Source organism: Eptesicus fuscus, chromosome 6, assembly GCF_027574615.1.
Source record: "Eptesicus fuscus isolate TK198812 chromosome 6, DD_ASM_mEF_20220401, whole genome shotgun sequence".
Taxonomy (NCBI): Eukaryota; Metazoa; Chordata; class Mammalia; order Chiroptera; family Vespertilionidae; genus Eptesicus; species Eptesicus fuscus.
The window spans coordinates 49,337,017-49,403,501 of NC_072478.1; the positions used below are offsets into that span (position 1 = coordinate 49,337,017).

The 66,485-nt window shown below is 38.9% G+C and overlaps 3 protein-coding genes and 2 non-coding genes across 7 annotated transcripts; 4 read left to right on the forward strand and 1 right to left on the reverse strand.

Moving 5' to 3' along the window:
- Positions 1 to 4,306: 4,306 nt before the first annotated feature.
- Positions 4,307 to 12,083, forward strand: FGA (fibrinogen alpha chain). Its single transcript, XM_054716967.1, has 6 exons — positions 4,307 to 4,360; positions 6,303 to 6,428; positions 6,905 to 7,088; positions 8,854 to 8,999; positions 9,588 to 10,563; positions 11,374 to 12,083. Exons 1-6 carry the CDS (start codon positions 4,307 to 4,309, stop codon positions 12,081 to 12,083), a joined length of 2,196 nt encoding a protein of 731 aa, XP_054572942.1.
- A 9,140-nt stretch (positions 12,084 to 21,223) lies between these two features.
- FGB (fibrinogen beta chain) lies at positions 21,224 to 28,989 on the reverse strand. The gene is made up of 9 exons (XM_028152011.2): positions 28,882 to 28,989; positions 28,632 to 28,652; positions 26,034 to 26,225; positions 25,368 to 25,551; positions 24,479 to 24,706; positions 23,837 to 23,950; positions 23,351 to 23,476; positions 22,860 to 23,145; positions 21,224 to 21,706 (listed from the first exon to the last, which is right to left on the reverse strand). The coding sequence occupies exons 1-9, from the start codon at positions 28,954 to 28,956 to the stop codon at positions 21,475 to 21,477; spliced, it is 1,458 nt and encodes a 485-aa protein (XP_028007812.2). The 5' UTR covers positions 28,957 to 28,989; the 3' UTR covers positions 21,224 to 21,474.
- A 9,324-nt stretch (positions 28,990 to 38,313) lies between these two features.
- Positions 38,314 to 54,481, forward strand: PLRG1 (pleiotropic regulator 1). 3 transcript variants are annotated; one of them, XM_008144185.3, is made up of 15 exons: positions 38,314 to 38,418; positions 40,192 to 40,298; positions 41,727 to 41,869; positions 42,557 to 42,610; positions 43,540 to 43,633; positions 43,843 to 43,909; positions 44,982 to 45,083; positions 46,756 to 46,848; positions 49,635 to 49,784; positions 50,257 to 50,358; positions 50,888 to 50,990; positions 51,845 to 51,953; positions 52,886 to 53,025; positions 53,518 to 53,711; positions 54,270 to 54,481. In XM_008144185.3, the coding sequence occupies exons 1-15, from the start codon at positions 38,410 to 38,412 to the stop codon at positions 54,327 to 54,329; spliced, it is 1,527 nt and encodes a 508-aa protein (XP_008142407.1). In that variant the 5' UTR covers positions 38,314 to 38,409; the 3' UTR covers positions 54,330 to 54,481. The 3 variants fall into 3 exon arrangements, with proteins under 3 accessions (XP_008142407.1, XP_054573651.1, XP_054573650.1); XM_054717675.1 differs by lacking the exon at positions 38,314 to 38,418 and adding an exon at positions 39,052 to 39,075; XM_054717676.1 differs by lacking the exons at positions 51,845 to 51,953; positions 52,886 to 53,025.
- LOC114233450 (small nucleolar RNA U2-19) lies at positions 49,845 to 49,924 on the forward strand. The gene has a single exon (XR_003619591.2). It is a non-coding gene; the product is annotated as a small nucleolar RNA U2-19 (small nucleolar RNA).
- On the forward strand, positions 50,093 to 50,162 carry LOC114233449 (small nucleolar RNA U2-30). Its single transcript, XR_003619590.1, has one exon. It is a non-coding gene; the product is annotated as a small nucleolar RNA U2-30 (small nucleolar RNA).
- Positions 54,482 to 66,485: the final 12,004 nt, after the last annotated feature.

Consider the following 66,485-nt stretch of genomic DNA (forward strand, 5'->3'; position numbering starts at 1 on the left):
GCTGGGCGCACCTCTGCAAAAAAGTCACTCTCACTTTCCGACCCGATGGCCGAGAGTCCAGCTTCTCCCCGTAGGTGTCTGGGTCCCCCGAGTGTCCCCAGAAACTGGATTTCAGAGTGATCGGGAGCTTGTCTCCCTGCGGGTTGAAGAAAAGCCGCGCACCCAACCGCCCGCCGCCGCCCGTCGCGTGCCTCCGTACCTCAGCTTTTCAGCGTTTGTGCTCCTTTCTCTTCTTAGCTGTATATCTTCCACTCAGCCAGCTTTCCCGTGGTTCTGGGTGGTAGATGTTTTGTCTTTTAGTTGTATTTTTGAAATTGTTGTGTGAGGCAGCAGATTAGTTGTTTAACTATGCCGCCATCTTGGTTCCTCCCCCAATTCGAGTCATAATGATTTTACTTTTCATAAATAGCATTTATATTTTAATAAATGTTCAATGCAAAAAAATGATAAATCTAGTTAAATTTAGTAAAGCACAGTATAAGTAAAATTAATTTAGCTTGAAAACTGAATTATTTAATTGATAATACAATTAAAATTAAAATAAATAAAGGAGTGGGTGGGACCTAACTGTCACCCATCTCTGTCTCTCTCTCTCTCTGTCTCTCTCTTTCTCTCTTCTTTCTCTCTCTCTCTATCTCTCTCTCTGTCTCTCTCATACACTCATGATTACTGAGTGGAAGCTTGATTAAACATGAAAATTATTCACAGACAGCAAAAGAGAATGATTATTATATTATTGGAAAATCTAGAACTTAATTTCAAAAATACTAAAAACTTATTAAATTAAATGACCATTAGTCTGGGCACAGCTCAATTATAAGAAATAAAATAAATTTATTTCCTAAATAAAGACTTAAAGAGAAATGCAGTGTCAAACAAGATCAAGAAAAATTCATGCATCAGTACAGTTCACAATCATTTCTGTGTATTTTAGGAAACTCTCAACTTCTCTCTATACTATAACTTCCAGGACAACCATCTGGAATCTGGGTAGTGATGAGGTCTGAGAATAAAGGTTGCTCTTGCATAGATCACCATATGAGCTCATTCATCTTTCACAGGAAGCAGTTTGGTTAATAACAAACTTTTATAACACCCTTGAAATGCAGGACACCAGTAGAGAAAATAAGACAAAACTCAGTAGCCTTGCCAATGTGTTCCAGTTAGTCCTTCAGAGGCCAGTGACTGCTGTACAAACCTGAGGCAAAGGCCCTGAAATAGTATATTGTGTGTGCCAGAATCGCCTAAATTTTTATAATTCATGCATTTCCAACTTTAATTAATTTTAGTATTTTCCAATTGTGCATTCAATACACTATACCAAAATATTTCCTGTCAAAGTACCATTATCTTCTTGTTATTAGGGCAATAAGAAATGAACATACTCAGATCAATTTTTATGCTAGAAGACACAATAAATACTTTTCAGGAGACTTGCATTTTGGGGGGCCAGAATTAAATCTGATATTTAAGAAATATTTTACACAAAATGTAACAGAAAACAACGTAGAACTGATATGTCATGCCCTGCTCTGTGTTCTAACAGTACTTTGAATATACCTCACAGAAGTTTTCTCCTTGTTTTGGATTAGTTTAAAACTTACAAAATTGTAGCTATTCATCATTTTGATCTACAAAAATCGTAAATTTCCTATGGTTTAACTTCTTAGTTGTATATGCACTTGATTTGTTCACCAATTGTAAGCAACTTGAAGGTACAAGATTGTACATTATTTCTTTCAATCTCAAGAACACAGCATGCAAGACTGACAATTAGTGAACACAATAAATAGTTGTTACATTTAAATTAAAGGATGAGGAATTAAACTCTCAGAATTTAATACGTGTAAAATCAATCGGTAAAGAAAAGGATGTTCCTTTACTGCCCTGGGATGTATGTCCCAGGAAAGGACAAATACCCCATTCAAAAAAAAAAAGCTGAGGGGTTTTGTTTATTTTTTATTTGTCTGTATTTTTAAGTTATGTTTACACAATGGGAGATATTTAGATGGCTGTCACGTATTTTACTCATCATGTGTAAGTTTTCATGGGTAGATACAGGTTAAAACTAAAACATATTGACAGCTACAGAATTTCTAGTCTTTTTGCACACATTATACACCATACAAATGAAAACGATTCCAGTTCTGCCAGCTGTGATGGGCTAATAAATGCAGGAATCCCTGCATCTAAAAATTTACAATGTGTGAAACGTCATATCAATTTCAAAAGGACAAATTGAAATCAAACATCCTTTTCATTAGGACAAAGGAAATAAGATATAGGCCCCTCAGAAAAATGCAGAGATTGTGATTTAAGAAACTGGAAATTGCTCAAATTATTTTTCCATTTGTAAAAAATATCCTAATTGTCACAGGCTTTTAAAAATGATACTCCTGGTATTATTTGTTGCCTGTTCATCTGCATGGCTTTCTGTCTAAATAAACCTGCCTTCCCATAGCTGGTAACATAGCTTGTTCAAGGGGTGGAGAGACCAATCTAGGGCTCAGGGCAGTGCCAGCCAAGAGAATGCCCAACCCAAGTGCCTGGTAAGGGAATTCCGGCCCTGGAGCGCTAACATGGGAACTTTCTATTTTGGGGCATTGGGACACATTCCAGGACCAATGAAAGCTACCATTCTTGGGGCTCGTAATGTGTATATCCCACATGTAATGCCTATCAACAACCCTGCAAAATAAATATTGTCATATTTATTAGTACATGCTTGCCCGGCATTGGACTAGAGAGTATGCTGTGGTTTCATTAAGCTTAGTGGCGGGAGACATGAGATAAACAAGTAACTTCCCAAATAGCTATTGTCCAGCAGTGACAAAGTACCAGGCTAATGGAATAGCACCTGAGGGTGGCTGCTCTTAGGATAGAGTGGTCAAGGATGGCCTATCTGAGGAGGTGCCATCTGAACAGAGCCCTGGAGGAAGTGAGATATGCTGATACTTGAGAGAACGATGGAACAGCAAGGATGATGCCCTCAGGTGGTACCTTGGAAATGCCCTGACATGGCACCAGAGTGGTGGGATTTAATCAGAATGTTTTCCTGTTAATTTACTTGCAATCAGATTATGTCCAACAAAATCACCTGAAGTCTCCCAGGTTACACTCTGGGGACTTCTTCCATATACACGTTCACCTCCCAAGAAGGGCACTTCCTGCGGGCAGAGGAAAACACGAGGAAGTGAAGCTTGAAATTCCTACCCATGCCTGACAGGTTGCCGGTTCAGCCACTGTAGACAAGTGTGACTCAGCTTCCCATGGCGTCATTGCCCTGCTGAACCTGCATGGGGCTCTCGGTCTCCCACTGAGCTCTGCAGCGGCCTCTGGAAATCCAACAAAACCACAGAAGGGCTGACCTTGATCAGACCAAGAGCCTTCCATATATCAAGCAGTGAAGGAGAGCTCTGCCTTGAACCCGGGTTCTCATCCATTTGTAGCAAGATTCACATGCCTGTGGAGGCTGAGGCAGTGGGTCAGCTTCACAACTGTGGAACCCACCTACGCTTTTTTTGCTCAAATGAGGACCCACACCTTTTGGGGGTGGGGATATAAAGACCAATAAAATATGTCAATTTCTTAGTCGGGTCAATTCTCAGTCGGGTCATTTCTCAGACCGGTTTCAGTCTGGTCCCCACAGGCCAGGCCGAGGGTCCCCACTGGTGCACGAATCCGTGCACCGGGCCTCTAGTAAAGAAATAAAGTAATGTGTCCAGAAGCTCAGAACTGGGAAATGCTGTAGCTGGGATAATGAACCTAGAATGACTGGAGTCAGAGGCTGCTGTTGTAACCATTTTGGATAGAGAAAAATTATCTGTTCGAGGTAAGTTTTTAGGAGGCCTTTAGTCATTTTTTAAAAGTCAGATCATCCAACCAGAATTTCTACATAAACTGAAATATCGTGTGTCAAATCTCTGTCTCACAGTGGGCTACAACTAGCATGCCTCCATATTCCTTCAAGTACTCAAGTTCAGTATGTTCTCCCATGTTCCCCTCTGGATTTCCAAAGCCACCTTGTTCCTGGAATGTGGGATCTGCCCCTCTCTGTGGCTGCCTTTGCAACAGCTTATGGGAAGCAAACAAGCGTGGGGGAATTGAGCAAGAACTTCTGGGACACCAACCTTGGAGAAGAAGCAAGGAATGTAGAATGCATGTTGACCGTCCAAACAGGACAGAGATAATGATTAATCGAATCTCCTGCAGGTTTAAATGAGATGGGAACTGGGAGTGAAGGCAATCTTCTTTTCTTGCAGCTGGAGTGCTGCTCCTCAGGAGCCAACTCCCCCCCTCGGAAATGATGTGTTCCATGTGGATTTTCTGCCTGGTCCTGAGCGCGGCGGGCACAGTTTGGGTATGGTGCCTTTGTTTTCTCTTCTTGCCTTCTCTCTGGTGGTTATTTCACAGAGCTCGCAGGCCTGAGTCAGTGTTATGCATGTCCTCACACACTGTTGGCTCTCCCAGCTCTAGGCCTTGAAGGCAAGTTCCCAGATGGGCCAAACATCTCAAGAGGACAGGGTAATACGACCCGAAGAGGGAGTCTTAGGGGGAATAAAGTGTCTAAGTTCACAGGGGAAGCTTTAACATTTGTAACTCAGGCTTACAACATATTTTTTAAAGGGAAGATATCTTTGCCAGCTTAGTTGCTCCAAAGCCTTGAGATAGTTAATGCTAGTTAACATAACAAAACATTCACGTAAGTTTTTAAAACCTAACTATTATTATTATTATTATTATTATTATTATTATTATTATTTTGCTATTTGTCCAGAATAAGCAGAACAGTGGTTTAATATAGTTTTCCTGAAAGGTAGTTTTTGTGTTTCTTTTAAGACAAATATAAAACAAATTAGTTATTTTTGCAAATATATTACAAAGCAAAGCCAGGAGAGATTAATTAATAAGGCAATTTGGTTTTGGGAAGCAATTATATTCTTTTAAGGTAATTATTAAATACTGTAATAACTTCTAAAAAGTTTGACTCCAGAAACCTATAGAAAAGAAGAGAAACTTTATTCAACAAGGCTTTTGAAACACTATAATCTTATAAAAACATGATAAATATAGGCTGTGAATTATTCCCATTTATTTCTTTTTCTTCATCACTCATAAATCTGAATACCAGAGCAGAAAAAAACTAAAGAGGGTTTCTAACTTAATTTTCTCCCTTAAGTAAAATAATAAGTAAACATTTTTATGGGAAATAAAACTAACATCATTTGCTGTGATGATGTTTTGGATAATGTATAACTTTCAGTTATTTCTCCCTGTTATTGGCATACATATTTAACTTTTGCCTACTTGCATTGTTGTGCCATTTTATTCTGAAGTATATTTGAATTTATAATTTTATTTCTTAGGCAAAAAGATTGTACTTGTTACTTTAAATAAATTGTTCTTGGTTGTATGAATTAGTACTACTATTATTGGGATATTTTTTAATGAGATGATAAATGTTAACTAATTATAAAAATAAACTGAGGTTAAAATAGCAAAGTCCTTATAAGTTGGTGGTACATATTAAAAATAGCTAAAATCTAAAACCTTCATTGATTTGTTGGGATATAAAGTCTTATTGAAAGAACACTTTTATATCTTATTTCATCTCATAGGTCACAATAGAAAAATTTTTAAATCTGTGTCTCTATTATAAGGTGTTCAAAAAAGTTGTCAGTCATGGACCATTATTTTTACTTTCACTCTACTTTTCCTCATTTAAAACACAAAGAAACTATTACATGAGTGAGCAACCTAAAAAGCATGTCTGAGTTTAGTTGAACTGGTTATATATGTGTAATTGGAATATATTTGCTCAAATAATGGACCCATAAGGTCATAGTAGAAACTTAAAGGTGAGACAGACATTAAGCCAAGATAGTGTAGGCTTTTTCCTACTGGAGCAGGAATTATAGGAGGAAGAACCCTTTGAATTTTCCAATTATCTATCTCCAGACATTAATGAAAATGAAAAGGTAAATTTTAACCAATTTTCTTGCTTCAAATAATTTCCCTTTTATAATAGAGCTTTGAAAAGGACTACCATTTAATAAATGCTTTAGTATCAAACACAGTTAAGAAATTTGTACGACTTATCTCCTTTAATTCTTACAACTTCATGAAACGAGTTTGTTAACGAGATTCTCATTAGAAAGATCAGAAATCTGAAGCTTGTAGAGGCCCTGACGCTGGCGCTCCTAACCTCTGGGAATGCCCCTCCTCTTCTTGGGGTTGACAGTGTCTTTTCCTTATCTTCTCGCTGTTCCTTTCTTTTGTGTCTGTAAAATGAATCCTTAAAGACTGCAGAGACCGATGAAGGTGATTTTTTAGCTGCTGGAGGAGGTGCACGTGGCCCCAGACTTACGGAAAAACAGCAATCTGCCTGCAAAGAGGCAGACTGGCCCTTCTGCGCTGATGAAGACTGGGTGAGCAGTGGGCATGGGGAAAGGGAGACTCCTTCCTTGGGTTAGAGACATACACAGGCTGACCCATCAGGTGGCAGAAAACTTTTCCAATGGAAGTAATCCAGTAGTTTATTACATGTCAAATGAAAAAAGACAAATGAAAAGGAACCTAGTTCTGAGAGCACAATTTAAATTACCTCCCGTGCTCTGGTCATTAGTGGGTTAAGACATTGGATTTTAGTTGTCTATTCAGATAGATACTAGAAATTTTGAATATTATGGCCTCGGGATTTCATGGGGCCTAACTTTTGATTGAGGGGCCCCTCATTTCAGAATTTCTCTATGATCTCTGCCTAGTTCTCCTAAATTACTTTTAAATTAAAGGATGATCTGAAGAGATTGAGGAGGTGAGCGATAGGAGCTGCATGGGAACCTTCAAAATTATACTGAATCCAAGAGATAGGCCCTTAATGTAATGTTTTCCTCTTCACTTTCAGAACCAAAAATGCCCTTCCGGCTGCAGGATGAAAGGGTTGATTGATGAAGTCAATCAAGATTTTACAAACAGAATAAATAAGCTCAAAAATGGATTCTTTGATTATCAGAAGAACAATAAGGACTCTAGTTTACTCACCAGGAATATAATGGAACTTGTGAGAGGGGATTTTGCCAGCTCTAACCGTAAGTATTACATATTTAGTGCTTTGATTTTATAACACACAGCAAAACAACAACATCAAACATTCGAAATATGGTGTCTCCTTATAGCAACTGAGATTTCATTCCAAAATATTTCATGTAGAAACACATACCCTTTAGATATAGCTGAATTTTTAAGGAGAAGCTTGCAATTTTGTTATTGTTATAATGTCAAAAAGAGTTGTTTAATGCAAGTCAGAATTTGGGATTGGAGACTAGAATTTAAGTGCTTTCTTTTCAAAGGTACATACTGAAAATAAGTTGGGCCCAACCTGCTGAGTAGACATATTTGTTTCTCTCTTACAGAGGAGGAAGCAGAGAGGTCAAGGAACTTGCTTAAATACCCAAAGCTGTCATGTGATGGAGTGGGAGTTCCATCCATAGACTCCACTAAGCAGATTATGTAGTGGTGTTGTTTATTTTTAATTAAAATTATATAGCCATGTTCTAGCTTTCTTATAGAACAAGGGCTAGGCCACACTAGGACCAGGAAGCGTTGGGTTTGCTCTGGGCCTGGGCAGCAAGTTTAGTGAAACCCCAGGTCCTAAAGCCTTGCTTGACTCTTTATAGCTTCAGGAGACACTGGACTAATTTAAAGTCAATGGTGCAGCATAATTGGCAAGAGAGTGATCCTATTGAACTAAAACAACACAAAAACAAAAAGTTTAGGAAAAATTTCAAGTCCATAGATAGGAAGAAAACTCTAGTAATAAAATCCAGAAACACAGTTCCCAGTATACCATGTCCAACTTTCAAGAAAAAAAATTACAAGGCAAAAAGCACATTAAAGAGGCAGGGCAAGCATCAAAACCAGACATGACTGGGGTGTTGGAATTATTAGACTGGCAATTTAAATCAAATATGATGAATATGCTAAGGATTCTAATGAATAAAGTAGACAGCATGCCCATGCAAGAACATGGGCAATGTAAGCAGAGAAATGGAAATCCTAAGAAAGAACTAAAAAGCAGTGCTAGAGATAAAAAAAACAACAGAGTGAAGAATGCCTATGATAGGCTCATTAGGGGAGACTGGGCATGGCTAAGAGGATATATCAATAGAATCCTCAAAAACCTATACATTTATTTTATACATTAGTCCAAAACTACAGAATGCACTACACCAAGAGTGAACCCTAAGATAAACTACGGCCTTTGGGTGATTATGATGTATCAATGTAGGTTCATACTTGGTTAAAAAAAAAGACCATTACGATGAGTGATGTTGATAATGAGAGGCACTATGCACGTATGGGGGCAGTGGGTATAAGGGAAATCTCTATACATTCTCCTAAAACTGCTCTAAACCTAAAACTGCTCTAAAAATGAACAATTCATAACTATACTTACAAAAAGAAATAAAAATAGAAAGTTGTGTGGGGGAAAAAAAGAAAATCCAGGAACATGTTCAAGTCCTATGAGTAAGGATATGATAAAATAATTGGAATGTGATTAAACCAGTTATCTCCTAATTATCTTTAAAATTCCAAAGAGATTTTCTTCTGCAGTTATTTGGAATTCTAATTGCTGGTAGGGTACCTTAACTGACATACATAAATGACTACAGGACATAAGATTGCCCAAAAATCAAATGCCTAATAGATTTGCAACTCACAAATTAAGTACTCAGAGAAAGAACTATTATCAAAGTAACATGGGAAATATTTCTAAGTAAATGTCCTTCTTTTACTGGATATTTCAAGCAAATCACTCAGTAGCTGCTTCAATATCCATATTTTCTATTTCAGACAATGATAACACATACAACCAAGTGTCAGAAGATCTGAGAAGCAGACTTGAGACCCTGAATCGCAAAGTCATAGAACATGTACAGCTTATCCAACTTCTGCAGAAAAATGTCAAGGCTCAGCTGGTAGATATGAAGCGACTGGAGGTAAGAAAGTGCGTGGCTCTGTCACCAGATTTCCTTATTTTGAATAGTAGGAAAATGGGAGGCGATAGTCATTCACTGAATGCCTATTTATACATAGAGCAATGTGTTCTATATCCCTTATCTATCTATGAAGCAGTATTCCCCCTCTCTACAGGTGGAAAAAAATAAAGCTCAGTGATATTAAGTAAAATTTCCCAGGGCACACAGATAGTAAATTTCAAAATCAAATATTCAGTCCCTGCTGATCTTATTCAAATTCCTGATACTGCCAAGCTTCCAAGTCCTCAGCTTCCCTGAAGATCACTTCTTCATTGTTTCCTTTCATAGGAAATAGCAACTTGCTCTTGACCTGTTCTAAGATAAATCCAAATAGTTCCTATTGCTTCTCTTGGCTAGCCTAACAACACCCAGCATCCCTTCCACTGAGGATGCTACATAAATGGAGAATAAAGTATGGGTTGGTAGGTCTCCAATTCAAAGAAATGAAAACCATTTCCAAGAAATTAACTAACTACTAAGAACTCAATAGACATCTTTTATTTTTTTAGATCTACCTTTCTTTCCTTATCTTTCTCCTCCTTTCTCTAGGTGGACATTGATATTAAGATCCGATCTTGCCAAGGGTCATGCAGCAGGGCTGTAGCACGTGCGATAGATCTACAGGACTATGAGGATCAGCAGAAGCAAGTTGAACATCTCATTGCCAGAGACATACTTCCGCCTAAATATAGACAACACTTACCACTGTTAAAGATGAGCCCATCTTTAGATTTGGTTCCCAGAGAGTCCAAGAGCCAGCTTGAGGCAGCCCCTCCAGAGTTTAGGGCACTCATGGAAATGCGGCAGATGAAAATGGCGTTAGAGAGGTCTGGGACAGATAAGAATCTCCGAGGAGACTCTGCCTCTCGTGGAGCAGGATCAGCACCTGAAAACCCCAGGAAACCTGTACCTGGTAGTAGTGGGAATCCGAAACCTGGGAGCTCTGGATCTGGTGGTGCTGGTACTTGGAACCATGGAAGTTTTGGGCCTGAAAGGCCAGATAGCACAGGGCATGGGAACATCAGTCCTGCCAACCCAGACTGGGGCGTATTTTCAGAATCTTCAGAACGTGTAAGTTCAGGGACAAAGAAAGAGTACCACCACACAGGTGAACTGGTCACTTCTGAAGGAGGTAAAGAGCTTCTGATTGGTAAAGAGAGGGCTACCTCTGGTGGCCTAATCTCCAGGCGCAGTTCATGCTCTAAAACCATTACTAAGATTACTACAGGTGCTGATGGGCGCAAAGAAATGACCAAAGAAGTGGTCACCTCTGAGGATGGTTCTGACTGTGGGGACGCAACTGGTTTAGAGTCGTTCCATACTTCGACTAGGGGTAGCCTAGACGAATTCCGTCGTAGGTTCCCTGAGGATGCTGTTTTCTTTGACATTGACTCAACTGGGAAAACAATCCCAAGTTTGGGCTCAGCATCTGACATTTTCAGAGACTTAGAGGAAACCAGCTCTCACCACGTCAGCGGAACTCATACCACCAAGAAAGGCCGAGCTAGAGCTCGCACTGCCAGAGGTATCCGCACTTCTCTAGACTAAATTATTCTTGCAATGTGCTCCCATAGCACCTTGCACTTCTTTCCTAGCCCTCTTTCATGCTTTATTAAAATTACCCCTTTTTTTGTCTGTTTTTCATGCTGAACTGTAAATTCCACGGGGGCAGGGACTTTGTCTGTCATGCTCATCTCTGTATCCCAAATGCCTAACAGTGCAGAAGGTCACCGTTCAATAAATACATGTTAAATGAATCCCTCTGAAACTCGATTTCGAGTTTGTTTAAGCAAATTATTTTACCATTCAATATATGCGTTGCTGGAATTGTTACCCAATTTATTGACCATATTGTTTGGAGTGGCTCACAGGTGAAATGGAGATTAGGTTAAAAACAAGTTATATTAGTGCTAAATGTTGTTTAGATATCTTTGCTGGTTACTTGCTATTAATCAGTACATGCAAGTAAAAGTTCAAATCTATTGAGGAAATCCCCTTTGAAATTTGTAGGTATAAGTGCCTCTCATTTGCTTATGATTCATTCCAGTGTAAAAGCATGCTTTCTCCATGGGGGAAGGAAGGAAAGAAAGAAAAAAGGAAGGAAGGAAAAAAGGCAGGAGGAAGGAAGGGAGGGAAGGAGGGAGGGAGGGAGGGAGGGAGAGAGGAAAGGAAGGAAGGAAGGAAGGAAGGAAGGAAGGAAGGAAGGAAGGAAGGAAGGAAGGAAGGAAGGAAGGGAAATGAAGCCAGTATCTACCTTCATTTAATCTGGGCCATTCCTATCTTTGTAAAGTTAAATGAGAGTAACTTCTTCCAACCAGCTTAATTTTTCTTTTAGACTGTGATGATGTCCTTCAAACACATCCTTCAGGTGCCCAAAGTGGCCTTTTCAATATCAAGCTACCGGGATCCAGTAAGATTTTTTCAGTTTATTGCGATCAAGAGACCAGTTTGGGAGGATGGCTTTTGATCCAGCAAAGAATGGATGGATCACTGAATTTTAACCGGACGTGGCAAGACTACAAGAGAGGTTTTGGCAGCGTGAATGACAAGGGGGAAGGAGAATTCTGGCTAGGCAATGAATACCTCCACTTGCTAACCCTGAGGGGCTCTGTGCTTCGGGTTGAATTAGAGGACTGGGCCGGGAACCTGGCTTATGCAGAATATCACTTGAGGGTAGGCTCCGAGGCAGAAGGCTATGCCCTGCAGGTCTCCTCCTACAAGGGCACGGCGGGCGATGCTCTGATTGAGGGTTCCGTGGAGGAAGGCACAGAGTACACTTCTCACAATGGCATGCAGTTCAGCACCTTTGACAGGGATGCAGACCAGTGGGAAGAGAACTGTGCAGAAGTCTATGGAGGAGGCTGGTGGTACAACAACTGCCAGGCAGCCAATCTCAATGGCATCTATTACCCTGGGGGCTTCTATGACCCCCGGAACAACAGTCCTTATGAGATTGAGAATGGAGTGGTCTGGGTCCCCTTCAAGGGAGCAGATTATTCCCTCCGGGCTGTCCGCATGAAAATCAGGCCCCTGGTGACCCAATAAGCAGAAAGAGTGGAAGTGAGAGCACTCCGTTTTGTTTAGCGAAGTGGAGGAAAAATAAGGAAGATGAAGGAGTCAAGATTCCTTACAACCTAAAAAATTCCCCGGTGCTATTTTATTATTCTTTGTACTGTAGCTAAATGTAACTGAGTCATATTAGTGCTTCAAAAAATAAAGTTATGTGATTTTTGTAAATCTTTCAACTAGCTCTGTGAGTTTTAAAATTTCTGTAAGGGTACACACCAAGGGACATTCAGTACATCAGAAAGAGGGACTCAAATAAAACTCCTATCCGCAACCGTGTTGTTTGGAGAGCTTCTCTTCCCACACCAAAGTCATAGGGCTATTGCAAAATAAAGAAGTTATTTCATCCAGGACATTTGAATGACTTTAAACTAATATTTTTAATTTTCAAAGCACTCAATTTAACAATGGTGGCTTTTGTATAGGAATTGACTAAGTTCTTTTATCTTTTCTGTGAGTAAGCAAATCCAGGCAGGCAGGAGAGCCATTCTTCCCTAATAGAAATAGAAATCTCTTCATTAAGGTTTCAATGAAGACCACAATACACACTTATTTCCCCCCCCCCCAATAGTCTAATCAATTTCTTTCCAAAAATACCTGGAAAACACATTTAAATTTTTAAAAAATATTTATAAGTCTTCCCAAAAGAGATGGCATTTACAATTGACAATTTCCACCGCATTCATCTCACTTTATTTTCTAACAATTATAGAGTATAGTCTGTGATACATTAGTTGTTATTAAAGTAAAACAATTTGTTTGAAAGCATCTCACTAAATATGATTTATACTCTTCATAAATTCAACATATTTACATTGATCAATATTTTATTTTGATCTAATATTTTTCTTTGATCTTGGTGGCCTCAGCTCCTGCTCCAAATTTTTAATTCATATTTTCTTTTAGTGAGAACTACTTGCCATTTATTCTTGAAAATATATTAAAATATCCCAAACGCATTGGGATCCCAGTACATTGCCCTCAATTGCATAGTTTCTATCACAGTGTAACTGATTCCTTTCTCCTTGTGAGGAAAGGAGGGAGGAAAGAAGAGAGAGAGGGAGGGAGAGAGGGAGAAAGGAAGGGAGAGAAGGAGAGAGGGAGGGAGGAAGGGAGGGAGGGAAAAAGGGAGGGAGGGAGGGAGGAAGGGAGGGAGGGTGGAAAACTAAGAAGGAAGGAAGGTGGCTAGGGCTAGGGACCAGAGCATGGGGAGCAGAGGCAATGTGAGCATAAGAACTTGCAAGTGAGTTACATATGAAGCCCCAGTATTCTTGCATTTCCTTATGTGAAATTAAAAATCCTTGCTACAAATAAGTGATATGCCTCCAAATCTTTGGATATTTGGATAAGAACTTCTTCAGAATTAAAAGAAGCTTCATTTACTTCAGACAATGAAGTTGCCTGTTATCCCTATGCCCACATGTTGACACTCACACATATGGAGCAGGAAGAATTTTATTTTCCAGAATATCACACTATTAGGGACAGAATCATGTCCTAAAATGAAAGTGACTCTGAATGTGAAGGACTATGCATTTCTCATTTATTTTGAAGGCTTTGTGTTTATTAGCAAAGAATAGGTAATGTCTTTTAATTTAATAAATAATCCTATCTAATAAAAGAGTAATATGCAAATTGACCATCACTTCAACACACAAGATGGCTACCCCCATGTGGTCAAAGATGGCTGCCCCCATGTGGACACAAGATGGTTGCCACAAGATGGCTAGCAGGGGAGGGCAGTTAGGGGTGACAAGGCTGGCAGAGGAGGGAAGTTGGGGGCGACTGGGCCTGCAGGGAAGGGCAGTTGGGGGGGACCCAGGTCTGCAGGGAAGGGCAGTTGGGGGGGACCAGGCCTGCAGGGGAGGGCAGTTAGGGTCAAAGAGGCTGGCAGGGAAGCAGTTAGGCATCAATCAGCCTGGCAGGGGAGTGGTTAGGAGGTGATCAGGCTGGCAGGCAGAAGTGGTTAGGGGCAATCAGGAAGGCAGGCAAGCAAGCAGTTGGGAGCCAGCAGTCCTGGATTGTGAGAGGGATCCCAGATTGGAGAGGGTGCAGGCTGGGCTAAGGGACACACCCTCCCCCCATGCACAAATTTTGTGTACCAGGCCTCTAGTAGCCAATATTAGCACAATCATAAAATTAGAGATACAATTTGGTTGTGAGAAGACACCAAATATCTCTTTTCCATTTTACCTTATCTTTAACCTATTGCCCTGTTTCCTTTGTTCCTGAAGCTAAATATCAATTCAACTTCTCTGATTTACATTCATACAGAAGCCCACTCTAACTTGATTTTCACTTGGTTACCATTCTCTTGAAATTCTTCTCCTTAAAGTCAACAATAATGTTGTAGTACTAAATTTAAAATCCTACATTCAAGCTTCTTCCTGCCCGACCTCCTTGAAACATTGGCTACGATGGTCCCCATCCTTCTCTTCAACCTGTAATTTCTCTTGTTCATGGTATACCACTCCCACCGGTGTCCTTCCTCAGTCTTTTTAATTGACCAATTCTTTCTCAGATGACTCCTTAGGCCCTCATAGTTCTTGTTCATATCTCAAAAATAACAGTCAATCCCAAACTCTATCATGTTTGTTATTATGGCACTAGATTGTGAATTCATTTTAAATATATTTTTTATTTTACATTTAAGGATTAACCTAGAATTTATTTTCATATGTCAGGAAAATCTACTTTTGTGTTGTTGGGGATGGATAGCCAGTGATGCCAGGGTCATTTACTAAAGGGTTCTTTGCCAGTGTAATTGAAATTCAATTTTGTTGAATAAAACTTTCCTTGGATCCATCTGTAGACTCTCTCATGTGCTTATATCACCTTGCTCATCTTTAAAGTATAGCTTTTGGATGAAATGCTCTCCCTCTTACTCTCCACTTTTTCTCTCTCTCTCTTTTCAGTCTTAGAACAGTTTGACTTTCATTTTCTACTTTTTTTGTTTGTTCTATGGGCTACTTAGAGCAGCCTTTAATTTCCAATTTATTATGTTTTTAGGGGGTTAGGGTGAGTTATCTTTTTTTCTTTTTTCTTTTTAGTAACCCTGACCTCATTTGAAATTGGTGAGTCATCTTTTAATTATTAATTTTCAAGTATTTCATAAACTATTTAGTTTAACTGATTATTTAATTCTAATTGTTTTAGAATTTTAAGGTAGTCTATGTGACACAAACATGATTAATTTTTGTAAATGTTCCATAGGCAAAAAAGAATGCATATTTTTTACATTTATAGGTTACAAGGTGTTATATTTCCAAGCTTATTGATGGTATTATTTAAATATCCTCTCTATTTATTTATTTTATGTAATAGATCTATCATATTTTGAAATATGTGCATGTATCAATGAGAGAGAATCATTGATTGGCTTTCTCCTGCACACCCCCTACTGGGGATTGAGCCAATAACCCAGGAATATGCCCTGACTGGAAATAGAACAGTGACCTTCTGGTTCATAGTTTCACACTCAACCATTGAGCCACACCAGCCAGGCAATATTAGATTAATTTTTAAACACAGTTTTATTTTAAATTTATTCTTACTTTTATTTTTATTTTTCCTTTCCTTAACTCTTACATATTGTTTCTTCATTTCCAAACTTTTTTTCTCACTTACTTCATATTTCTTATAAATGATTGATAAAAATTTTAAAACTCACTTATATTTTACATTTACTCAAACATGAAAATATTCTATGTGGCATTTAATGATAATTATTTTCCCCAGTGGTATTTCTGATAGAATTATACTCTGTATGGGTTCCTTTTATAATCAACAACATACATTTCAATTTAGTAAGCCAACACTAGGGGTGCAATTAGTGAATCAGAACAAGACCCAGCCAGCCAAGGTCACTAATCTCCAGTCATGTCTAGAAAAGCATGAAGGAAAATGGTGCCATACTAAAGTAAGCACATGCAGGTTACAAAATCATAAAATAAATGTTAGTTATATTTGAATGAAGTAACACAACATTTACAATTTGCTGAAACAACTTGAGAAGAAGCAACATTTAGATTTTGGTAGCCATGAATATTATGCAAGCTGCTTGGAGGTAATGAATTTACACAGAAACAATTTTGGCAAATCATATTTTATTTATTTATGCATTTCAACCTACATCCTATTTTTAATTGAATCCCAAGTACTTTATGAAGCTCCTTTATGGATAAAAATCTTTAATTATAGGGGGAGGGTATCCAAGGGCCTTAAACCTGGGAGTAGTATGATAAGGGATTTGCATCTAGGGAAGAGATTCAAATTAATTCTTATACAAGAGCTAGACATTATGCTTCCATTTCCAGTTTTAAAAGCAATACTTCGAAACCACAGAGGCAAGAAAATGTAAAGTCTGAGTTGATTAAACAGTAGTCAGCTATTCAATAGTGCTCTTCCATCAGCTCATGGGGGAAGGTGGCTACCTGTTGATTGCAACAGAGCACTCTACAAAATATTTGCTAGAAAATATTTGCTTTGACTCTATCTACAATAGGTCAGGGACCTCAAGGTTGCACGCCCACATAAACTGTTGCAAAACTGCATTGCAAGTCTATCCTTTTGAGAGATAAAGCAAATGTAGCAAACAATAGGTAAAGCTAGGTGAAGGACATCAAGGTATTCATTAAACCCTTCCTGTTATTTCTCTGTAAGACTGCAACTTCTTAAAATAAAAAGTTATTGGAGAACTATAATTCAGTCAGTATACAAAATGAAAAATATATTGCTTACTGATCACATGTTGGTTGGCAAAAGAAGAGAAAGGGCATAGTGGTTAATATTGGTGCCAGTTAACATTGTTGCATAAGCATATGACTGTCCCAGTTTAATCACTTAGGAAATAAAATACTTAATAAACAGAGGGTAATATCATGTTACTGATTGCTATCTTACATACTAAAAGAATGGTTAAGAATTCATATAAAAGATGATTATGCCAATATAAAATTGAGGCAAGGATGTAAAAGATAATTCTCAAAAGAAGATAGACAAATGATCATTAAATATATTGAAATCTCTTACTTGCACTAGTAATTAAAATATGAAAATTAAAGCAATTGTCAATATTTTAATCATAACATTTAGCATTAGTGAGGAAGAAAAAAATAAAAAACAAATTCTGAGTGCCAAAGATAAATTTATACTATTTTTCTGGAGAGTTATTTGAATGCTAAAACCCATTATTTTCTTCAGGAATTCTGCTTCCAGAAGGAAATAGATAATAATATTTATTATATATTATACGTGTATGTGTGTGTATGTTTGTGTATAAAGGTCAAAGTAGAAAGATGCTAACTTCAGTATTATCTTTATTAGAAAAAGTTCAAAAAATCTAAATGTCAAATGATAAAATTAAAAAAAATTATAGTGCATTCACATGATGGAATATTATATGGTCATTAAAAGCATATTATAGAAAATAATATTATAGGAAATATAAAATAACATGGAAAGTTTTCCATGACACAATGTGATAAATTCAGGCACTAAAATACTAGTTTGTACAGGAAAACAAGAAAAACATAAACCAAAATATTAGCTGCTTCTCTATTAGTATTGAAATTGTAAGCATATGTCTCGCCCAGTCTAATCACTTAGGAAATGAAATACTTGAATAAACAAAGGGTTACTGATAGTTCTATTTTTCTATATTTCCCAAATTTTTGCAAATAATATGTACTGCTTTCATTATCTAAAACCATATTTATGTTGTTAAAATAAACATAAATAATTAATTTGATAGGGTTAACCATAATTATGCACCAACACACTGCAACTTGATGTGGAGTTGAGCTCCAGGAATCTCCAGAGGGATCATCAAATCACTTGCCTCAGTGGGCAGAGGGATGGAATTCAGACATTAATTTCAGCTCTATGTAAAAATGGTAGGTAGCATCTATACCAGCAGTTCTCAACCTGTGGGTTGCGACCCCTTTGGGGGTCAAACGACCCTTTCACAGGGGTCGCCTAAGACATCCTGCATATCAGATATTTACATTACGATTCATAACAGTAGCAAAATTACAGTTATGAAGTAGCAACGAAAATAATTTTATGGTTGGGGGTCACCACAACATGAGGAACTGTATTAAAGGGTCGCGGCATTAGGAAGGTTGAGAACCACTGATCTATACTTTAAAAAAAATCTAATAGTCCAACCTAGAGAATCATCTGAGGCTGAGAGGCACCAGAGTAGAAATAGTGGTTCCAGCATTTGGAGACCGTGTGGTTCAATGCCAGTCAAATCTTCAACATAGGCAGTGGTCACCAGTGAAGTCACAGTAATTTCAAAGATGGTCGCTTGCTCTAAATACTGCCTCGTGGCCACCATTTGAGTGAAGAAAGAAAAAAAAGTGCTAGATAAGAAAAACGGGAGTCTCAGGTATTAGTAAATGCAAATGTAGCCTGGATCAGTTGTTCCAAAATTCAGCCAGTGATCAGAATCTCTTGGGGACATGAATTAAAAAATACCGGCTCTTAGGTTCTTCCCATGTAAAGACTGATGTAATAAACCTGGTCGACACAAGGAAAGTTGTACTTTAAATTAGCTCTGCAGGTTTTGACCATCAGCGTGCATAATATTTGGTGTTAATGCTTAAATGGAAATGCCAGTTGACTGGGGTCACATCGCGTCATCCACACTTCTGCCCCATGTGGGGCAATTCCTTTGTTACATCGGTGTTCCTTGATTCCTGAATGCAGAGGAACTGGAAGTCTATATCCCAAGCACAGATATCCTTTATAGTTTGTGACATACTTTCAGTCTTAATGATGTAATAAAATATATTATACTTCTCATACCATGGTGTGGGATTAGTCATTTTCAATTCATCTTTTTTCATTATCTTAAAAAAAGTCACCTTTTTAGATACTAAGTAGGGGACACTCCCTTTCTATTATATTCAAAATTGTGATGCTTGAACGGGCAATTATCACATATGTGGCATTTCTTAGCAAATGATATCTTAAGAAGGCTTACTTCTTTCTAAAGATCTAGATAGTACATATGACCCAAAAGTGGTCTCTGTGCTCCTGCAACTTGTATGTTAACTGAGAATTGACCATCAGATTACCTACTATAAAATTTGTGGCTTTGCCCTAGCTGGTTTGGTTCAGTGGATAAAACATTGGCCTGTGGACTAAAGGGTCCCAGTTCAATTCCAGTCAAGGGCAGATGCCTGGATTGTGGGCTCGAGCCCCAGTAGGGGGCGTGCAGGAGGCAGCAGATCAATGATTCTCATCATTGATGTTTCTAACTCTCTCTCCCCATCCCTTCCTCTCTGAAATCAATAAAAATATATTTTTTAAAATTTTGTGGCTTTACTTTAAGTTATAGGAATTTTTTAGATCCTCTGTGAGTGTGTATGGGGGCTGAACAAAGGTCTGAGGGACACTGCCCTTTTTAAAAAATATATATTTTATTGATATTTTACAGAGAAGAAGGGAGAGGTACAGAGAGCTAGAAACATCGATGAGAGAGACACCGATTCAGCTGCCTCCTGCACATCTCCCACTAGGGATGTGCCCACAACCAAGGTACATGCCCTTGACTGGAATCGAACCTGGGACCTTTCAGTCCACAGGCCGACGCTCTATCCACTGAGCCAAACCGGTTAGGGTGGACACTGCCCTTTCATTGGGCTCCTGCCATCTGCCATCCAGGATTCAGTAGGCTTTTGCTACAGTCAGCCCTCATACAACAGGTCTACTTTCAAGTATTTTGCATATTGAATTTCTGTCTGCACCTTTATTGGAAAATGGGTTCTGTATATTTTAAAAAGAGTTACCCAAGATCTTTATCAAATCCAAATTTATGAAAATCAGCCTTTCTCAGAGGCTGATGATTCTGGAATCACAGATGAGCAAGAGCTCATTACCAGTAAAGGAGGAAGGTATGTGCCACAGATAAATTGAAGTTTAAGTGAGGCTTGAAAACAACGAAGAACCATTTGCCAGAGGATTTGGGGGAAAGACACTGTTATCAACAAGGGCATCGCATAAAAGAACCTGACCTTCCCTGGAATGGTGAAAAATTCACTAGGACAAGAATGTAGATGTGCAGGGAAGAGGGTGGGGTGGGGGCGGAGGGCAGTGCTGGGACTATTTTCACTCCCAGCTGTGGAATTTGGACTTAAAATTTAGATAACAAGGAAATAACATTAAGCAGGAAAGTAATTTGGTCAGAATTTTTTTATTATTAAGACAATAGATGTGGTAGCAGAGTAATAAACAATTATAGCTAGGGGTAGAACAGAACTATGGCAGGGAAGCCAGGTAAAAGTTGAAGTTGGATTTGGTGAGGAATTAAGAGAGTGACAGCATTTCCATGATTTAACAACCTTTGCTGAGGTGTAGAGGTCAAGAGGATGAACTTCAGGACCATACGTTTTCATGAAAATCAATGGCAGTTATGCTAAGCTAAGGAAAGGAGGGCCCAAGGTCATAGGGTTGCCAAGGACAGTTGGAGTGAAGTGATGGGAGAATTCAAGAAAAAAAAAAAAGTTGAGTTGATACATTCATTTCTTGGGGAGACATAGAAAAACCAAAAATCCATTTCTACCTTAGTTCTGGTGTAGCTATGTAAAAACCAAAAACCAAATTGAGGCCAGTAAGCCCAATTTCCCCTAATTAGGGACAATAATCAATTACTGCTTCCTACCTTGCTAATTCCCCGCCCCCCCCACCCCCCCCCCCCAAAAAAAAAAGCCAAATGGTGAAGGCTTGATCCTAATTGTCCTCTTGGGAACTCTGATCCCAAAGTCCAGTTAGCTGACAGAGTAGTGGTTTTCCATGGGGCAGAGTGAGATTTTGAATCTTCAAATGTTCAGTGCTAGTTTATGAGCTATCTGAGGTTGTGAATGCTTCTCTTCTAAAAGTTCAAAGCCTAAATCATTGGCCATGTAGGTTACAAAATAAGAAAACAGTACTTTATTGCAACAGGGACTAGTTTAATTGATATATTTTTTAAAGTTTTCTGTGGCAGACCTTACATAAATAGAGCTTACCAAATGGACTTTTAAACATAAGCTTTTAGGTTGCCTCATAGTTTTGCTACAACAAGGATAGAAAATCCCTCTTCCTACCTTGAAACTTTTCACGATCAACTGGAATTGAAATTCTGAACATCCACTATCCACAATTGTCCTTTTGGTTGCCTCTTGGTGAGCAATATAAATGAAGCGTACAAAAGAAAATGGTGTCCTAATTTTAATTTCACTTATCCCAAATACTTTTTTCCAAAAAGTCACACTCACAGCCTTTTGACAGTTTTAAAGGGATATAATGTATGAAATAACATTCCAATGACATAATATACAAAAATGTTGTTACACACGGAAGAATAAAAATTTATGTTTGGGGGCTATTGCTGTGGGAAAAATGGCCTGATCTTCATAGACATCTTCTTCATTGAATACCAGGATCCCTTCCAGTTCATCCAGACTACTCCATCGTCTGTGCCATGTTTTGCCATGTCCCAGCTGTAATGTCCACCCCAGTAGTATCTGCCATTTGGATTGGCTGCATGACATCTATTATACCACCATCCACCACCATCCTCTTTAGAGCACTGTTTTGTGGGATCTGCATTTACCCTGGAAAGAAATGTGTTTGGGGTTATTACAACTACGGAATCATCCAGTTAATTTCATCCAAAGCACCCACAAAGAATGCTGTGTGCTGTGCCCCTTTCCTTTAGTTCTATAAATAAATTCACACTAATACACCAAAGACCTTCTCTGCCCTGTAGAAAAAAAAGAAAAAAAAAAAAAGAGAACTGGGCCTCTGTGATAAATTCATCTGTATTTGTTACTTTATACTGAAATGAGAGATTTCAGATCTCTTAATATTAGAGAACTCTGAAGAACAAAATGAGTGTTTCAATATACATATTCAAATATAGAGATACTAGAGGCCTGATGCACAAAGACTGGTGCAAGAATGGGCCTTCCTTCCGCTGGCTGCTGGCACCACCTTCACCGTGGCCTGGAGCCACCTTTCCACCTTCCCTTGCTGCCCAGAGGCCTGGACTGGCTGGGGCATTGTGGAATGCCTGTGTCGTAGCCATGGCAACCACGTAAGCATCCCGCCCCCCACCGCTTGGCGCCGGTGTATGCAAATTAACCTGCCATCTTTGTTGGGTTAATTTGCATACTCACTACTGATTGGCTGGTGGGTGTTGTGAAGTTACAGTCAATTTGCCTCTTTCTCTTTTATTAATGTAGATATAAATGTATTTAAACACTCACTACTCAGAAGGCACGGGTGTTCTAATTCCAGTTCTATCTTTCCTAGTTGTGTGACTTAGGATAAATTACTTAATCTCTCTAAACTTCATTTGTCAAATGAGAATCATACTGGTAGCTGTATCAGGATGATACATAAAGAGCTTACTTCAGCCCTAACCAGTTTGGCTCAGTGGATAGAGTGTCCACCTGTGGACTGAAGGGTCCCAGATGTGATTCCGGTCAAGGGCATGTACCTTGATTGTGGGCACATCCCCAGTAGGGGGTGTACAGGAGGAAGCTGATCAAAGTTTCTCTCTCATTGATGTTTCTAACTCTCTGTCCCTCCCCCTTCTCTGTAAAAAATCAATAAAATATATATATTTTTAAAAAGAGCTTATTTCAGTGGCTGATACATGTGGTAACCACCCAAACAATGAGAGTTATTAACATTAACTATCATTAATGATCCCAAATAAAAATATCAGTGGTGGCTTTTACAGCAGGAGGGAAGAACACATACCAGCCATCATTGTCTCTGTCGTATGTGCTGAAGAACATGCTGTTGTGAATGGTCATGGTTTTGTTTTCTCCCACCAGTTGAGAAGCTCCTTCCATGAGGGCATTGCCAGCTGTTCCCTTATATTTGTCCACTGAGATTTGGTACTTCCCGGCTTCGCTCTGTATAGTGAATCCTCCATAGCGTGCCTTTACCTTATCTCCTTTCCAGTCCTCCATTTCAATCAGGAGTTCTGTGGGTCCCATGTTGGTAAGCTGGCTAATTTTATCATTGCCAAGCCAATACTCACCTAAAGGAAAAATAAAATAAAATCTCACCAAAAATACAACCTTTAGAAACTAAAAACTGCCTTTCTTCTCTTATCTTTCAGACTCTTTTCATAAATTCTTAATTTCCTAAAATGCTTAAACCAGATTCCCAACACTATGTTTTTATAAATGGAAGAAAAAACATTGTAAGTAGAATGATATTATTTTGTACTCTCAGTTTTTTACCTGGTAGGCCACAATATTTTTTCCCTTCGTCATTGGTTGCAATATTACCAAATCCTTGTTTATATGGATTCCATTTCCTGCCAAAGTCAACACTACCATCTTGACGATTCTGAATTACTGTCCACCCTTTGGGGCAAAGAAAGAAAAAACATCACATATTAAACAGTAATAAATAATGCCACTTTGAGGGAAATGTCTGAATTATTTGTCTATTTAATTTATTTTATCCCCACTTATATTAGTGCTCCAAAATATATATAATAAGGAAATAAATATAAGAAAACTCTTAAAATCTTTAAGAACTACAAGTGCTTTATATTACTCCAAATTGTGAATCATAGATATTTTATAACTTTTAAAATATGAGATTGAATTCCAAATCAAATGGCCTATTGTTGGTTATGTTAAAGCTAGGTTTTATTTGCTTGTATTTTGTCATATCAAAATAATTACAGAATAATAGATCAACAACTATCCAATATTTACCTCCACCTTCAGTGTTCATGTCACAGTATACTCGATATGGTTTGATAGAAGTGTGAGGCTGAATGAGATACAGCTCAGATGTTTCACCTCCATTCCTGACAATTTCCTCACATTCTGCAACCATAAAGAAACATTATATTCAGGGAACTACAACATATTTCCTTGGTCTTTAGTCACTAACTTTATAATTACAGAGGTTCCTGAGAAATATTTTAATTTAGACTTCTGAGAATATATTATAGAAATTGAATCTTCCTTTTACTGAAAATCAAACTCAGTTTCGAGTTGTATCTTCTAAGGAGATGAAAAAGCCCTTCTCTACCTTTTGTGTCCTGGGATATCTGCCAGAGATAAACTGCCAGAATACATGGGAGGAAGAAACGCCTGCACCTATTCAATGTTCTGCCATCTCTTCAAGCAAGGGTGCACATACATGTAGAGCTAGTACCATCATACACTACATCCAGCTCATCAAAAGCTTGTAAGTACATTAGGCTACGTAAGACCACAGCATACTAGGGATGTGCTGTATTGTCATCAGGATCTGTGGGGCAAATCCACTGGGCTTTTATCAGTTTCCTTATTTTTAGAGAGTGTGAGTTCTTCTGGAATGCTCCAGAAATATGTTTATTAACCAGTTACCTTTGCCAGAGACCACAGGAATATTGCAACTGACAGTGCAGGGGACGCGGCAGTATTCCATCTGAGCTGACACATCAGATTCTAATTTTTGTATTTTGGTTCTCAAGTTTTCCAGGATTGAACGGAGTACACGAAGGTTAGTCGGGATATTACTATTCAAGGACTCATCTACAAATAAGCGGCGTGCTTCCAGCTCTGAGGTGTACTCATGTATTACATTTTCATTTTCTGGAAAAATGAAATTATGTAGGAATGATTCACATTTTCTCCTGAGACACTAAAAGTATTCAAGCATACAATTGTGCGTTGACTTTTCTGAGAATAAATGAAAGGGCACTGAGTTACCATCAGGCAATCATGATGTGCAATTGTACTTAGGGAAAATTATTTGGCCCATGGCATATACAAATTAACAAATATTCTAGCTACTATCCTAGTAACTTAGCTCAGCTGTAAGCTAAAAATATGCTTAAAAATAAACAAAATAGGTGGTTTATTCCTTTGGTGAGGAAAAAAAAAAAGGAGAAAGAGCATTTAGACCTTCAGACAGAAAATGTTAAATAAATAAATGCTAAATTTTTACTCTGTGAATGTTGTCTTCTGAATCACAAGTTTCTTATGGTTAAAAATGAGGACTCACAGAAAACTTTTTCATAGAAAGTCCTCCTCGCTGATACCACATTGGGAGTGTCAATAGTGCTTGTCTGACAAGCTGCACATGAAGATGACTGTGTGAGAACCTCGGGGTAATCAGACCCGTACTGAAAGATGGTGTGTGCTGTTTAGGCTAATCCAGAAATGCTTATCTTCTCACAATCATGCATTCCCGTGGCAATCTAACAGGCCCAAACGTTTAACAGAATCGAATAGAAAACACAAGTGTATCTACCTTTTAGTTGCTTCTGCCTCTTTTCCCATATGTCTTTGAGCAAAGTCACATAGTGAAAGGTGGTCGAAGAGGTCTGGGATACAGACTCCATATTATTATTTATCTCATTTACTTGGTCTCTCACTGTTCTTTCCTGTCTTACCAAAGTGTCTTGCAACTGACATCCTGTAGGACACAACACTCCCTGCAAACGGTGAAAATATTAGGCATTATATGAAGCATTTGAGTGACAGATATGGGTGAAAATAGCACATAGTGAAAATTCAATGATATAATTAGCCAATATAAAAACTTGTCATTTGATTTTCATAACATAAGGCCAGAAATTCAAGAGTCATCATCATAGTCTCATGAAGATTAAAACTAGTCCTTATCACAAAATAAATGTAATAAATAACTGAAAATTTTCTCACCCAAACAAATGAAATGGGCAAAATTCAAAGGTAAAGGCAACACCCATGTGTCCTCGTTTGTAATCTTGGGCCCAGAACCAAAACAAAACAAAAAACTAGAAAGAAATCCTCAACCAAAGGCTCAATTTGTTTATGTTTTATATTTATCTCCAAAATAAACAAAATAACTACAGTGGCGACATGGATCAATGAAACATTAGGAAGCTATGATGAACATGGAGGCTGTCTCTGCTAAACAGTTCAGGGCACTCACCAGGTCTGGGTCAGCATGAACACAGCCCCCGGCATCAGGGGCTTTTCTTTGCACTTGCTTTTGCCTGGCATCCACTTTGGCTGGGCGAGCACGATACCCACCTCCACTGACGGGAGGCTGGACAGGTCTCAGGCTGGGAGCCTCTTCTCTATTCTTGTCACGGGGTCGGTGACCGCGGGCGCCCAAATCGCTCTTCAGAGAAACAGGCCGAAATAAAATGTAGAGTGTTACAGAAGATTCGAGATGTAACTATTCCAACATCCTCATGTTATCATTTAGGACCTAAATTTTAGGTTATCACACACTGATGATGACTTGCTTAAGGCCCATCAGCTGCATTAGTTGGTAAATCAATAGGTTGCTTAGGTCTCTTCAGTAACAGCAGAAAGAAAAACTGTGCAAAAAGCTGCTGTATCTCAGGTCGTTTTTAAAAAGAGGCTCTAAAATAAAGCTGCATCATATTATGAATCATAATTATCTTAGATCCATGATATCTATACATGGGAAGACACAACATATTGAGAAATCTATATTTTCAGGAAGAATAAATATTCTCAAGCTACTTGGGTTACTAAATTCCTATAATTATCGTTAATCATTTCCCCATGTTTAGTTTTTATGAATTGATGGTTAATTTGGATAAGCCCTATATAAAAATATCCTAAAGCAATATGGATTTATTCCTTATCAGACAACCCTTGTTTGATTCCAATATGTTTGAAGAGGAAAAAGGCACTCTGAAGCCAGGCTGCTTGGCTTGACCCTATGACCTCCTAGCTATAAGATCCTGGGCAAGTTACTTTATCGGTGCCCATTTTCTTATCTGTAAGATAGGGGTAATAATAGTTAGATGTATAAGATTTAAATGATTCATTGCATAGGATACCCTCAGAAGAATACCTGGCATAAAGTAAGTATTCATTATTATTTTTATTACAATCACACATAATAGGTACTATAGTTAAAGTGGCTTGTCCACTACTAATCCCAATCTTCTTCCTATCTTCTACCAACAAAAGTATTTGATAAGCCATTCTAATGAAATTTCTTACATGATTTCTTTATCAAACAACATGACTTTTTTCATATTTAAAATAATTCTCAAGGTATGTGCATTGTGATTAAAATTATTTGTTAACTTAAAAAAAATCACATTAAAAGATAATGAAGTGGAAAATATGCATTGCAATATAAAAAGGGTTGACTTGAATTAACTATATTATCATAAGCTCTTTGTCAGTTATTGTACCCGTTCAGGCTTAATTACAAATTAGCAAAAGATTTGAAACAGAGACTAAGCTTTTTAGTTATTTTGTGAGCCTGGAAGTCATTCGCTTACTCTATTTGGAATTTTACTGTCATTTACTCATTAAGTTACAATGTTTAACATTTAGTTGGAGAGTGCTAGGCTTTCAACCCAGACAGGTTGGTTCCTGATTCCCCTGCTTAATTGCTGGACTTACACTATAATAACTGTTATGTGTGATGGCAATAAAAATAATAATGTGTGAAGGTATGGGGAAATAGACATATTGCATTTTGAAGATGTGATCTCTCTGTTAGAGCTGGTCTGCTCTAATAGGAATTTTATAAAATGTAATTCATTTATATATTATAAATCAATTTATAACAGAAAGAAAAATATATTCTTTTTATGTCAGAGTGCTATTAGAGAGGTAGCATTGATGATCTAGCGTTATAGAGAAAAAGAAATAAAAATAGTTTTAAAATTTATATGGGTATTTAGGTTTATGAAGACCACTTATTGAAATAACCAACAGTAGAAAATCCATTTTGAAAACCTAAACTAGTAAACTGCCTCTGTAGGGATCAGTTTGTGAGCAAGAATATCAAAATGCTTAGCCAAGTACTTTATAAATTCTTGACATTTTTCTTACATAATGCAATTAACCAGACAAGAATATTTTTGTATGTATAGTTTGATAATTAGATCACTTAGATCCCCTTCCAATTCAACAAATGATTCAAAATTAATCTTGTCATTTAAACATTATTGTGTACTTTTCTTTCTAGTGTAACGATGCTGTTATAGATGAGAAATTTGATGCATTTTGATATTAAAATTAAAATTCTTTAAGTATTCATTTGCCTAAATGCATTTCTGTATTTTTTGATATCTTCAAACCCACAGGAATAAATCAGCAAAGATAGTACTTGAGGAAAAACTGTTCTACAAATGAATAAATCAAACTGGGAAACTGATATACAAATAAATAAGTTAATCTGGGCTATATGTTTCATAATCATTAATAATAGCAATAAATGCTACCTATTATTTAAATTTTTAATTTGAATAAAAACCAATATTTCATTTTCTATCACTGCACTTGATGTATTATTCCACTTTTAGATTTGGTTTGTAATTTTCATTCATAAATAGCCAGCAATTTCAGGAGTTATATATGACTCTTCTTCACTAAATAGAACCTATCTACCACAGCTTTTTACTTTTAAAATACTGCTCTTTTGTCTGCAAAATTTTCAGATTTTTGTTCTCATAATTTAGTAATGTGTTGCTAGAACTAAACAAAATTCTTAGTTCTTGGGATAACAACAAGTGAGAAAAACACATCTTACCTTAGGTGTGTCATCTTCATCCTGGGAAAATGAAAGTGATAAACCAGAAAACAAGAAATTATTATTTCATTTTTATATAAAAAATACTATGTAACATTCTTTAAATAAAATGGGTCCCTGAGATTGATAGTTCCATTTCATAATTAAAATAGAGGTTAATTTCATTCAAATAAATATTCCATATGATTATAATTGGTATTTTATATTAATAATATTAGTAATAACATAATAATAAAATTTAAAACGTCACCCCATTGTCATAGTCAGTGGAAACTTGGGACTGAACTACAAGAGCACATAATAGTAGCAGTAATAGATGTTTCATGATTTAAAATTTTTGGAAGTTCCAAGAAACCGTCCTTTGCTTGTGAACTTAACAGAGAGCTCTTCAATCCTATATATATTCCTGAATCCTCTGTTGGGTATGACTTTAGAAATGGTTACCTTCCTTAGTTAATATTTAATTTTTTTGCACATTTGTTGGCTGAACCATTTTACTACTTAAGCAACATCTTCCCAGCAAGACTTATTTACTCGTCATTCAACTATTCTCTGTTGACCAAATTTAGAAATACCAAAGTTCCTCAATTCATTTAATTGGACAATATGATGGGAAATTAGGACACTCCTAAAAGAGATGTGTATCACATTTCCTGTAAATTAATGTGTGAGGAAAAAATATTTTTAATCCAAGCACAAACAACTAGACCTACTCACAAGGCATACACTACCATTGTGAGCTCACTAAAGGTATAACAAAAATTTTTATGTTTTGAAGAAATAATGTAATTCAGTTTTAAAAGAAGCCACTAAAATCAAGAATAATATTATATCACCATGTGTTTATTAATAAACATTATCAGAACAAAAAAATTACAATTCATACATTATGCTCCGAAAGACAAACATCAAAAAGAAATGTCTTGCCCGATCAGCACGGCTCAGTAATTGAGCATTGATTTATGAACCAGGAGGTCATGGTTCAATTCCAGTCAGGGCACATACCAGGATTTAAGCCTGGGTTGGGATGCAAAAGTGAAGTAACTGATCAATGTTCCTCTCTCTCACTCTTTTCCTCTCTCTCTAAAAATCAATAAAAACATGCCTTTAGGTGAGGATTAAAATTTTTAAAAAATGTTTTGTCTTATTTTTTTGCTCTGGCCACATTTCATATTTTGTCCTTTAATATAAATTAAAGTATTCAACAAATTCTAAACATTATTAAAATAATTAGTAGAGTACAGATACCCAGATCAAAATCATTATTACAGTGACTAGATAAATATTTGACATTTTAGTTATATTATATTATATATATTTTTAATTTTATATTATACTAGAGGCCCAGTGCATGATTAAATCATGCACGTGTAGGGTCCCCTAGGCCTAACCTGCCATCCAGGCCATATCCACTGCCCCGCAAAGCCTACCACGCCCCGTGGACACTGCTAGCAGCCCGCTCCCTGCTTTTGATGGCAGGGGGGTCCCGCTGGTGCCGGAGCGGAAACACAGCTCCCCGCTTTCGATCGCGGGGGAGCTGGCTGTCTGTCCGCTGGTGCACCAGGCCTTTCGAAAGCCTCCGTCGCCGTGGAGGCTTTCAAAAAGCCTGGTGCTGGAGCAGACAGTCAGCCAGCTCCCCCGCTTTCGTTCCCCGCTTTTGATGGTCCGCAGCAGGACGTGGGCTCGCTGCCCCAAAGGCCCCTTCTGTGCCACAGCACAGCCATGGCGCAGACGCTGAGCTCATGCCGCCGCTGGCGAAGCGAACTCAGCATCCCACCAGCCTAATCGGCCACCCCGGCCACCCTGAGTCCCGCCCCCTGTGCCTCCCGCTGGCCCAAACGTGGGTGTAGCGGAGTGATAATAATTTACATATTACCCTTTTATTATGTAGGATTGTACTTACAAAAACAACATTATTTTAACACCAGTGAAGCCTTCATGCATCTATTTGAAATAGATGCAGAAACACTAACTGTGTCCCATTTCTTTTCATTATTTCTTATAAGCCACCAAATCCATCTCTCTCATCTTATTTGTTTGTTGCAATTAGGATTAACAACTTCTACAAGAAACAATAGGGAAACCAAAATCAACAACACATATCCCAGAAAGTACACTGCTTTGTAGCATTTTCTGGATGTTTTTGTACAGAATGTGAAACAGTCTTACTAAAATTTTTAAGTGATTTTATTAAAAAGACTAGAGACCCATTGCATGAAGATTCGTGCAATAGGCCTACCTTCCCCTGGCTGCTGGCACCAGTTTTCCTCTGGCACCCAGGACCCGGGCCACAGCGGAACCAAGCCTTTAGTCTTCAGGCTTGGCTCCGGCCACAGTGGAGCCTTCATACTTCAGTCTTTGCTCAGGCAGAGTCTTCAGTCTTCGCTGCATGCCTGTGCATGCAAATTAACCTGCCATTTTGTTGGGTTAATTTGCATATTCACTCCTGATTGGCTGGTGGGTATCACAGAGGTAGTCAATTTGCATTTTTCTCTTTTATTAGTGTACATAACAGGTTTGGACCAGGAGAGTATGTTTTAAACAATGCTCTGAAGTGAACTCTTGATAATGGTATGAGACGCACTAAATTTCTTTCTCCTCTTGGTAACATAGGTTGCTTCCCCAAATTCCTTTGACTTCAGATTTTTAGAAACAAAGTATTATGTTTAAATTAAGTAAAATAATTTATTGGATTTTTATATTTGTGTCCCATTTGTTATCTGTACTTTAAAACTAGTTTAGTTTTAACTTTTCTTAGAAGGAATATATAATCTGACTGAAGAAGCAAATGTGGGTATGTGTGTATTAATTAAAATGAGATGCAAGAATATTTTCTTTCAAAATGTAACTGAGGAAAAGTTTATGTTAATCTAGGCAGGGTTTTATTTTAATGGTAACAGATTCTTGCTGATTGAAAAAAGACTATTATATATCAATTGTATCTCAATAAAAATAAATAAAATAAGACTGTAAAGAAGACTAAAACATATTTTTTTCTTTTGAGGTGACATAATCCTATTACTTTATTTTCACATATTTACATTTCATCAACTAGCAATGAAAGCATTATTTAATTTCCAGAAGTTTAATTTAAGTTTCTTCTAGTATCTTACAAAATCTTGTACAACATTAAAATGAAAATCCTTTGCATTCCCACTTTTTTCTACTCTGACTGGCCTTCTTGCCATTACCAGTAAAAAGGTGGGAAGAAAGGGGATACATTGGTGAGCCAAACAGGCATTCAATAAAACATTGCAGAATGGATGAGTGCACTAGGCTTCATTGAAACATGCCTCAGAGACCAAGTGCTGATCATCACTTATCTGATTTAATTCTTGGAACCACTAAGGTTCATACCGATGATGAAATTGAGGCTAGGAGAAGTTAAGTAAACTACCCAAGGCAAACAGGTAGTAAGTACTAGAACCAGGACTTGACCCAGGTCTGTCTGTCCCTCCAGTCCTCGCTCTGTGCCCATTACACCATATTGCCCAACAAATACAAACATTATAAAGAATGTACATGTATCTTTTTGCTTTGGTTGTTGTTGCTTTGGCTAGCTCATTGTCTTGGGGCTACAGTGTCTCATCCTGGCACACACATTCTTAGCCTTTACTTCCACTTACATTTTCACTTTTTCTATAAGGGTGTGGGTGTGGATATTCCTGTCTGTATGAGAGGCATGCCTGATACAGTGATAATAACTATGAGTTTCTTTCATTCTAGTCCTTGTTAGATATTGTTTTCCTGTAGAGTTATAGACAGCTACACTAATACACGAAACTGCCTAATATTATAAAGTACATTACCATGTTTTCAAAGATAAGGAATATATTTGCAGAGATCTTGCTTAACTAAAATACTTAATTTCTTTCAAATGTTGATGCCATTGGTGGAGGAGCAAGGGAGTACTATTTGTTCAGTTATGATTTCAGGTCAAGAGTGCAGTGTTCTTCATATTCGCTGATACTATTACGTAAGTCAAGGGCAGTAAACCAGTGACAGAAAACATCACTCGTCCTGCCCAGCAGCTCTCTGGCACGAAGGGCAGATTTGTGGGCACTGATTGTCAATGCACTTGCTCTTTTTTTTTTTTTTTTTTTAAATTTCTTTATTGATTAAGGTGTCACATATTTGTCCTCATCCCCCCATTCCCATCCCACCCCTCTCCCCACGCATGCCCCAATCCCCTGTTGAACTTAACCGTTGGATAGGCTTATATGCATGCATACAGGTCCTTTGGTTGAACTCTCCCCCTCCCCCCACCCTCTCCCTACCCTCCCCTATCCTCCCTCTGAGGCCCGATAGTCCGATCGATGCCTCCTTGATTCTGGTTCTGTTCTTGTTCCTCAGTCTATGTTGTTCATCATTTCCTCTAGATGAATGAGATCAAATGTCACTAGATATATACTAATAAGAACTGAATGTGAGACGAGCAATAATATTTATGCTGACAGGCAAATGAATCAATCTGTAGCGAGCTTCCCCCTGGACCAACAGTTCTTTTGAGACCCAATTTCGATGTCCAGTAGTTCCTTATGTGTACATGTCAGCACTGACCCCTCAGCTCTGGATGGTGGACAAATGGTGGTAATGGAGGTCCGACTCCCTCTGGTTTGGTCTCGGCCGAACCCAGGGGCACGGCGTCACCCGGACTAATGGGCACGTGGCCTCACCCATACCCAAGGGGCGCGTGGTCTCACCCGGGCCTGGGACCCAGCCTCACCCGGATGGATCCAGGGGCGCACGGCCTCACCCGGACCCAGGATCTGGCTTCACCCGTACCCAGGGACGCTTGGCCTCTCCCAGACCCAGGGGCACGTGGCCTCACCCGGGCTTAGTTGCACAAGGCCTCATCCGGATCCAGGGACACATGGTCTCACCCAGACCCAGGAACGTTTGGCCACTCCCAGACCCAGGGCCACTTGGGCTCACCCGGGCCTAGGTGCACGAGGCCTCATCCAGATCCAGGGACGCATGGTCTCACCCGGACCCAGGGACGCTTGGCCTCTCCCAGACCCAGGGCCACTTGGGCTCACCCGGGCCTAGGTGCACTTGCTCTTGATAGTTTTACAATTCATGCCAGGCCCAGTTTATAGAGCACAAGGCAATTTGTGTCCATCATGTACAGCACCAACTTTGTGGCCAGGTAGTGTGCTAGGGGCCAAGGATACTTTGGTGACCAGGAGAGACTTGCACCCAATTCTCATGAAGTTTTATGTCTACATGGAGAAGGGCACCAAAGTTTTGGCACTCTAAATCTGCATGTTTGGATAGTGATTTTAATCTGGTTATTAAAGAAAAAGAGACTCATAAAAACACACACGCACACAAAAAAACAACCTTTAACCCTCCCCCTTTTCTTCTCAACAGATTCAGATGGAAAGCTTAGCTTTTTCACCTTCGCCTAAGTTGAATTAAGTATGGTAGCTAGGAAGGCACCAAGCAGGGACTGGTAGCTAGATCACCCTTGTCCCACTGAAGCAAAAACTTGCTTGACATGTGTGTCCTACTCTTCCTCAGTTACGTGTACATTGTCCACCTTCATTTTTGAAACCTAAAATCCCATTTCCCTTTTTTCTCCTTTGTCCAAAATGACATATACACCCAATTTTGACTCACTGTCTTTAGGAATTTTCATGGTTATGTATTAAAATTTATTTCTCCCTGGTAATCTGTCTCTGTTAACTTATTAGCCCAGCTAAAAGCATTTAGAAGGCAGGTGGGGGGGAAAGTATTATTTTTTAAGCTCCCCACAAGGGGAAGACAAAATGAAAACTACTTATAAGATGCACAGTGCCTCAGACAGGGACAGATGATGCTTTGAGAACAGTAACTTAGGGATATAACCTCCTTCAGAGGGAAAAGAGATATAAATGGAAAATGATTTTGGACTTGAAACATGTGGTTTGAATGACTGTACTGTTTATATCATATACCTCTGACACATGGAAGATATTTGATAAATATCTGTTGAAGAAGATCTGAGTGTATGAATAAGTGAATAATTGAGTGAATAAAATAAAATGCTGTTTCTTTCTAAATAGGCATAGCTTTTGAGAAACTATAATAAATCATTGTTAGATTCTGTGTGTACTTTTCTTGTTGTATCCTGAGCTACAGTTTAGAAACCACTCCCCAAGGGGAAAATAATACTAAAGAGCTGGAGGCCTGTTTGGACCAGAGCTTTGATGGGCAAGCCTGAGAGACCAGTGTGGTGGTGACAGTTGTAATTGGTTAGCCATCCACAATGGGAAAGCAGGGAAGGTGAGATGGGGTTAGCTAGTTCTGTCTCTTACGGAGAGTCTCCCTCTATTGACTTGGAAGATGCCACTTTGTTTTTCTTAAGGGAACCGATTGCTACAGAGCATGGCTATATGGGAAAAATGGGATATTTTCTTCTTCAAGCCAATGCCAATCACAGGAACTAGAGAACATGCAGGGATGCTCTCCTGCTTCTGTCACATTGGGACTCAAGACCACAAAGTTGTAATGAGCACCTGTTGGAGTTCTTTCCCCTTCTGTGGGAATGACCCCTAAAATGCAGGTATGGGGCTCCAGTGGTCCTGTTAATATTGTGATCCCCTAATCTCTTACCCAATCATATTCATGGCAGCATTCTAGAGAGAAAGGCTACCAACCCCAGCAGCGGAAATAACCCAAACTTCTAAACTTGATCATTTCATTCTTTTGTGAGACACCTGATGTCCTCCTAATAGTACCCATGCCCTGTTAGTTAGGCTGAGATGGCTTCTAAGGTTTGTTAAACTAATCCAAAGGGAAAATTAAGATCAAATTTTTAGGAATCAGATTATTTTTTATAGTATAAATTGCACATTCGGAAAATAAGCTGTATTTTCAAACAATAAATCATTAAAAGTTTTTATACTTAAGTATCCAGTACCAACAGTGTAACTGTAGAAAATAAAAACATTTATTTTATTTTGGAGTGTCTTATTGATATTAAAATTTTTTTCATTCATAATTATTTCTTGAATTAAATTAACAATATTTTCTGTAGAATGCTCTCAGGATTAGATTAATGGCACAATAGACATATTTATTATTTTGAAACTTTCTATCCAATAATAAAGTATTCATTTTCATTTATTCAAATATTTTTTAATGTCCCTTAAGTTTTTAAAATCTATCTTGCACATTTTTCATTTAATGCTATTATAAGATGGTTGTCTCCATTATATTTTTAACTACGTATATGAAAGCTTGTGATTTCTGAATATTATTTTTGTACTCAGATACCTTAGTGAGTTTTCTTATTGTTTCCAACAGTTTCTCCAGTTGATTCCTTTTTTTTTTCAGGCATAAAATTATACCATTTGCAAAGACAAATAGCTTTGCTTCATTATTTCACCACTTATTTCATTTTTCATACAACTGCATGATTAGTACTTTCAGAAAAAAAGTAAGTGTGGATAATAATGGTGATAGTGGAAATTCTAGTTTTGTGGCTGGCTAATGAGAATGTTTTTAATATTCATCCATAACTGGAAAAAAATTCTTAAAATTTACTATGATTAGAAAGACAGACTGTCCAAGTATTCTCTTTTTAAAAAAATATATTTTATTGATTTTTTACAGAGAGGAAGGGAGAGGGATAGAGTTAGAAACATCGATGATAGAGAAACATGGGTCAGCTGCCTCCTGCACACCCCCCACTGGGGATGTGCCCACCACCAAGGTACATGCCCTTGACCAGAATCGAACCTGGCACCCCTCAGTCCACAGGCAGACGCTCTATCCACTGAACCAAACCAGTTAGGGCCCAAGTATTCTTTTTTTGTTTCTGACCTCAGGATCCCAAAAGAAATGAAAACTTTCACCATTCCTTCCTTTTGAATTAGTGAGGAATTATAAATCTAAAAAAAAATGTGAAAAAAGACATTGAACCAAACAACTCTAAGAATATTGTGCATAATTAGAGTAGTGTTTGATAAAGATTTTTAAATTGAGAGAGAGGGAGAGAGAGAAACATCAATGTGAGAGCAAAACATTGATTGGCTGCCTCTGGCATGCCCCCTACCTCAGAATCCAGCCCACAGTAGATGCCAGGGCAGACCAACTTTTTGACGACTGACCAACTGAGCCACACGAACCGGGGTGGTTAAGATTTGTGATTAAGGAAGAAGAAATAATATTTATCATCTTTATGAGCATAAAAATGAGAAAAAGCTTCATATAAAAAAACAATAAAATGCGTATAAAAATGGACAATGAAATCTACTCTCGTGATTTCCTACCATTTTTCAAAGGCAAAGGACACACATTTGAAAGAGAATAAATATATCTCAGTATTAGTGAGTTTTTTAAAAAGTAGCTTAACCAAAGAAGGGAGGCCTTCCTTTAAATTTGTATTATTGGTTTGACGGGAACAGACATAATGTTTACATTTAAGTTATTCCCATCAGTTTTAGGGAAAAATCCTCCTCCCCTTATGAAGAGCAGCAGCGACCCCTACTGTTCAAATAAGACACCCTCGGGTCGGCTGGGACAGGGATTCTCAATCTGGTCCTAGATCCTTTTAAAAATCCAAAGAAATCTATAGATCCCCGCTCTCACCAGGACAAAATTTAGGTTCTTATTAACACAAAATTTGCATACAATATAGGTAATTCATGGATCCCTGAGCTAGATAACAGAGTTACTGAGCTCTAAAACTTTCAAGTGTATAATTCTGTGAATTCAAGAGCTTTTTAAAATTTGGAGCACAATCTAGTCCAAATTACCAAAATCATTACAATGTTTTCATGAGTCTGGATTTATACATTTTTTTTTTGAGGGGGAGAGGAAAATTAACAAGCTAATAGACCTAATAGACTATTATATTTCCAGGTATATTAGAATCTTGCTTACATTTCTATAACTTTATTGCCATTTAAAATCATGTTCTATTGTATAGTTATTACCGTCTTTATAATTATAATATGAAATCTAGCACAGCATGTATTTTAGAATTATGGCATTTCCTTGTAAGCCCTACCATCAGTGACCATTGTCAGAGAAAATTAGTTCTCCTCACAACTCACACTCAAATTCAGAGTGATTGCATTTAATGGGTTTATTTAATTTATTGATTTTTATTGATTTTTTTACAGAGAGGAAGGGAGAGGGACAGAGAGTTAGAAACATCGATGAGAGAGAAACATCAGCTGCCTCCTGCTCGCCCCCTACACGCCCCCTACTGGGGATGTGCCCGGAACCAATGCACATGCCCTTGACCGGAATCGAACCTGGGACCTTTCAGTCCGCAGGCCCGACGCTCTATCCACTGAGCCAAACCGTTTTCGGCTTAATGGATTTAATTAATTAAAAATTAACGAATTTCTAAATGATATAATCAGTTCACATTGCTATACTTTTAATAAATTTTTCCTCCCTCTCAAAGTATACTCAGTATGCCCTGGGGACAAGGTCAGTGGAACTGATTAGGTTAAGAAAAAGGCCAGGCCAGTGAAATGTTCGTCTATTCAAGTTTGCAAACGCGCAATTCCACCCCATTTTTCTTCATTCCTAGAAGCGCACGCGTTCCAGGAGCCTGGGCTCCTCAGACGCGGGACTCCGCCCCAGAGGAGGCCGGGAAGAGGAAGGCCCGCCCCCGAGCCCGGGCCGCCTGCGGCGGGCCAGCGCGCGCTGTGCGGAGCTACGTCACATCCGGCGTCAGGGCCCCAGGTTCCGGAAGAGGCTGCACCGTGGTGGCGCCTGTTTCTACCTTGATGTTTAGTGTCTTTGCTGCCGGAGCCACGGAATACACGGCGGCATCATGGTCGAGGTAGAGTGACGCTTGGGTGCTGGAGTATTTGAAATACTGGGGCTGCTTTTCGCTGGCGGCGGGCGTGGGGGGTCGAGTGTGGTGCGACTCTAGGGCGAGTGGAGGCTGCGAGGGAGGCTTCGAGGGAGGCTTGTTTGGCCGCGGCCGGGTGTCTCAAGGTTTTCTGGAGGGAGAGAGGCTGGATGAGGGCACGGGTCGGAGGTTGCGTCCGAGCGGGAAGCCTGAGATCACGCCTGCAGCCCTTAGTTGGCCCTGGGGCACTGGTGGTGGGCACTGTGTTCGGGGGCGGGCCTTCTGTCCACGTCCGACCGCTGGTATTCGGCGCCCGCGGGGTCGTGTCAGTGATTCTGTGTCCCATGAGACGGGTGGTCTTCTCTGGTGGTGTTCACTGTGTCTCTTACTCCAGCGGTTCCCCCAGGACAATCTGCCATTCTCGAATTTGTGCATCTTTCCCTAGCTGGAACAATCATTCTGTTGGCAAGCCTCGCCCCTGTTTTCTCAGAACTGTTTCTTGACTTTTGTCCATACCCACTGCCATCGCCTTAATTCATACCAACATCATCTTTCACCTGGACAGGTGAATTAGCTCTCAGCTGGTCTCCTTTGTTTCCATTTTTGTTACAGCTCCCCTTCTCCCCAACCAATACGTTTTAAAATGTAAGTTGGTCCTGCTTTTCTTGCTTAAAACCCTTTACTAGCCTTTTGTTATCGGAGCGAAAATACAGACGGTTGCAATGGTCTTTAAAAAATAAATCACCTAACCTGCACCTGGTCTGTCCACCCTTGCAACCTTATCTTGCATCCCAACTCACCCTCTCATTGAATATATGTAACTATTGTGCAGCTCCTGGCATTATTTGCATTACTGAACACCTTTGTTCATGGCATTTTTCTCTCTGCCTGGGTTGTTTTTTACCTTTTTTCTGTGCAAGGCTAACTTCCTTTCTGCTTAAATACCACTTCAGAGAGATCTTTTATCATATCCTAAGTTCTTGCTCCATTTTCTGGTCCCTTGCGTGTTTCCTTCATAGTACTTATTAAAATGTTGGGTTGTTTTGCTTATTTTTATTTGTCTTGAGCACGGGGGCCAGACTGTCTTTTCATCATGCTATTGTTAGCTCCTAGCACAGTACCTACCAGACATATAGTAGTAGCTCTCAGTACATTTTTATTGAATAAACTAGAGACCCTGATGCACAACATTTGTGATTGGGGGTTGGGGGGTGAGGGTCCCCCAGCCCGGCCTGCGCCCTTTCGCAGTCTGGGAGCCCTTGGGGGACGTTGGACTGCCGGCTTAGGCCCACAGCGGGCCTAAGCCTGCAGTCAGACATCCTTAGTGCTGCCACTGCCATGGAGGCAGGAGACTCCCTGCCTCCCGCCACTGCTGCTGCACTTGCCAGCGGTGACCTGCCTATGGGAGCGCACTGACCACCAGGGGGCAGCTCCTGTGTTGAGCGTGTGCCCCCTGGTGGTCAGTGCGCATCATAGCGACCATCGGTCTCTGTTCAGTTGATTTGCATACTACCCTTTTATTATATAGGAGGATAGGATGACTAATTTTAAGCATCACTCACTTGGTCAACTTGGGGCTCTAGCCAAAGAGGAGCTCCATCTTTTTATCTGAACTTGACTGCCATAGCTTGCTATAAATAGCTGTGGTGAGAGGTGCAAACTTTTTTACATTTTTAAACATGTTATAACTAATTTGATTTTAATTTAGGTTTGATATGTGTAATTTGTAGCTAGACATGTAATTACACTTTTTCTTTCTAGGAGGTACAGAAACATTCTGTGCATACACTGGTGTTCAGGTCATTGAAGAGGACCCATGACATGTTTGTAGCTGACAATGGAAAACCTGTGCCTTTGGATGAAGAGAGGTAGGTATAGTTTCCTTTTTAATTGCTAGACTAGTTAAATTTCTAATATTGGGGGAAGAGAGCAGGGAGAGGGGAGCCTTTAAAGTTTAGTGAGTGACACTACAGACATAAGTGATCTATTCAGTAACGAGTAGTGTTAGGGCATAATTTAAGCTGATCTGACTTTTTTTTTTTTTGCCTTATCTTGTACATTAATTAATTAATTGCATTTTATAAATACTCAGTAATTAGGAGAGACCCTTTTATGTGTTATATTTTATAATCAGTCATTTTGAATGCTTTCAGCTTCTCTCCCACTGCTCTCAGAGCCTTGCTGAGCTGAACTGTACCTAGCCAGTACTTTTACTCCCATCTTTTTCTTACTAGTATGATGAAGATTTTTGGTAGCATATTTTGGTTCTACATGTCCAGCTCCAGTCTGGGATTTACATTATGTGCAGCATTCCTCTTTTTACCTCTTTTGCCATTTACCCTTCTTTTAAAATCTGCTTAATAACTCAAACAAGCATTTATATTTAATTTGTAAAGTGTAATTTTTTTTTAAATAATAGTTTTTTGATTTTTTTTTTTTTTTCTAGAAAGAGAGGAAGGGAAAGGGGAAAGAGAGAGAAACATCGATATGCACGCACCCATAACCTGGGCATGTGCCCTTGACTGGGAATTAAACGGGCAACCTCCTCATGCATTGAACAATGCCAGGGCTAACGTGGACTATTTTTAAAAGTAATATAGGTACAATTTAAAAATAATGATTGAACTAAGTACTTTGATTAGTTCTAACTTTTTTCGATATATCCAGTAAAGGTTACTAGAAAACTTTTACTCTATTTTTATATTTAGACATTGGAAGGAAAATATATTGACTTCCAGGTTTTTCTAAAAGATGTTTTAGTTTCTATATATTTTAAAATCAGATCCTTGATACCTCATGAATCATTGATTTACAAACGATAACAATATTTAGATGGATTCTATGTGGTGGATTGTGAATTAAACTGTGGAAATGAGCCCTGGCTGGTGTGGCTCAGTTGGTTGAACATCGTCCCATACACCAACAGATTGCTGGTTCGATTCCTGCTCAGGGTACATGTCCAGGTTTTGGGTTCCGTCCCAGGTCAGGCTACGTACAGAAGACAACCAATCGATGTTTTTCTCTCGCATCAGTGTTTTTTTCTCTCTCTCGCTTCATCTCTCTCCTAAAATTAATAAAAACGTTTTTTAAAAAGGGGGAAATGAACTTGGAAATTTTGAACATTTTAAAGTGTAGTTTTACTTTAAAATTTTTATAGAAACTTTCTACATGACTAGGCAAACCTAATAAGCTATATTAAGTACTTGTTTTCTGACTGTCTGTGAATGTGTTTATATTGGGGGATATATTTAAAGTACTTAAAGATACATTCTTATGCTTATAACTTTTTAAAATAGTCACAAACGAAAAATGGCAGTCAAGCTACGGAATGAGTATGGTCCTGTGTTGCACATGCCTACTTCGAAAGAAAATTTTAAAGAGAAGGGTCCTCAGAATGCATCAGATTCATATGGTCATAAACAATATCCTGCAAATCAAGGTGAGTATGGCATTGTCAGAAATGTAAGGACTTATATATGAATTTTAAAAATAGATACATGAAATCTGTTATTAGTACCCCTCCTGGGAGGACTAATTAGAGCCAAACCCTCTTTAACACCTATACCTGTATTGATTTCCCTATTGGAGTAGTAAGTGAGATTATTGGTTGGTAGATTTTTTTCTGTAGGAAATGGGAAAGTGGTAGTATAATGATAGCAGAAATTCTTAGGATATGGAGAAGGTCATGATGGAGATGAAAGGAAAAATTCTTAGTATGTGGGGAGACTGTCTATCTCTTTTTCAGAAAGATGACATTAAGTACTGAAATTGTAGTGAATAAAGATAATCCAAGATCCCCCAGGGAAACCATTTGCTTAGAAGAAAAACCAGAGTGGACTATTACTTTATAGGATGATCGCTACACACCATTGCTTTATGGTAAATGCACAACTTTCTTAACATGTTAGCAAATGGTCAAGGAAATCACTATATACGTGATCTTTAGAAGTCAAAACAAAAATGATCAACTTATCTTAGTCTGAGGCTTGGGTTTAGTTGTGAAATATTTAGAAATCTGGTTGATAATTTAATATTCAATTCATTAAAAGAGGTGATACTAGTACATAAGATAAATTTTGCCATTGATAAATCTCTGTACCTATATCTCTCCCTCTTTCTCTCTCAGGACAAGAAGTTGAATATTTGGTGACAGGTACACATCCCTATCCACCAGGACCTGGTAAGTGAGCTACATATTGAAAAAGTCTTACTGTCACATATATTTCTGTGAACGAGTTAATAATATGATTCCCATAGCCTATAAAATAAGCTCAATAGCCAGGCATAACTTTTTAGATGATAATGAACTAGTACTTAGTATCACAAGCATTTATTTGGCAAACATATTTAGCCAGTTAACTGCCACAGTATTTTGAATTTAATTTAAGGTCTGCCACTTATGTCTATCGACGCTTATGGCGTGCAAATGGTTAAGCACCTATATTTTTTTATGCACTATCCTAGGAATTCAAAGACAATAAGACTGCTCCAGACTAAGACAAGTTTATTTGGAAGTTTAGGCAGACATAAGTATCACTAAGCTTATAAAAACGATACTAGAAGCGTTAGTATAGAAGCAGCTATGATAGAAATGTTTCCTGGTGTGTGCGTATGGAGGAATTGGCACACAAATGGAAGGGCCGGTATAACGGGGTAGAAGATAAAAAATCGTATATTTAGGTTCTAGTAATTTTAGAGTACAGAATTCACTATATTGAAAGGATAGGAGAATTTCTGCTTCTTGTTGTATGTTATACATTTACTCTTCAAAACATTCTGTTAATATTTAGGGAACTGCTTAATTTTTATATCTGATGGAAATATCCCAAGATTATAGAAATTTAACTTTACTGTCTTGGACTTGCTGATACCAAACTGCTTGAGATTAAATTAAATTTGAGTTATATATTGTTAGGCAATATTTGTGGTAAAAAGTTAGTGACAAAGGACATACAAAACGTAATCATTTTTTGAAATATCATCACGTGAAGATAATCACTGTTACCTTTTTGGTATGGTTTCCTCCAGTGTTTTATTTTAAATGCATGTGAATAAAAACAAAGATAGCTACTAACAGGTTTTTTCTGTGTGTTTTTAAAATTTTAACAGGGGTTGCTTTAACAGCAGATACTAAGATCCAAAGAATGCCAAGTGAATCAGCTGCACAGTCCTTAGCTGTAGCATTACCTTCTTCTCAAGCCAGGTATGAGATACGCTTCTCATTATAAGGGTTTTGCAAGCATAGTTCACTGTTCACATTGTTTTCCTCATTTTTTAAATTGTTTGTTTATAAGTGTATTACAGGTCATTTTTCTTTATCAGTGCTTACAAAAATTTAACATAATAAAGTTCATTCTACAGAACATGTGATGGGAGGAATTAAGTTCTTAGAATCTGATATTTTTGCCTCAGGGTTGATGCCAATCGTGCTGCACCTGCTGTAGGCTCTGACCGTTCGCAGCCTGCAGGGATGACTTTGGTAAGTTTCTCTGTGTCAGATCACACTGAGGTGTCTACCTTTTGGGAAATGTTGCCTAATTTTCCTTTATTCTATTTAAGTTTCCCCAAAATTTAAGTTGCTAGTGAATTGACATATTTTTTAGAATTTAAAATTGTGTTAACTCTGTGTCTGCTTACACATTGTTATTTATATTTATTTTGGTGAAGATAATGTGACATTGCTCTTTATTATCCACTATTTAAAATACAAGAAATTTTATTCTGAGACTTGTATTAGTATGTTTTTATTGGTAGAAGTGGTTAGAGAAAGACTACCTGAAAACGTGCTGTCACTGGAAATAAGTGTCAGCTTTACTTCTTCACATATTATGCACTTGGTTTGACTTTATGAAGTGAATGGGTTTGTAGTCCTCCCAACACATCCTGTTTTTAGTCTCCATTCGCAGGTCTCTGCTCAGGCTTTCTGCCTCCTTTGGAGGAAGTCATGTTAGCTTCTTGATGGTTGGAACTTTATGGGCTTAAGTATTTCTCAATAAATGGATACTGTAACAGTAGATTGCATATTAGCTAGAATGCCTTTTAAAAAGAGTATGGAAATATTTGAGGGGGAGATAGAAGGACCTATCAGTGTCTTCATTGCAATATTAAATCATTGATGTTAAAATATGACAATGAAGGGCAATGGCATTAATCCACTATAGTCACTTTAAAAAGGAGGCACATAGGTTGCATAATTTTTACCCAAGGTCAATCAGCTATTAATTGGTAGAGCTGGGTTTTGAACTTATGCACAGTGATATATGCTCGTAACTTCAATGTTCTGCCTCTCCGATTTTTAAATTGCTTTTTTAAATTAACATATATAAAATACAGTTTTTATTAGAAATCTTTGACTCATTTTCTAGCTATGCAAACATTTTTAGCTGCCCTTTCTCTTCATGGGGTGTAGGGAGCTGCTTTCAAAAATTCCCTCTTTGAATTTCCATTTCTGAGAAAACTTTTATAAATCCCCTCTTCATATTTCCATTTTTGATAACATGAAAACTTAAGTGTGATATCTTTAATAATAATGTAATCTGTTCCACACCTAGGCTGTTATGGAGGGTGGCAATGCCAAGAACTCTGCACTCATGGCAAAGAAGGCCCCGACAATGCCAAAACCCCAGTGGCACCCACCATGGAAACTCTACAGGGTGAGTGAATCTGTATATTATTCCACTACAGGAAACGTGATCACTACTTTCCACTTGATAAGAGCTACGAATAGAATAAGGAGGAAAAGGAATGAAAATGCGAACTGGTAAAGTGATCTGAGGTTGGTTGGTGGAAGGGGCTTAGGCACTATCTTAAAAAATATCTTGGAAAGCGGACTTGTATTTTGTATAAAATATTGATAGAAAGCTACTAAATGTGGAGAGCAGGCGAAATAAATTTAGCAATGTGCTTGAGGTATTTAATATGAAGCTCAAGGGGAAAAACTGTATTTTAGTACATTTCTTTTGCTCTACTGATTATCTTTTAAATTATAGTAAATTAAAATGATTTAAAATGTAAAAATAAAATGTATATAGTAGGGAAATTGCAGTTATTTATAATTTAAGTATGTTATACTTTACTTTTCAGAATACCATACAGTAAAATAGATTTTCTTTTGGTATACAGAGCTAATAAATTTAATAGCTATACTAGATTTGGGTAGCCACTACCATAATCAGGATATAGAAGTTCCATTTTTTATATCCACACCCTTCCCCAACCCTGGCAACCATTTGTTTTCCATCACTGTGTCTTTTCAACTACGTCACATAAATGGAATCATTCAATGTGTTCCCTTTGGGACTTTCTTCACTTAGCTTAATGCCTTGAGATTCATCCAAATTGTTGCAAGTAGTAATACATTCCTTTCTATTGCTGAGTAGTATTCCATTGTATAGCTATACCATAGTTTGTGCATTCATTCATTGATTGAAGGTAATTTAATACTTAATATCATTCAAAACTCTAATTGTCAAATAATCTTAAAATCTTACTAGAGGCCCGGTGCAGGAAAATCGTGCACTGGAGGGGGATTTTCAGCTGACCTGCACCCTCTTGCAGTCCGGGAGCCCTTGGGGGATGTCTGACTGATGGCTTAGGCCTGTCAGTCGGACATCCTTAGCACTGCTGCGGTGAGAGGCTCCTGCCACCGCTGCTGCACTCACCAGCCATGAGCCCGGCTTCTGGCTGAGCAGTGCTCCCCCTGTGGGAACACATTGATCACCAGGGACAGCTCCTGCATTGAGCGTCTGCCCCTTGGTGGTCAGTGCGTGTCATAGTGACCAGTTGTTCTGCCATTAGGCCAAAACTGGCTCTAATATCCTCTGAGGGGTCCCAGATTGCGAGAGGGCACAGGCCAGGCCAAGGGACCCCATTGGTGCATGATCAGGGCTGGAGAGGGACATGGGAGGTTGGCCAGCTGGGGAGGGGCTGTGGGAGGGCTCCAGGGTGTGTCCAGCCCATCTTGATCAGTCCCGATCAGCTGGACCCCAGCAGCAAGCTAACATACTGGTCGGAGTGTCTGCCCCCTGCTGGTCAGTGCATGTCATGGGGACTGGTCAGCCAGTCAACTGTCTGCCCCCTGGTGGTCAGTGCACATCATAGCAAGCAGTTGAGTGGCCTTAGCATATCATTAGCATATTACGCTTTGATTGGTTGAACGGCCAACTAGACGGGCAGACACTTAGCATATTAGGCTTTTATTATATAGGATCATTTGACGATGTTGGAGGTCAATTTAAATTTGAATGAACTTTAACTTACATGTAATTAGATGAAATTGAATAACCTTTAACTTATGTGTCTACCCATTCTACATTCTGAATACAGGTGATCAGTGGGCATCTTGGCTGGGTTCGATGTATTGCTGTAGAACCTGGAAATCAGTGGTTTGTTACTGGATCTGCTGACAGAACTATAAAGGTAATAAGGATAGAACAGCTTTGTATTTTCCATGTACATTTAAAATGTTTTAAATTATTTCCTGAGGTGAGAATTGCTCTTGTAGTTCCTCTGACTTCTTAGACCTGAGTATGAAGTAAAACTTACTGTCTATACCAGTTAAAAGTTCCATGTGTTTGGAAAGTGGTATTTAAACAACAGTTTTTTCCAAACAGAATGTGCTGACTACCTACCACAAATTCCTTGATATTTAAGTTTTTTCTTTTCTGGTTATAAAATTAAAGTATGATCATCTATAAAAAATATGAAAAGTACAGAGAAGTATAAAAGAACATAGGCCCATATATAATCCTACCACTGTCAAGTATTTGAATGAATTTCTCTTTAGTTTTTATTTCTGTGCATATGTATCAGTGCATTTTCTTCTGAGTTTTTTCCTTTGTGTATGTATGTGTATCTTTTAAAAATCATGCTTCGTAATGTAATTTTCAACCTTACTTTTTGCACTTAACATTATATCAAAGGCATATTTCTGTGAAAAAGCTAACATCTTTTTAAATGGTTCCGTGGAAGTATATCATTTATGTATCCTATAATCAATTTTCTTTCAATTTTTTTATATTTATTGATTTCAGGGGTAGAGAGAGAGAAACAGATTTGTTGTTCCACTTATTTATTCATTCAATGATTGATTCTTCTATGTGTCCTGACTGGGGATCAAACCCGCAACCTTAGCATAACGGGTGAGCTACCCAGCCATGGCCAGCCTTTTCTGTTTTTAAGTTATTTTCAGTTCTCGGAAATGAAATTAATGGGTCAAATGTTTTTGAAGTTGGCACCCAAAGCACAAATTATTTTCTAAAATGGTTAATTGATGCTTACAGTGTATGAGAGGATTCTTGTCAGCCTATTGATTGTGTATGTTTAAAAATTTCTACTCATATGATAAGCAGAAATGGTTATGTTATATTGTAAATCAGAAGATGCCTTAACCCAGTGGTCGGCAAACTGCGGCTTGCGAACCGCAGTCGAGGTTTGCCGCTCTGTTGACTAATGAGTTTGCCGACCACTGCGTAAGGCATTACCCTTACCCAGAAGTTTTGACTTCAGGTTAAACACATTAGTACATTATTAAAATGTTTTTTAAATGTTTTTCCCTAGGAGTGGTCGGCAAACTCATTAGTCAACAGAGCCGCAGTTTGCTGACCACTGCCTTAACCAATAAGCCAAACTTATTTGGAGTCCTGTTCGCTAGCACTAGCGGGCCCAGAGGAAAACTTACTTCTCAAATTCTGGGGCCCAATATGGTGGAAGTCTCCCTTATTTATATGTTTTCAACTCTTTGTTTTCCAAATTTGGAATTAGACTTCTGGACCTTCTGAGAAAAAGTCCTGTGTGCTGGGATGGGCTGTGAGATCATATCTCAAGGCCTGGCCTGGCACCAGCACTAACAACTCTGTCTGGGCATAGTTTATGGCCTCTCTGGAATGGGAGTAGTCTTATTTTCCCTATTATTTAAGCAAGCAAATGTTTACAGAAGCCAGAATAGCAGGGTTAAAATTTTAAACAGCAGTTTTTACCCAAGATGGAGGTTACTGTGCTTCAGTTATCCAATATTTCAAAAATTGTTCATACAGAATTTTTAGTGAGGACCAATTTTTTGATACCTTATAAAATTACTTTCAGGGTTTTTAAAATATTTACTTTATTGAGTTGTAATTGACATATAATATTAGGTTAGTTTTGGGTGTACAACATAATGATTCGCTATTTGTTTATACTGTGATATGATCACCAAAAAGTCTAGTTAACATCTGTTGTGGTACATAGTTACAAGTTTGTTTTTTCTTGTGATGAGAACTTTTAAGATGTACTCTCAGCAGCTTTCAAGTATGCAGTCCAGTACTAACCAGTCAACATGCATATATTAATGACATCCCCATAACTTACTAATTTGTAACTGGAACTTTGTACCCTTTCACTCCCTTCACCCGTTTTATCCATCCTTCACCCTGGCTTCTGGCAGCACCAATCTGTTCTCTGTATCTATGAACTTAGTTTTCAGGTTTTTGTTTCTGTTATAGATTCTGCATATAAGTGAGATCATGTTCTAGTTGTCTTTTCTTTGACTTATTTTGTATAGCATAATGCCCTTAAGGACAATTCATGTTGTCACAGGTGGCAAGATAATATTCCATTGTAGTATATATGCGACATTCTCTTTATGCATGTACCAGTTAATGAACACTTAGTTTCCTTGGGGGTTGTTTTTTGTTTTATTTTTAATCCTCACCTGAGGATATGCTTAGAGGGAGAGAGAGAAACATCAATGGCACATCGATAGGTTGCCCTTGGTGAGCCCGCCAACCGGGATCAAACCCAAAACCCAGGTCTGTGCCCTGATCAGGAATGGAACCTGGAACTTTTCAGTGCACAGGACAATGCTCAACCAATTGAGCTACTGCAGCCAGACTCCTTAGGGTTTTTTTTTAAGTTGTTGCCATCCTTGGCTAATTTCATACCATAACATTCATACTTGTGTTAACAACGATGTCCATTCTATATAAAGAATATTAACTTTTTGTCATCTGTTACCAATATTTTCCCAGTTTGAGCATGCCTTTTAATTCCGATTTCCCCCCTGCTTTTATTTTTGGTGGTGGGGGGGAGGAGTTTTGGCAAATAAAAAAAAAAAAAACATTTTTCATATCTTTCACATTTTGAAGACTTAATTTTAATATCAGGATCTTAAAATTTTGTTTTGGGATAACCAGCAAGGAGAAAAATGAAATATTCTTTGATTGCAGATCTGGGACTTGGCTAGTGGCAAATTAAAACTGTCATTAACTGGGCACATTAGTACAGTTCGTGGTGTGATAGTAAGCGCGAGGAGCCCATACCTGTTTTCCTGTGGAGAAGACAAACAGGTCAAATGCTGGGATCTTGAATATAATAAGGTAAGCTCGGATAGAAGTATTGAAAACAGTGATTCTCTGAGATCTGCTCCTACTGAAGTGGATCAATGATGAAAATAGCCAAATCTGAGCATCAGAAGACCTTCCAGTCCACCTGATGCATGATCTCTCTAGTTCTGAGAAGCAAAAGTATAAAGTAATTTAAAACAATAAGTGTGTGTGTGTGTGTGTGTGTGTGTGTGTGTGTGTGTGTGTTAAGGTGACAGTGGGTAACTGAGGACTTGCTGATGGATGAATGAGATTGGGGTGGGGAGGTAGGGACATATGTGTTTGAAAGGCTGATCAGTTCTGAGCAATGATGAAAAGGTTTGATTACTGACCTTTGTAATTATGAAGGTTTCTACACTTGACCTGAGCTCAGACTTGAATTGAAGAAACAAATAAAAACACATATTATGAGCCACAGTTTTTCTTTCTAATTATAGAAATTTTAACTTTCCTGCTATATTTGTAGGTTATAAGGCACTATCATGGACATCTGAGTGCAGTGTATGGTTTGGATTTGCACCCAACAATTGATGTGCTGGTAACCTGTAGTCGTGATTCAACTGCACGGGTAAATGGAACAGATCTTGGTGTTTATCTTTAAATACATTGATTGCATCTTATACCATACATATTTGGTATTGGAGTCATATATTGTTTGGTAAAGAATTGAAGATAGTTACTTTGACCCACCAATAACCTAGTCCCTCTGTTTCCTGGCTTGTTTTTACACTTTCATCTTCAGTTCTGTGGCCTCACCAAGCTTATTAGGAATGCCCTCCCTCTGAAATGGGACACTCACAATCCGTTCTGCCATCGCAGGTTTCATTTAGTAGTTCCATTATACCTATTCTTACACTTTCAGTCTCCTACGCTTTTAGCTCCCCTCTCCCACCCCCCGCATCAGCTGTCTCCTATCTGTAGCTCCCAGCCAGCTTCGAGATTATTCTCTCTCATTAAGGCTTTCTTTATATTCAGGCACTGTTACGTATTAAATTCCCAACCTTGAGTTTATTCAGTTGCCTGCCTGAGTTATGAATACCTATTCTCTTTGACAGTATGTCTATTGTGTGTGTGTGTTTGTTTTTTTTTTTTTATAGATTTGGGATGTGAGAACTAAAGCCAGTGTACATACATTATCTGGACATACAAATGCAGTTGCTACAGTGAGGTGTCAAGCTGCAGAACCACAAATTATTACTGGTAAAATTGATACTTTCAAGTTTACCATGTATTCATATCAACACATTATTGTATATGTATTTTTCATACTTGCTGTGACTCTCGCTTTGTATTGTGTATACTGTGTTTCTGTGTGCATTTGAAATTTATTGTAGTAATATTTTATTCTGTTATCATGTCAGACCTTTTACATATCATAGACTATGTCTTACACAGTCTTACGTAATGTCTGACTAGCATCAGAATTACTGGTTTAGAAAATTAAAATTAGAAGACAAGATACCCTGACGTCAGTAATCTTTAGAACATATTAACTAAAATACCATTTGAATTTTTTTCTCCCCCTCCACTAGGGGATAACATCACGTACGTGTTTTATCTGTTATTGGCATTTGTTCAAGCTGTTCAGTTGACAGCGCATCAAGCATGTATTACATTTTTGTTGTTGTTAATCCTCACCCAAGCATAATTTTCCATTGATTTTATGAGAGTCTAAGGGAGGGAGGAAGGGAGAGATGGGGAGAGGGAGGTAGAGAGAGAAACATTAATGTGAGAGAGACATCATTTGGTTGATTCCCACATGTGCCTAACGGGGGTTGGGGTAGAACCCGCCCTTGACTGGGAATCTAACCTGCGATCCTTCTGTGCACTGGCCAGCGCTCTATCCATTGAGTCATGTGGGCCAGGTCTACATTTTTTTTAAGAATTAAATTTAAAACCAGCCTAAAATTTTGGAAGTACAAAGCAACTAGCCAAGAGTTTATATGACTTTCATTTAGTATGTATGTGTCTATGAGAGAACACTTCATATTTTATTATAGTTTTGCATTCTTTTTTCCTGATCTGTGTTTTGGGGATACGTATTTTCATTACAGGAAGCCATGATACTACAATACGATTATGGGATTTGGTGGCTGGAAAAACTAGAGTCACATTAACAAATCACAAAAAATCAGTGAGAGCTGTGGTGTTACATCCAAGACAGTAAGTGTGTTTTCCTAATGAGTTTCTCTCCTTCCTTCAGTTTTTAGTATAGTACAAGAATACCAACTTTAGTACTACTTAGTAGTCATTTAGACACTCATTTACAGGCCTTTTCCTTATGTGGTATTTTGCTTCATGCCCTATATGAGATGAGGTTTTCTACATGGTAAATAATGATAATGTCAAATGAAACAATATGAATAAGTCATATTTAAAAACTGGATGTCAAAATAGAAGCTAAGAGTAGCTAGATTTAATGTTTTGGACATAAGTGTTGTTTATTGTACACTGAGATATACACAGAATAGTTTAGTTCTTAAGGGGGAAGTTAATATACATATGAAAAAAAGGTAGGAACAATGAACATTATAGTCAGGGTATCTAAAGAGGTGGAGCATAATATCCCAAGCTATTATTTGTTATATCACATTACCCTGACATTTTTCTGGCCATATTCATGTGTTTTCTCTCTTTCCTCTCCCTTTTTGTCCCCCCATCCCCTCTCTTCTACTTTTTTCCTTTCCCTGTGTGCTTTACTCCCTTTCTCTCTTCCTCTTCCCCTCTGTTTCTTTCCTTGAGTTGTCCTCTTATCCCCCTGTCCCTCCAAAATAGTTGCACAACCCCTTGCCCTTTTTGTGAATTTAGGGGTTTTCACATTTATTGCTCTAGCTCAGTACAGGTCATTGTGGGAAATGAGAGGAGAATAAAACATTAATCTAGGCCTCAAAACACATTTAAAATAATTTGAAAATCTGACTTAACTTGGAATAAATGTCTTGCTACTTTTACCTCTTGGTATGACAATAATATTTGGCTAACACTACATAGATCACTGAATACACATGCTAAATACAACAACATAATAAGCATCTTGACTACCATTTTATTTTTTTACTTGGTTTACTTTGTTGCTGTTTTTAATCTTATTTCAGTTACACATTTGCATCTGGTTCTCCAGATAACATAAAACAATGGAAATTCCCTGATGGAAGTTTCATTCAAAATCTTTCTGGTCATAATGCTATTATTAACACATTGACAGTAAATTCTGATGGAGTACTCGTATCTGGAGGTAAAAAGATTTTTATGATAAATTTGTTTTAGTCTGTCATTGTTTGTTTTAGTGAATGAGGAAATATTTGTAAAATTTCTAAGCCCTCACACCTAAATATTATAGCAGATCTTGCCTAATGTATATTTGAATGTTTATATGTGTGTTCATGCATATTCATAATACATGTAGCATATTTCGTAGTTCAGCCTTCTCTGAGTTTCCACGTGATAAATCTAAGTTTGGGATTTATGCTGGGAATCACCTAAAGTTTGGTTTCATATTCTGGAATTGGATGTCATTTTGTGGTGCTTTTTGAGGTCTGTAATAAATTCTGAATTAAGCACAAATGAAAGTGAACAAACCAATATTAAGAGAAGCTTGAGTGCCTTTGTCTATATATCTTTATAACTATAGTTATTGCCATTGTGCTCAGCTAATGGTTCATGCTTAATGCTTGCCAAGCTGAATTGTTGAAGAGGTACCCAACTTAACTAGCTATTTCCCTTTAAGCTGACAATGGAACCATGCATCTTTGGGATTGGAGAACTGGCTACAATTTCCAGAGAGTTCATGCAGCTGTGCAGCCTGGGTCTTTGGACAGTGAATCAGGAATATTTGCTTGTGCTTTTGATCAGTCTGAAAGTCGGTTACTAACGGCTGAAGCTGATAAAACTATTAAAGTGTACAGAGAAGATGATACAGCAGTAAGTTCTCAGTTTCACGTACATGTTAAAGTAATTCAACTCTACCAGTTTTGCAAGTATATTCTCATTTTAAAGTTTGAAATTATCAGAAGAGAAAATAATCTTTATAGCGTTAAAGTATTTGTCATCTGGAGTAGTGTCAGCTCATAGCTTTCTATATTGGTCTTATTGATGCCAATGAATCCATACATTGTTTTAATTTTATTCCAACTTTTCTTATTACAGTTACCAGGCAAATGTTGCAATAAGAACAACAGCAAATAGATTGCTATGCAAATGAATTCTAGAATCATCAGCTTTGTTGTTACTAGAGTATCTACATAGCAATTTTATTTGAGATGAAAAAACATAAACTGGATTTGTAGTGAATCCACTCATTCTTTATTAGATTCAGATAATCCCAAAAGCTTGTCAACTGTTCCTGAAATTGTTAAATAACTTAAATTTATAATGCCAAGTAATATAATGTAGAATAGATACCTTATTTTTGTTAGGAAGGAAGTTACTAAATATGAAGAAAACTAATACTTTATTTTCTTACTACTTTTCTATTTTTAGACAGAAGAAACTCATCCAGTCAGCTGGAAACCAGAAATTATCAAGAGAAAGAGATTTTAATGTGACCTTGTCTTCGTGGCGTTTTTTTTTTTGTTTGTTTTGTTTTTAGCTTGGTGGATATCCAGTCATTTTATGCTCTGGCTAGCAGAAACTCAAACATGTTCAAATCATTGCTGCTTCATATTTTACAATAAAATGTACTGTCTCCCCCTCGCCATGTTTTTATTTCTAAAATAAACAATTTGAGGTCCTAGGAAGATGCAGATAGCAAGCATATGCTGGTTTGTTGACTACAACTATTATATAACTACTAGTGGCCTGGTGCACGAAATTCGTGCATGGTGGTGGGGGGGGGTGTCCCTCAGCCTGGCCTGCACCCTATCCAATCTAGGACCCCTCGGGGGATGTCCAACTGCCAGTTTAGGCCCAATCCAGGGATCAGGCCTAAACCGGCAGTCGGACATGCTTCTAGCAATCCGGGACCGCTGGCTCCTAACCGCTCACCTGCCTGCCTGCTTGATCACCCCTAAACATTCTGCCTGCCAGCCTGCTTGTCCTCAACTGCCTCCCCCCACCCCCCCCGCCGGCCTGATCACCCCCACTGCCCTCCCCTCCTGGCCTGTTTGCCCCTAACCACCTCTGCCTTGGCCCTGCCACCTAGCTTTGTCTGGAAGGTCTCCCGGTCTAATTAGCATATTACCCTTTTATTAGTATAGATTCTAAAGATAGAATATTTTGTCAATTTTATTAAAAGACTTTTTTTTTAACTTACCAAATTGCCTGCTATAATAGGACTTGTTTTGAGGGAAGCAGTTGGTGGTGGTTTGTTTGAATTCTTTAAGCTGATATTTTGGGATTAAAGAATTTGAAGTTTTAATTTAAATTAGATACATTGATTCCACTGGTAGTTTTGTGACTCTTGGTCCTACACTGATTGACAGGTGCAGCATGCCTGCTGGCAAGTTACTTAACTTTTCTGATTTGTTTCCTAGCTGTTAAATGTGGGCTAATAGTACCAACCCCAGGTTGTGCTGTTAAAGAGCAAAGTGGTCATAACAGAAACTGGCAAATAGTAAAAAACTCTATAAGTATTAACTATTATTTTCCTGGATACATTGACTTCCATCATTCTTAGTTGCTGCTGCTTGTAAGTCTTTTATAATTGCCTAAAAAATGTTACTCCACTCTCACTTCTGTCTAGAGTTGGTAAATTTCTATGCTCTAGGGCATTGATCTCTCCCAAAGTCATTGGAAAAGCAGGGTTTTTTTTGTTTTCCTGCCCTTGACCTGAATTGAACCCACGACCCTTCAGTCCACAGGCCAACGCTCTAACCACTGAGCAACCAGCTAGGGTGAGACTTCTTTTCTTTAAAGGTTTGCTTCTTTCCATGTACTTTGCCGTAGTCTTTTCTTTACTGTGTACCCTTGAGTCCAGAAGTCATGTTCCTACTTTCCTTTCCAAAATGTTTCATCTTTTTTCCCAGCCTGCCTGTCTTCTAATGAAACTGGACATAAATATTCCTATAGAAGAACTTATTCTTTTTAGCATGTTTTTATTGATTTTTTTAATAAATTGAGGAAGAGCAAGAGTGAGAGAGAGAGAGAAACATTTGGCTGCCTCCTGCACACCGCCTACTGGGGATGGAGCCCACAACCCAGGCCTGTGCTCTGACAGGGAACCCAACTGGCAGCCTTTGGGTGCATAAAACGATACCCAACCACCTGAGCCGCACTGGCCAGAACAGTGTTGGTTTTTTTAACTAGTTACCAGGAATTTCAAAAGGTGAAATGCTTACAGCATCTGTGCTACTTTCAGAGGAAAAAAAAAAAAAAAGGACATTTAGGGTGACACTGGCAAATAATAGGCCCACTATAAATATGAACTCTTGCTTCCTGCAGTAACAGGTCCTTCACTACCTGGAAGGAATTTTGAATTGTCCATTTGCCTTTGAGTTTTATTTTTTCTTTTCAGATTCTGAACTTCTTTGACAAGCTTACTTTTAAAATAAGTCATATAAGAGAGTATAATTATTTTTAAAAACGTTGATGATAATATTTTTTTCCTTACAGGTCATTCATTCACCTGTTTTGTCACTTAGATAAAACCCAAGAGAACACCCATCCTGATTTTCAAAATCATTTTGAAGTAGTGGGAACCCTGCCCAACCCTTTTGAGTAAAAATCTTACCTTGATAGATTTTGAGGGGTATCCTAGCAACCACTCCATAGTGAAATTTATCAATTTCTCTGAGAGAATTTGCACTAAATCCATGAAAGGAACACTTCAATTTTAGCTTCTTAGAACCATTCTTTTTTCTCTACATTGTTCCAAGAATTGGATCTTCTTAGATATCTTCACTCTTGAAATTTATTTTAATGACCATTTAAACCATATTTGATGTTATCCTGCTCAGGTTTTTTGCTTCTTTAGTGGCACGGGATTTTACCAGATGATTGATTGATAGACAGACAATAGATAGATGATAGATGACAGAGATAATATTTTTAAATTGTATAAGCAACCTAAAAATGAAAAAGTAGAATATGTGTTTGTGGGGTTTTTTTGTTTGTTTTATTTCTGTATATGCAAAATACAAGACAAAACCTTTCTTGATCCTAAGGATATGGTGATAAAAGCTGAGCCTTGGAAAGCACACTCAGACTTGATAATCTTGGATTTTCTGGATGCTATAAATGGGAGAAGATTTGTTTGGCTGTGTTTTCAGATAGCCATTGTTTTCAAATTTATGATGTTTTTTTAAAAAGGATTATGAATGCAAATTAAAATAGAAATTTCTCCCAGGTGTGTAGACAAGTCAAGCATAAAAGAGCAGGAACTGAGCACACATTCTGCAAGCAGGATTCAGAATTGAACAGGCTTATTAAAATTAAAGAGCATTAACAATGCAGCTGTGAATAGCCAGGGAATAATGCCTGCAGAGAAAGATAATATGCCTGAGCAAGACTTACCCTCATCCTTTTGCTATCTTGAAAAGCAGTATGAAATTATAATATGAATTGGTCTATGTGGATTTAGAACCCATGTATTGTTTTACATGGAAGTCATTTGGTGTTGCCTAGTTATGTGGATGTGTGTACGAGAACATAGGTATGTACCAGCAGAGACTTACTTTAATTAGCTTTATGATAATTTAGTTATAGGGAGAGAATTTCCATGATCTAGCAGGCTTATTAATAATGCTCCCTTAATGTGTTCTGGTGAATTAAGCATTTAGAAGTCAGTATATCCATGGACAGGCCTGTTGCACCAGATTCATGCACTGGTGGGGGGCATGGCCAGCTGTGGGAGCACCGCTCATCCAGGTAGCTGAGCAGCACTCCCACTGTGGTAGCACACTGACCACCAGGGGGCAACTCCTGCATTGAGCATTTTCCCCCTGGTGGTCAGTGTTTATCATAGCAACTGGTTGGTTGTTCTGGTCATTCCATCGTTTGGTCACTGGGCTTTTCCTATCTAGTAAAAGAGTAATATGCAAATTGACTGTCACTCCAGCACACAAGATGGCCAGCAGGGGAGGGCAGTTGGGAGGAACCAGGCCTTCAAGGGAGGGCAGTTGTGGGTGATCAGGCCAGCAGGGGAGGGCAGTTGGGAGGGACCAGGCCTGCAAGGGAGGCAGTTGGGGCGATCAAGCCTGCAGGGAAGGGCAGTTGGGGGGGACCCAGGCCTGCAGGGGAGAGAAGTTGGGGGGACCCAGGCCTGCAGGGGAGAGCAGTTGGAGGGGACCAGGCCTGCAGGACAGGGCAGTTAGGGGTGACCAGTCCTGCAGGGGAGGGCAGTTAGGGGCAAACGGGCTGGCAGGGGAACAGTTAGACATCAATCAGGCTGGCAGGGGAGTGGTTAGGGGGTGATCAGGCTGGCAGGCAGAAGTGGTTAGGGGCAATCAGGAAGGCAGGCAGGCGAGCAGTTGGGAGCCAGCAGTCCTGGATTGTGAGAGGGATGTCCCAGATTGGAGAGGGTGCAGGCTGGGCTGAGGGACACACCTGCCCGTGCACGAATTATATAAGATATAGTCTTCTGGCAAAATTTCCATTAACAGAGTTGGAATTTATTGCAAATGCTTTTTAAAAATATTGTCATACCCACTAATATGGAAATACTCTTGATTTCACCATACTAAGTATTCTTTATGAAATGTATTTCTGTATAGTCTGAATTATTTAACATTTTATTGTTTGAGTTATTTTTCAGAGGTATGTTATCATTACTATAGTTTTTTGCATCCTTTTTGCTTTTATTTTTTAATCAGTTTTTAAGTTGATAGGTTTAAAGATTATTTCCTAAACTTTTGATGTTTAGCACATTGAACCCTGCATTATTTGTTTTCTGTTACCTTTGGTTTTCTGGAGTGAACTGAGTATATTGTTGATCATTTTAAAATGGAAGCCTGGTATATACCTTAATTAAAAAAAAAAAAAGAATGAAAAATAAATAAAATGGAAGCCTGGGCACGTGGTGGCAGGAAATGCCCACACTTGGAGGTAGAAAATGTGATAACCCATCCACTTCCCCCTATGTCCTTCTTTGTTCTCTTTCATCCACAAATTCCCTCAGTGTCCACTCTCCAAATACTCTTAGCCAGGGTGTTTTAAGAATCTGTAGACTAAGAAGGCTTTTCAAGGCAAAACTATCTTATTGTTCAAAAAGCACATTCAAATTCCTATCGCCTTAGGCCACCTCCAGTTTACAACTCACAGAACTGCAACTATTTACTGAATAGCTATGGTATGCTGAGTTTGTGCCATATATTTCCTGTACAAATGGCTATTTGGAACTCAGGAACACTTTCCCCTAAACATAGCCATCTTTGTATCTGGTATCCTAGGTCGGTCAGTAAAAGCCCAAGGGAACCTGGACCAGCTTAACCACTGTTTAACCCTGCTCCTCCCTTCTTTTATTTAAAACAAACGAAGTCCTGGCTCCTGGCACTCTGAATTTCTGTATATATTTACAACACTCTCAAGAAATCAAATTCTTATACAGGTTAGTTTTAACTTTGCAGATTTAATTGAGATAACTACAGGGAGACATAGAGGTGGCAAAATCTGCCTCAGAAGCCTATAGGGGCAGACAGGTGAAAGATGGGGCAGAATTCCAGCATGAGGGACTGAGGCAAAGATGGGCACAAGCACTTGCTGAGGGAAAATTTCAGAAATCTGTTGGTCTCTTTGACAGGAGAACAGATGTAGAGACCAATACTTTTAGTATGCATTTTATTTTTAAATTTATGAGCATCTTCCTAAAATGGCCTATGTGGGAGGTCACCAAAAGATTCCAGAGAACACAGGATGACGAATAGAATCAATTAGTGATTAATATTACTAATGGGTTTTACTCTGAGTCTTGATGACCTCAACCAGTTTTTCCTTCACGTCTTAAATTTCGCCAACTCCACTGCCAAGGGGATGGTAGAATGAGTACTGAGAGCCATGAAAAATAGCCTAGTGATGTTGCAAAGCCCTGAATTCAAGGGCAAGAGCACTAAACTACATTAAAAATAATTCTGTGTTGTTTTGAATGCTGGTGCTTAAGGGAGGGCAAGCCTAATTAGAGGAGGATGAAGAGATTCCAAATGGGACTTGTGGCTACTTTGAGAACTTAAAAGGCCGGTGGCAAAGATTCCTTTTGAACCCTTTTCTTTTCAGTGCTTCTATGAGTCTTCAGAAGCCATAAAAATGTAACAAAAGAAAGATTCCCGAAAGAAACAGGCAGAAAGTGGAAAGAGGAAGAAAAAGAAAGGGATCAAAAGATATTGAGGGGGATGCCTGACTGGTGTGGCTCAGTGGTTGAGCGTTGACCTATGAACCAGGAGGTCACCATTGGATTCCTGGTCCCCAGTGTGGGGCGTGTAGGAGGCAGCCAATCAGTGAGTCTCATCATTGATGTTTCCATCTCTCTTTCCCTCTCCCTCTCTTAAATCAATAAAAATATATTTTTTAAAAAAGATGTTGAGAGGGGAAATTTCTCAGAGCCGAACTGAGTAAGGGAGAGACAGAGGGAGAGTAGACATGTGAGTAAGAGAGAGAAGAGAGTAAGGAGGAAAGAGAAAGAGCAAAATGGTGAGGCGAGGGGTTGGCGGGGGCGGGGGGGAGAGAGAGAGACCTGAGCTGGGGCCACAGTGGCGCTGTGAACCTGGACGTGCTTTAGTGCTGGCTGCACATTACATTCACCCAGGCCTACGTGCTTTTTTTTTGGTATGGCAATTTATGAGAATACATTTTATTGTATTTTTAAATTTTTTAAATTCACTTTTCTCTTTTTAATTGAATTTATTGGGAAGACATTGATTCACAAACCATACAGGTTTCAAGTGTACAACTTAACAAAACTCTATCTTCACACTGTATCATGTACCCATTGCCGCAAGCAAAGTCTTTTTTCTTTCTGTCCCCACCCCCCTCATCTCCCCCCCCACCCCCCTTTCGCCTACTTCCATCTACCTCCCACTCCCCTTTTCCCTTTGGCAATGACACTGTTAAGGTGAAGGGGTCAGGCCTGGGGGGTTCAAAAGCTCACTTGGTAGTTCCAATGCATAGCCAGGGTTGAGAACCTCCTGATAGGTCTGAAGACATAGGGGCAACATGCAAGGGACTACTTGTGTTAGCAGAATGCTGTTTGTAACCTAGGTGTCACCCTTAGGAACACTTCTGCATCTAAATACTTGATTTGTACTAGTTCCCTTGAGGAAGAGACCCTGGGGGTGGTCTCCAGTGCTATCACCTTCTAAGGATTTAGACTCTTCAGAAGCCATAGAAAAATATGGCATTAAAATATAATGATCAAATAGCTTCTTTCAACCACATCACATTTCATTATAAATGTTCTTATTCCCTACTTTTAATTCCAGGGCTTTTTATCATTAGAACTCTTCAGCTCAGAGATACAAAAAGGGAAGGAAGCTCCTTAGCTTTTGACTGTCAGTTAACATTGTCAAAGTTCTGAACAATATAGAATTCTATAATTGGTCAATACAAAAAAATTACAGAAACTGGATTTTTAAAGCAGGAGTGGGGGAGACAAGAAATTTGAGGGAAATTTGACTCTTATACTAGCTAAGTTACCATCAGTATTACTTAATTAGAGGCCCGGTACATGAAATTCATGCACTCGGGGGCGGGGGGGGGGTGTACCTCAGCCTGGCCTGTGCACTCTCGCAGTCTGGGAGCCCTCAGGGGATGTCCGCACAGGGAGCGGGCCTAAGCCAGCAGTCGGACATCCTTAGTGCTGCAGCAGAGGTGGGAGAGGCTCCCGCCACCACCACTGCTCTTGCCAGCCGTGAGCCTGGCTTCTGGCTGAGCAGAGCTCCCCCTGTGGGAGCACACTGACCACCAGGGGACAGCTCCTGTGTTGAGCATCTGCCCTCTGGTGGTCAGTGTGCATCATAGTGACCAGTCATTCTGCTGTTCAGTTGATTTGCGTATTAGCCTTTTATTATATAGGATAGCTATTATGTGTCAGACGTGGGATTAGGTGAATTGTATAGAGAATCTCGTGTCATTTACAGAACTCTCTTTTCAAGGTTCAAATATTGTCTTCAGTGATTACAAAAGTCAGCCTGAACATTTAAGAGTTTTGAACACATTCCCTGAGAAATTACTGTGGTGCAACAGAATCCTTGTCTGGGAGTTAGAAACCTGTGAGAACTTATTCATTTCTCCACAGTATCGTTTCTTCCTTTCTTATATCTTCAGACTGCTTAATTTCTATAAATTTATGAAAATCATGGTAAGAAGACATAGTGGATATAACTGAACTTGAGTGCATTACGAATGTTTTTGATGGATGATGCCTTATACTTTCCACTATCAATGTTGTTATTTTTTATTCCCACTCCTCTGTGAGGTAAGAAGGATAAATATCCCCTCAGCATCCTGAGAACAAGGCTGGGAAAGTTATTCTTCCTTAAGAAATACCACAGAAGGAGCAGTCCGTTTTTTGTGTGTGTTTTTTTCCCTTGCAGTGCAAGGCTGTGGGAAAAGTAAATGAAAGGTTCTATGATTGCTAAAACAAACACACAAAGACATGTAAAAGCGTGACTGTTTCACTATGCATTGCAAACATTTTACAAATTGTCATTTTACTAAAGAAGAAAATCATCTGAATTGTTTCCCTCTAAAATACTCTACTTGAAAAGGCAATTCAGTCTCCTAGCAACCAACACTTCTCCAAATGAGAAAAATGTCTGGAGGAAGGGAGAAACTACAATTACACATAATGAATAGAGCAGAATTCTCATGGGCCTGGAAGAGAATCAGAAAGGGCATCTGAACCCATTTCCATTCTCCCAGAGTGTCAGTTTCTGGGATCCTCAGAGGCTCTGAACAGGGTCACCAGCAAGGTCAAATGTAGTGGCCTACCTTCCACCTGTGCCTGGTACCAGGGCCTCTTCCTTTCCTACCCTCTTTCTGAAGGAGCAGCATTTTTATAAGCAAGGTCTGGAAATCCTCATGGATTACATTAACATTTAATTTTAAATTTGAATGAATTTACATGAAATGAAGTTAAAAGTCAGTTCCTCATTCACACAAGTCCCATTTCAAGTACTCACCAGCCTCGTGTGGTGATGGCTACCATATTGCCCCGTGCAGACTTGGACCACTGCCACCATCACAGGGGTCGTGTGCTGCTGCATTGCGCCACTGTGAGTGTCTGCAGAGCGGATTCAGATGGAGACGCTTCAGTTAGAAAGGGGCTGGCTGGATGAGGAACCTTACTATTGCCTCCCTGGGTTTTACCTCCAACTTTTGATTTTTCTCACCGTATTTCCATATTAGATATGCATTTTCCCTATCGTCCTCTTCAGTGGGAAGAGTAATTTTCATAACTGGTGCATTATGTTATGAATGTGACTGAGGGTCACAGACGGGAAATCCATGGCAGGACAAGCACCTCTTTGCAATCAAACAATTGATGTTTTCTACAGGCTTAAAAGTTTATAGCAGCAAAAGGAAACGCAGGTCACAAATCACAAAATTCTCCATCAAGATAAGTCAGCAGGGGTGGGGTGGGGGTAGTCTGAGAGCCTCAGAAGTGGTTATTTTTGGTTCCTACTTTTGGACCCTGCTATTGACTAGCCTGTGAGATGGTGCTGACTCGTGCTTGGGAATGAACATGGATTTCCAGACAGATCAGGATTTTCTCCTGGATTTCTTCATCTGTTCTTCTTCTCTTTCTCCTACACTGACTTGATCAGCTCCTTCAGTGCCCCATCTAATAAAACAACTTAGAGTCTTGGAGGAGAAGATGAAGCAGAAAGAGAGTGCAGTGACCCTGTACTTTGAATCCATCTGCCCCGACACCCCAGGGACCTGGAGCTCAGCACTATGAGTGCAGTGACCGGCATAGACCACGGCCAGCACGGATTCCCCGGCTGGAGCCTCCACTCCTACGAGGCTGTCAGGGCCCAGCAGATCCAGTACATGCCTGCCCAAATTGGACGCTCTCCTTAACCAACTCTTCGTTTTCGGAAGGAGGGGCTTCCCTGAATGCTGTGATGGATAACTCCACTGAATCCACAGGTCACATGTTAAAGGAAGTTCTCATGATAAAATTTTTCATTTTAATTTCAGAGCTTTCATCATTAAGATCACATTTATAAAAATGTGTCCTATGTCACCAAAACACAGTTCTTGGTTGATATTTTCTTTTCTACAGGATTGCAAATTTTTCCTTCAAAAAATCTTTTCACTCCCATACAGTTCTCTGGAAGACTTTTAATTTGATAAAGTCTAAGTTAGCCTGAGAGGTGGAGTAGGAAAAGCAAAAGTAAGAATTCTTGGAAACTGAATTAGTTTATAAAGTGTTGGGTATTGAGGAATGGACAGATGCAAGGACTTTGTGAGTTGATGTACCCAAGAGATGCTGGGCATCAGGGATTGGACAGCAATGCCAGCAGGAGGGAATTTCCTGACATGCTCAGCAAATAATACAGCACCCATATTTCTGTCCACAGGGAATCAATTTTAAATTAGAATCTAAGCAAGAATTGATCCATACTCTAGGGGAGGCTTAAGACACTCCTCTTTCTACATGGCTGCAACATGCAGAGGGGAGACCATGCAGAGAAAAACCAGATGCCTAGACCTGGTTGAGAGACTAAAAGCTGTAGGTTCCTGATCCTGTTTCCATAATAACAAGCACTGGCAGCCAGCAACGCAGAGCAAAGGAAAGGAGCATAAACCACTTCCTGGAAATCAATTACTAAACAGTAACAAAAGGAGAGGAATTGTAGATAGTCTTAAGACTCAGTTTGGTTAACATTTTCACACAAGTCAACTTCGTCCTCAAGCCCCTATTTCTGCCTACTCCAGGAAAAAAATAATCTTGCAACTCAGCACAACTCAATCACTTCTGGTATGAAATATAGTCAGGTCAGGATTTAAACAGATTCACGTAGAATTTTTCTGGGCCCTCCCCCTTCATACACACACCTAGTCATGCACACACTTTCTTCCCATGTTGGAGCTCTGGGACACAACTATTTTTGTCTCCTGTAGCTCATGTTATCACAGGGTCCTTCGTGAAGCTGTCTTCTAGAGCCACAGACAGGAATTGGAGCAGGGGCCTGCCGTGCTTTTGGGCCTAAATGGTTGGGGTTTCCATACTGCCTCTTTCTGGTAATAAGATGATGATGACAAGGAATGTGGCGAGGTGGGGCACCAACTGGCCATTGTATTGGTGTCTAAACACCTTTGTTCTCTCTCATCTTCTCCATCCTTCTCCCTCCAGTCCCAGAGGGTGGCGCTCTCTTCCTGTGCAGAAGAAAACTGCACCATGGTGTGTTCTTCCTCTGAATGTCATTTACAGCATGAACCCAGTACCTAAGTCCTCCACTCTCTGGACTTTTGGAGATACAGATCCTTGTGTCTCTTAACAAAGCCAGACTCTGGTAAACAACTGCTTTGCCTTCCAGTTTGTTATTTCTGTAATAGGTTTACAAAAATTAATTTAGCACTTTAATTAATGTTCAATGATTAATTGTTCTTACCCGATCTCCTCCTGGAAACAATGAATGGCATTGATTCATTGGGTAAAAAGCCCTGGGCAACTAGAAGCTATGAGGAATCACTGGGAATGAAGAAAATACTTCAATTGTTAGGTGCCCCACTGACCTCCCAGACCTAGGCCGCCTTCACCTAAGGCTTTATAGTGTGCTACTTGTTTATTTCCTCTGATTGTTCATTTTAGCTTTCAACTCTACCAGGCAAAAAATATTTGTTTTTGGCTAGGGCTCAGCAGTCATAAAAATCTCAATTTCATAGAACCCAAATTGGGGGTGTTTTATTAATAAAGGAACTTCCCAGAATCCCCGGGCCAGCCAGCATCGAACTGTGTGTACAAGCAAGTCAAACTCAGCTAAATGGAACTGATGTGAGAGGGGCAGGGCGGGGCGAGCAGGAAAGAAGGACCTGGACTCCTTCTGGCGTCTGCCACTAGCCTGGGCACAGTCCTCACTGTGGCTGGAGTTGGCCCCTTTGCCTTCTAAACTCTTTTTTTTTTTTTTTAGAGAAACATTTTGGTTGCTTCCCACAATCACCCTGACTGGTAAACAACTGTGGATTCACCCTGACTGAATCCACAACCAGGGTATGTGCCCTGACGGGGAATCGAACTTTTGGTTTATGTAACAACACTCCAACCAACTGAGCCACACCAGCTAGGGCAAATTTTTTTTTTTTTTTAATGGGAGAGTATTATGCTAAGTGAAATAAGCCAGTCAGAGAAAGATAAGTATCACATGATCTCACTCATTTGTGGAATCTAATGAACAAAATAAACGGATGAACAAAATAAATCCAGAGATGTAGAAGCATCATTGAACAGACTGTGAAATCTCAGAGGAAGCGTGGGGGAGGGAGAGAGGAAGGGAGGTCAGAGATTAACTGGGAAACTTTAATGTGTATATGCATAGCCCATGGACACAGACAATAGTGTGGGGAAAGATGGGGAGGAGGGGGTCAATGGGAAAATAAAAACAACAGCAACGACAACAAACCCAAAGAGGACATCGGTAATACAATAAAGGTAAATTTAAAAAATAAATAAATAAATAAAAGAATGGTAAAGATCCTTGAAAGAGAGTAAGGAGAATCGAGTTTCAGAGATAATGTTAAATTGTTTCAAGCACTTACATTAATGGAGTTACTGACAGGATTAGTGCCATGATTTCATTTTACAAATCCTTCTCTTTTTTGGCT

Excerpts from the sequence above, each read along its gene's own strand:
- FGA (XM_054716967.1), top strand. The coding sequence starts at position 4,307 with ATGTGTTCCATGTGGATTTTCTGCCTGGTCCTGAGCGCGGCGGGCACA. Across the intron at positions 9,000-9,587 it reads TAGATATGAAGCGACTGGAG|GTGGACATTGATATTAAGAT; the intron begins GTAAGAAAGTGC and ends TCCTTTCTCTAG. Across the intron at positions 10,564-11,373 it reads TAGAGCTCGCACTGCCAGAG|ACTGTGATGATGTCCTTCAA; the intron begins GTATCCGCACTT and ends TTTTTCTTTTAG.
- FGB (XM_028152011.2), bottom strand. The coding sequence starts at position 28,956 with ATGAAACATCTATTACTGCTACTATTATGTGCTCTTGTAGTTCAGTCC. Across the intron at positions 26,226-28,631 it reads ATGAAGATGACACACCTAAG|AGCGATTTGGGCGCCCGCGG; the intron begins GTAAGATGTGTT and ends GTTTCTCTGAAG. Across the intron at positions 24,707-25,367 it reads GAGGCAGAAGCAACTAAAAG|AAAATGAAAATGTAATACAT; the intron begins GTAGATACACTT and ends TCATTTTTCCAG.
- PLRG1 (XM_008144185.3), top strand. Across the intron at positions 45,084-46,755 it reads CACCATGGAAACTCTACAGG|GTGATCAGTGGGCATCTTGG; the intron begins GTGAGTGAATCT and ends TTCTGAATACAG. Across the intron at positions 53,712-54,269 it reads ACAGAGAAGATGATACAGCA|ACAGAAGAAACTCATCCAGT; the intron begins GTAAGTTCTCAG and ends TTCTATTTTTAG.